The sequence below is a fragment of the Pinus tabuliformis genome, chromosome 5_1, assembly GCF_031772625.1.
Source record: "Pinus tabuliformis cultivar Carrire ecotype Pingquan chromosome 5_1, CPIR1, whole genome shotgun sequence".
Lineage (NCBI taxonomy): Eukaryota > Viridiplantae > Streptophyta > Pinopsida > Pinales > Pinaceae > Pinus > Pinus tabuliformis.
In genome coordinates, this window is record NC_142305.1 from 448,046,338 (window position 1) to 448,118,426 (window position 72,089).

The 72,089-nt window shown below is 39.6% G+C and overlaps 2 protein-coding genes across 2 annotated transcripts; both read right to left on the minus strand.

Annotated features, from left to right (window-relative positions):
• Window positions 1–34,462: 34,462 nt before the first annotated feature.
• LOC149165411 (uncharacterized) lies at window positions 34,463–35,344 on the minus strand. Its single transcript, XM_089429803.1, has one exon. It carries the CDS (start codon window positions 35,342–35,344, stop codon window positions 34,463–34,465), a length of 882 nt encoding a protein of 293 aa, XP_089285929.1.
• Window positions 35,345–35,381: 37 nt separating this feature from the next.
• Window positions 35,382–36,095, minus strand: LOC149165412 (methyltransferase FGSG_00040-like). The gene has a single exon (XM_089429804.1). It carries the CDS (start codon window positions 36,093–36,095, stop codon window positions 35,382–35,384), a length of 714 nt encoding a protein of 237 aa, XP_089285930.1.
• Between the last annotated feature and the right edge of the window lie 35,994 nt (window positions 36,096–72,089).

The following is a 72,089-nucleotide window of genomic DNA, read 5'->3' on the forward strand; positions in this document are numbered from 1 at the left end:
ATGAATCTGGCCCTTGGAGCTAAAATTGCTTGGAGATTCATTACTAGGGACTACTGCTGGTGGAAGCAGGTTTTGGAGTCCAAATATCTAAATCACTCTCGCTTCTCCCTCCTTTCAGAAAGAACTCCATTCAAGCCTTGTACTCAAGTGTGGAAGCTAATCAAAAAGGTCCTCCCTCTCCTCAAGGAAAACACCTCAAGACTGTCAGGGAATGGTCATGAGATCAATGTTTGGAATGACAGACTATTGGGAAAGCCACCATTAGCTGATCTTCCAAAAATTCAACAGTTAAGAAGATGGATGAGTACAAAAGGGCTCACCTCACTTGAGTCTATTTCACAATGGCATCAAGTTGACAATACATGGAAAAATTGGAATGCTCCCAACCTCCCCCACAATCTCAAAGATCAGTGGGAAGTATTAACCTCACATCTTAAAGGAGTTGCCCCTATCAACCAAGATTCCCAGGATTCTTTTATCTGGGATCCTTCTGGAGCTGACTATACAGTGAAGTCAAGATACATGAAACTCCAAAAGTAGCAAGGGAATCAGGATTGGACCCCTTGGAAGTCAGTGTGGAAAGTTGAAAGCTTGCCAAAAGTCAAAATATTTATATGGACCCTTCTCAAAGGAAAAATTCTCACTGCTGAAAATTTAAAAAAAAAGAAGGAATTTTCGGACCCTCTTGGTGTCCTATGTGCCACAAGGCCGAAGAGAGCATTCAACACCTTTTCCTTGACTTCTCATTTGCAAAAGAGTGTTGGACCTTGTTAGCAAGTCCTTTGGATCTAGATCTGAATTTTTCATGCTCATTCAATGAGTTCTATCTTGCTTGGGGGAAATATTACCCATACTCTCTCAAAAATAAACACACCATCAAAAGATACTAGACTAGTATCCCTCCTTCCTTTGTTGGAAAATCTGGCTTGCTAGGAATCATAATATCTTCAATAACCAAACTCTTGAAATAGGTAAAGTTCTCTCCAAATATTGGGGATTAACTTCTGAGTTTCTATCAGCCAAAGGCACGAAAGCAATTGATTTAATCCACTACAGTAGGAGGAACGAGTCTGGATCTCCTATGCAAACAACAGACCCAATCTTCCATCCACTCCAAAAAAGAAAGATACCTGCATGAAGTGGAAAATCAGACTAAAAGAGGAGGACTTCATCCTATGGATGAATTCCCTCAAAAGACCATGCCTATTCTTTGATGGAGCATCTAAGTCAAATCCTAGGAAATCAGGAGTAGGAGGCATTTTATATGAACAGGGTAGGCAAAATCCCATTGCCTTCAAATGGGGATTGGGCACAACTACAAATAATAAGGTTGAGGCTTACAACCTCCTCTTGGGTGAAAAAATCTTAAGAAAGAGAAACACTCTGAACCCAATCATCTTTGGAGACTCAGCCATTCTTATTCAATCCATGGTCAATAAGACCAATCCAAAAAATGTTGCATTGAATCAAATAACAAAAAGGATTAGGCACCACCTAATCAATCAAGGACAGGTCACCTTCATGCACATTCTAAGGGAGAACAACAAAGAAGCTGATATTCAAGCCAACAAGGTTGTGGCACGGCCTCCTAGAGAAGTTTGCATTATACATGACTCTTTTCACCTCCCAATACCATAATATTTCCACCTTCCATCCAATCCAATTAGTGTCTTTTCATAATCTGGGTTGGCCTGCCACTAAATCTGCACCTATCTTATCAATTCTGAACCATAATCCTCCTCAAATCCTATTTGATCTTATTCTCTGGTCATGTTCGCTCTCCAAGACTGACACCCTCCCCTTTGATTCCCATGACTCCCCTCCCTCCCCTCCCATCATGCTTTTTCCTCTCAGCCTCCTCGTCTATTTATCCTCTCTCTTCCTCACTTATTCCCTCACTCCTCTCTGCAGGTTCCACATTACTAGCCCCCTAGTCTCCCCTCGGCTCTCCTTGCCTGAGCTCCCTATGGAATTATTCCTTCCATCCCTCTTAGCCCATATTCCTCTACTTTGACTGTTATCAGCCTCTCTATTCTTTTTGTGTTCAAGCACTCCCTTTCACTGCCTTTCTGTTGCCCCTATCAGTCCCCTCTTTGCATCTTTGTTATTCTTCCCTGTCGATCTTTCTCAACATCCTTCTCCCTTTCTGTTTCTCCTCCTCCATTTTCAAGAATCTCTTCCCTCTATATCTCATCAAATTTCTTCAGCCAACCCACTGCATCAAAGGCATCCCACTGCATCAAAGGCCACCACCAGCATCAAAGGAAACCCACTACATCAAAGGTCATTTACAGCACCACAGTGATTATGGATCCACTAGAAGCAGCATCTAAGAATGACAAGTGTGTTTATTGTAGAGCGAACAAATTCATGATCGATCAGCTCTGAGAGACTATCAAAGACATTTGGTTCTAGGCAAGGAATGAAAACTCTCTACTCCTCAACAAACTTGCCAGTCAAAATTCTAAAATCGAATCTCTCAAAAATTGTTACACTCACTTGGAGGAGTCCATTGCCTATCTGAAAGGAATTCTCCTCAATCAGTCTGGAGAGAATTCTAGGCATCAAAGCAGCAGAATCAAGCCAAAGCAAGAACCTTCAGTAAATCAAAATTAGGGGCTTTCAACAGTTCTAATTATGTTCTGTCTAACTTCAGTAGTTTCCTATGAAATGCAAATGTAATTTTTTTTTGTTTCAGTTTGTAAGGCTTTATAAACAATCTGTAGTAGGAAAACTAGGATCATACGACCTCAGCCTCCATGTTGATTGGGTACGTGTTCTCCTTGACTTCCTTGTCGGGTTGGCTGGCACCAAAATCTTTATAATGAGAGTCCAATCCAACATTTTTTTTGAATGAAAATCAGTAACCGATTGTGTAAAAAAGAAATATCTTAAAGACCTAGCATCCTTAATCAAATTTCTAACTAATTTCTTTTTCTCATTTTTTAATGGATCCTCAATGAAATGGTACTATAGATTAGGGAGGTCTAACATTATGTTAAAATACATTGAATTGAAAAGTTGATATTATAAAGGATTTTGAGCCTATGGTGTCAATAAAAAAGGGGTTCAGGTGATGCTGAGACAAAGCTATATTATATATCAATTTTTTTATTAGGGTTAATTCCAAAAACCATTTACATTCATACATTAATATACACATGAAAAATTTTATCAGGATTAAGTAAAGAAGTGTATGGGATAAAGTAATGATGAACTGAAAGTCATTAAAAAAATTTTGATCAGAAAGGAATGATGACATTACTGACTCATGGATGAAAGTGATGGATGGTCTTTGCCCTATGAAGAAGTACCAAGAGGTGAAGACTCTTTGACAAAGAAACATCAAAGGAAGGAGTTCTTCAAGTAGTTGGTTGTCTTTTCATCTCCACCTGAAAAGTTGTTGTAGGTCCCTAATTAAGAGGGAGCCTGGAAACAAGTTTCTTACTTGGAAGAAAATTGGAAATTACTAAGCCAAGAGGGGGCTTAGGTACATTCCTTCAGTAGGAATGAGTGCATTCCTTTATTGGAATAGATATGTCCTCCCTAATTAAGAGGGAGAGATAGACACTTCGCTCTAGTCTTCACTTGGGAAGGAATAATGGAGGATTGGGTAATCATCTGGCATTCGATGATCTTTGAGGATGAGATAAGGCATCCAAGATAAGAGTAGTCATAAAGGACTGATATTCTTTGAGGACTGGGAATCCAAGATAAGAATAGTCTTGATGGAACACACCCTGAGAACCCGGGTGGGGTATGTTCTGGGAGAGACAATGATGAGAGTGTCTATAAATCATTGGTCTCGCTAGAATTGAGCTCAAATCTCATGGAGAGATATAGTTGTTATTCAAGGCCTTGCTATGTGACAATGTTGATTGATATGATGTTAAAAAGATGGGCTACAAATATGATTCTTCTTATGAGAAATTCTTCAAATTGAGAATGACCAAGTACCATTATGAATACCTCCCTAGTTAAAATGGAGTGTTGAAAAGTGTAACTAGGTTTGGTCTTCATAATGACATGTAATTGTGATTTTTGTAAATGATGAAAAGAATAAAAATAAAATTATTATTGTAATGCTTGCTTCATGGGTTTCATGAGGAAGATAATTTATTTTTAGATGGATCCCATTGAGAGCCTTTAGGATTTGTCATAAAATTCAAAAGAGTCAATGTCATGTATGGAGAGCCCTTCTTGGGCATGTTACAAATGTATACAAGTCTATAGGATTGTCAAATAGCCCTCAAAGACAAGCACTTGTGACTCCTCTTCAAATCGACCTCAAGACAAAGAGAAGAATTCATGTCGGCTCACCTAAATGGAAGCACACCCATTCGAATTCATAGGTCCACTTATTTATGTCAAGCCAAGAGGTAACTCCTCAAAATTGAGATTGTATTATTCATTTAGGTTGTCCATTATTATATACAAGAGGGATTGACTGTTCATTTTCATCTCCCGATGACTTTCCATTTCCTCTATTATTTATTTCAACTAATTACAGTTGTTCACCCAATCCCTACGATTAGGTGTCAACATTCCCCCCCTTAATCTGAAGGGATGTTGGTGATTCCAAGCATCATTCTGAATCTTTCAATCTTTTCTCTTCCAAGCACTTTGGTGAAGATGTCTACAATTTGCTCATTAGTGGAACAATCGCGAAGATGGATTGTTTTGGCCTCAACATGATGTCGAATCAGATGATATTTTGTATTGATGTGCTTCGTTCGATCATGGAACTTTGGGTTTGGTGGGGTCCAGTATTACAGCAATACTGCTGCAACTCCTAGGACTCCCTTCTTTACTTTTATCAACCCGGTAGTTCGTAACAAACTTGGAAGCGTCGGTGCTGTATGCACAAGTACTAGATTTTGCCATAGCTGTCACTTAGTCAGCTGGCACAAGTTCGCTAGGAGATTAAGCCAACTTCTATGAGCTCTGAGAAGAATATTTTTAACTGATGGACGAAAGCTAACTCAAAGAAGGTTGATCTACTTGCAGAAGTAAACTAGAAAGCTGAAAGGAAACGTAAACCCTAGCAAACCCTAATTTTACCATCTAGCCCTACTGATGCAAGAAAGAGGATGCAAGCTACTGAAAGAGATGCCATTGACTTCTAGGAAGGTAAATACATGTGTCTAAGCTACTTCTACAGTAACATCTGAAAAAAAAAAAAAAAAAAAAAAAAAAAAAACATCTTTTTGTATTTTTGAATAAGTTGCCAGAATTATCATGCATGCGATTTGACTTTTTTTGACTGTGCAGAGGTGGATTGGTGAGAGTAAATGCTTGGAGGAGGTCGAGAAGGTTCAAAGAGGGCCTAAGGGGTCCCTAACACCCTTCTAGAGAGTTTCACAGAGTTTAGCTATCAAGAAACCTCATTCGTGAGCCTCTACAGGAAGTATGCAGGGGTTCTACAGGATGTCTGTAATTTTCTACAGGTTGCTCAGAAATGGGATTTTGGAGGATGGATGGAGAGAGAAAGGTGCAGGAGTGAGTATGGAGGTAGGATAAGGGTTTGAGGTGGTCCAGGACTTGGTGGATGGAGTTGAGGAAAGATGTAAATGGCTGGATTAGTCCAAGGAGGAATGAAGCAATGTTGCACAAAAATTAGGGTTATGTGAGCAAATGGAAAACGTGAGGCAAGAATCCAAATTAGGGGATGGAGCAGATGGGATTGATGGAGTATGGGCAGATAGAGAAGTGGTACAGGTGCTCTGCAAGTTGTTTTTCCAACTGAACCAACGAAGACTTGTAAAATTTGAGACCTAGTTACGTTGACCTAATCTGATCTAACTAACAGTAAAGAGGATGAACATAAGTTTTACTCACAAGGAAACCATTTATATTAACTATGCAGCTAAGCAATCAAGAATCTGAACATGTAACCAACTTCTGCAAATGAAAATCAAACACTAATGATTGCATGGCAAAGCAAAGTCAGTGTTTTTGTGGGCAGCAAGGTCACCTTGATCCCAGCTCCTGATCCCACTGAGGGAGAGGTGAAATCAGAGGTGCTTGATGGCCCTTTTTTGAAGCTTTTCCCTATTAATAACCTATCAACTCAATCTGAACATCAAAGGTCTTTCCAATCATCAACAGTGACCTAGTTAATCAGCAAGATTTAATCTACTTAACAGAAATGATTTTGCAAATACATAAAGAACAAATAAAAATACATAAAGGAGGCCTTGGCACTTGGGTTGGGCCCAACCCCAAGAGCTGCAGGCTCCTATAAATAAATCAGATCTAATGCCAAGTAAAGCTGCCTTTCATTACTCAAAAATAATCATCACAAGAAAGTTATACAGTAGTAGATACAAGAAAACGAGCTGATAAAATGACAGCACTATAGTGCAAATACCAACAGTTCCAAAAGTAAACTACGAAGGCTGAGGCCTTCCTATTTATACACTACGAGGGGCCTAGCAGCCCTCCTAAATTCAAGGGACTCGGCTGTTCCAACTGCTAGTAAACAGTCACTCTTCCCAAAGTTGCTTGGCTGCCTTTAGGATTCATTTTGGTGGCTTGTTGAGCTCGGAGTTAAGGGTGGAGATTTCGAGGAAGGGCCATTTAATGCCAAAGGCAACCCCCCTATGAATCCTCACCTCAAGCTTGGCTGTCACCTGGCCCATAATTGCTTGGTTTTGCTCCAAAATTTGTCCAAAAAACCTGAAATAACCACGTATTAGCCTCCTTGGTAGAGTGACCACCCTTATTCGTTCAAATAACATAAACATACTAAAAAAACATGCATAATCTATGAAAAATGGAGGATTGAACAAGGACAATTAGGCAAAATGAGCCCAATAAGTTACCCAATTCAGGGCTCATCATCACCCCCTGCTAAATGGGTTGCTCATCCTCTGAGCAACTAGTCCAACTCATCATCCTTTATGGCTTTGATCACCTCCCTCACGTCCCAGGCCTCTGCGGTGATATCCTCTTCCCGGTCATGGAATCCTGCTTTCCTTTCCACTTCCTCCCATTGTCTACCTTCCTCCTCTTCCTTAACTCCTTCTAACCTCCCAAAAGAAAAGGAGGACTGAATTTCAGGCCAATCCAATTGGCCTGCAAATTCTACATCAACTGTTTTTAGAGAGGTACCCTTGCGAAGGCTTCCCTCATCCTGGTGGGAGAGTGGTATTCCTTTAACTTCAAGTTGTGAGGCAGTGTGTTCCACCGCCTTGTGTAGGCATGCAGGCAGTTTTCTCCCAACAGTCTCTCCATGTCCTCAAAGTGGGCGATAGCTTGAGCCTGTTGCTCAATGTATTCTGGTAGATCCTAAGGGCTGTCGGCCAAGTGCTGGTGGGCGCTTATCACTGTTGAGGGGTCATTCAGCTCTGCTCTGATCATGAGTGGCTCACTGAGTTCTCTACCTATGATAATGTGGACCTCTGCTGCTCTCTTCTCCTCATGACTCATCCAAGAGGCCATGGCCATAAGTTGGACATCTCCTATCATCATATTTGGATCCCATGCATTCATGTTCGAAAGGGCGAAGTTGTGCAAGTAGAACTCTGATAATTTGGCCCTATCCTCTGATGAACTACTGCCACATAGAGCTGCAAACTGATGATAATTTTGGAATAGGGTGATGCCCCTTTGGGCCAAGGTATTGATCTGAAACTGTAACCACTGATCCTTGATGTATAGGGCATAGGATTTGGCTAGCTGCCTACACTGCAGAGCTTCCATTGCCCAGCTGGCCATGCAGGCCAGTTGGGCCTCCTTTTCTTGTACCTGCTATTTCAGAGACTGTATCTCCAAGCCTGCCTGCAATTTTTTTTCCTGTAGTTGTCGATTCAGTGTCTCAATTTCAGCTTGCATCCCTTCCCTCCTCTATTGTTCATCAGTGGTATCTTTGGATTTTTTGGGCTCCTCCTGTTGCTTTTGTTCTCCCAAGATGTGAGGCATGTCTTCCTTCCTCTGTCCCTGTAACTGTAGCTGTTGTCTAAGCAGCTCATTTTCTTCTTGTAGCTTGACCCGCTGGCTGCTCTCCACATGTCGTACCATAGCCAATTCCCTTCTTGCCTCTTTGAGTTGTTCCTCCAGAGGACCTATATCTGCCACACCCTTGGACTTAGCGATATTCATCCAGGTGTGGGTCCTCACTCTCTCTTCTTCTAGTGCAAGGAAAAGTGGCACTGTGAATTTTTTAGGAATGATCTTTCCGGCCTCTAAGAAGTTATAGTAGGAGCCCAAGCTGGGCTGGGGGCTAGGTTCCATAATGTTCTCCACCTTTTTTTCCTCCTGTGGTGATTTAGCTACCTCACCTTCCATTTCCTTGGTCTCCTTTAGCCTAGCCAGTGTTTCCTGTAGAATAGTCTCAGCATCCTGTAGAGAGGCCTTTGTGTCCAACATCTTCATTCTTTCTCTCCATGTGGACATCTTCGGGCTCCCTCGTTCATAAGTGATGGATGCCTTTGAGGGATACCTCTCCTTTTGTGTAGCTGGGGTGTCTACAATCGTGATTGGTTCTTTTGACGGTGGCTAGGGTCTGCCAGTCTTTATCCTCGCACTCCTTCTTGCCCTAAAATACATGGAAGGCTCCCACTTTCGCTTCCCCTTCTGCTTTGGAGATGTGCTTAGGGTGGCCAGCATAGTTGTTGCCTCCTTGGCTAAAATCTCAAGCGATTTTTCCTTCTGTTTCCCTTTTTCCAGACTTCCTGTAGAAAGTCCTGTGCTGACTGTTTTTTGTCTTCCTGTAGAAACGGTTTTCTGGCTTCCTGTAGAAACAGTCTTCTGGCTTCCTGTAGAACCGGTTTTCACTGTTTTGGCCTGCTTGGCTGGGGGTGCCTTCTCTTTTAATTTTGCTGTGGTTGCCTTGGGTGTGCCCTCACTTGCTTGGACTTTTTCAGTCCTCTCTGCCCTGATTTGCAACCGTTTCTCCCTTGGCGTTTGTGCCTTTATTCCACCCACAGTTTTGGGCTCAGCAGCTTGGCCTTTCTCTTGTTTCTCTTCTTGCTCTTTCTGTGGTGGTCTGTCCTGGGTTTCCTTACCCTTGGCTTTCTCTTCTGCCTCAATATGCTCCCTTTCCTCACTGTTGGATGAAGTGAGTTCCTCGGCCAGAATTCGGATATCATCATCCTTGGACATATTGCGGAAAATCTCCCAGGAGAGAGGGACAGTATAGGTATGGAGGGAATCTTCTACTAGAAGCTTGATAAGCCCATGATGGGCCAACTGGTCCGGTGTTCCTTCCTTCAGTTTTGTGCCACACTCAATTAATGATTGTAGGAGGAAATAGGGGATGCTTAACTTTTGTTCTGTGGGTAAATCCATCTTATGTCTGAGTTCAGTTAGCAACTGGAAGTGATAACCATATACAATACTAAATGGCCCCTCACAGGTAATGTATTTCATGATCTGAAGGTTGACCTCACTCCAAAATGGATGTAGGCTGGCTCTCCAGACCCCATTCTTATCTTCTGAAAACTGTTCCTCTGGTAGGAAGAATTCTTTCTTGGCTTTTTCGCCCAATGCCCTCTCCTCTTTGCTCCAGAGTATCCCCAAGGGCAGATCAGTGACTCGACTAATGAGTTGTGGGGTAAGCTTTAAGGTCAACCCTCTGAAATTTACGATGGCCAGTATCTTGGATTTAGGCTGCAGGGACATTAAGAACTCTTCTGTGACCTCATCATCATGACCTTGAATTCTATCACAGAAGGTCATCCAATTGGCATGGGTAAATAGGTCTACCACCTCGGGAGTTTCTCGCAATTTCCTGGAATCTGAGGGTTCCTTTCTGATAAACCCTCCTGGCATGGTGAAAATGCTCTGTTTTGGCTTGTGCTATGATCAGAAGGGGAATTCTGTGTATGGTTTCCTCCCCAGAACTTTGAAGATAGTATCCCTTAGGTGTTTAAATTCCACTTTGCACCAATTCCCTGGTTATAATGTTGTTGTTGCCCACAACTCGACCGTCAAAAGGGGATTAGGCTCCCATAGACATAGTGCGGAGCTTAATTTTCATCCCCAACCACATAAAAGTCACATTCTTCATGCACGGGTTAGCCCTTACAATGGTTTATCATTTCTATAGGAGGAATTTCTTAATAGGAACTATGGAGGAGAATTTGACGCAGAACCAACTAAAACAATTCCATGTATCACACAAGAAAACTACTATTCTTGACCCACAGGCATATTTTCTTCTAATTCTCCTACTCCAGATGGTTTAATTCACCACCTTTCGAAATATCATGCATGGGAATGGTGTTTTCAGGCCTACCTCTCTTCGAAACTCCAATTTCAACGCAGAAAGTCCAGGATTTTCTGCTCCGGGAGGCTATTCCACGTTTCCTGTAGAGCTCCTTCCTAGCTTTGCCGGCTTCTGGAAGGCGTCACAGCACTTCTGAACGAGCCTGGGACGCGGGAGGATTTTGAAACGGGCCGAGAAGCTCGGGCTAACGAACTGTAGAGGAGGAGGACACATACTTTGTTGATAAACGGTTGCAAGTGTAAATGACAGCGGTTCATCATGAGTTCTTCGGCCGAGCAATTTGAATTACGGCGCAATTCATGGCGAGGGGGTGAGGTGTCCAGGCCGATCCATTAGCCAACGTCACGACCATCATTCCTCGGCGTGTCTCTGACCACCATTTCCTTTCTCTGCCATTAACCGCCACCATTACTGCCAATCCGCCGATTCTCCCCGACTGGACACTTCCCACGTGTCGGCTGCATGTCTCTTTGGTGTAACCGAGCTCGTTTGGATCCCACGAGGCCATTCGACTGACTGTGGGTGGCCAGTTGACTGGCCACCGAATTCGTTCAATCCGCACCATTTCACAGACATGCAGTTTTCAGAGTATAGTCTATGCAATTTGACAAATAAGGTTAGACACTTACCTGTGTGGCCGTGGACGTGTTCTGTAGGTTTCGAGACGTGGAACGATGGCTTTTCTCACTGCTACTTCGTGCACAGGCATTGGAACTCCTTTCATTGGGTGATGTTGTATGCATGGCTTCGGGACCCGATCCTCTGGTTGTGAACGCTGCATGCACGACTCTGTCTTTTCTCCGCTGTCGAGGATGTGTTCACGTCTAAGTAGAGTTGTTCTTACATGTCCCCTGTGTCGATTTCAGCTACTACTGACTCCATAGTATGTGCTCCAGACGGATCAGCTGCTACAGGATTCCTGTAGCTGCTTCTCCTCCTGGGATGCATGCTGAAACGAGCAAGGTTGTATTCGCGGATGAAGGGTCCTGATGGAGCTTTGACAGGTAGAGTGTGCGAGCCTTTGTGTGCTTGATTTGTCACTTGGGAAAAAAAAATTCAATCTGAGGAAAACAGGACTCTTTGCATGACTGTGCAGGAATACAGGACCAGATTGTTGTAATGGCGGTGGAAAGAGATGAAACTGGTGATGGATGGAAGAGAGGGGTGGCTGCAGGCCTCATCAACAGACTTCAAGCTTTAAATCCCTTTCCAGAATCGATTTTGGCCTGCCCGAAGGCTCTATAGGATGTTTCCTGTAGAAATGCAGAACTTCCTGTAGAAAGCCCCAAAACTTCCTGTAGAAAGCTCAAAACTTCCTGTAGGAGGTTGAATCTCGACCTGAATGTGTTCAAATCCTAGAAAAAGTGAGTGGCCATAGAGGGGGTGTCTGTGAGGATGTCTGGTGGCTTGGTACAGACCCCTATCCTCATTTTGCGTGACCTTCTTTATCTGCACTGTATTCCCTGCAACCTGCAATAATTCCAGAGATTAGACCTGTTTTTTTCTTTTTTTTCTTTTTTTTTTTTTTTTTTTCTTTTTTATTTTTTCTTTTTGAGAGACAGCAGGGGCGCCTCCATGAGGTTTTCACCCCCACTATCTGCCCTGGGCGCCTCAGAGAGGTTTTCATCCAAGGATCTTTTTATTCCATTTCTTTATTTTCTAAGAGACAGCTGGGGCGCCTCCATGAGGTTTTCACCCTCACTATCTGCCTTGGGCGCCTCAGAGAGGTTTTCACCCAGGGATCTATTTATTCCTTCTTCTTTTTTTATGATCAAGGTGTGGCCAGAATAGAGGCAGAACCCTGCTCTACTACCAGCACTGATTTTTCCACAGTTTCGATGAACTCCTGCCTCGAAAGGGGTTTCTTGTAGATTTTCAATCGATGCCCATTGACAAATATGGGGATGGCTTCTTCATCAATGGACCTGATAAGGACTGAACCATTGTCATTGCATTTCTCCACTATATATGGTCCTAACCATCTTATCCTCAGCTTTCCTTTGAAATCCTTGTATCTTGAGTCATACAGCAGCGCCCAATCTCCCGGCTAGAATTGCTTTTCATTAAGGTGTCGGTCATGCCATATCTTCCTCTGGAGTTGAACTACTTCTGAGTGGAGGAGGGCCTGCATTCTGTGTTCATATAATCCATTCAGCTACAATAATCTTTCGTGTTGAGCATGGCTGAGATCTAGGTCCAGCTGAGCTGCCACCCTCAACGTGTTGTACTCGAACTCTATTGACAGCAAAGCTTTCTTCCTGTAGACCAGCTCATGAGGTGTGAAACCTGTTGTAGTCTTCCAAGTGGTGTTGTAGGCCCAGGTGGCCTCAACCAGGCGATCTGCCTAATCCTTTTTGCTGCTGCTCACAACCTTAGTCAAAATCCCTTCCAATGCTCTATTAGTGACTTCCACCTGCCCATTTGCTTGGGGTCTATGGAGTGGAAGTCATGTGCTTGATCTTGTGATGAGCGAGAAAATCTTCAATCAGGTTGGAGGTGAACTGGCTTCCTTGATCGGTGACTAACTCTCTTTGGTAGTCAAACTTGTAGAAGATATTTTCCCTTAAAAACTCGGCCACCTTTTCTTCTGTTGCTTCTTTGATTACCTTTGTTTCTGCCCACTTTGTCAGATAGTCGGTGCACACAATGATGTAAGACCTATGCTTTGAAGGAGGGTTGATAGGACCCACAAAGTCCATGCCCCACTTCTCAAATGGCTCAAAGGTCACTTGAGGTTTGAGAGGCATTTCATCCCTTGGAGTCGGTTTCCCCATCCTCTGACATCGGCCACACTAGCTAATGTATCTTCTGACATCTTGATGAAGAGTAGACCAATAGTAGCCTGCCTGTAGAATTTTGAAGGCAGTCCTTTTTGCTGCAAAGTGGCCTCCACAAGGTCCGTCATGACAGGTTAGGAGGATGTCAAAGACTTCCTCCTCCCTAACACAACGCCTCAAGATCTGATCTGGGCCAAGTTTAAACAGGTTGCCCCCGATCCAAGTGAACGGGGCACTCTTCCTTATAATTCTGTTCTTCTCCTTTGAGGATAGATGCGGAGGGAACTGTGTTGAGACCAAGTAATTTTCTATATTAGTAAACCATGGAGAGAGTACTGAGATAGCAAACAGATTTTCATCTGGCATCTGGTCATCCACTGTTCCTGCTTCACTTGCAGGCAAATCCAATCTAGATAAGAAGTCAGCAACAACATTTTCCTTACCTGGCTTGTCGACAATAGTCAAATCAAATTGCTGCAACAAAAGTAACCATCTAATGATACGAGCATTGACATCATGCTTATTCATTAAATACCTAATCGCAGCATGATTAGTGTGTACAAATGTTTGATAACCAGTGATGTAGTGTCTGAACTTGTTTAGGGAATGGACTACAGCTAGGAACTCTTTCTCGGTTACAATATAGTTCATTTCTACCTTGGACAGGTTTTTGCTGATGAAGTATATGGCATATGGCAGTTTCTCCTCAACTTGTCCTAAGGCTGCCCCTATGGCTTTGTTCGAGGCATCAGTGTGGATGTGGAAAGGTAGGGCCCAGTTTGGACCTCTCAAGATCGGGGCGGACACCAGCTTATCTTTCAACTCCTCCAGTGCCCCCTGACAATCGTCAGTCCATTTGAACTCAACATCCTTCCCTAAGAGGCCAAACAATGGCGAGGCTAGCTTACTAAAATCTTTAATGAATCTTCGATAATATCCTGCTAAGCCTAGGAAACTCCGAACATCTCTTACCTTTTGAGGATGTGGGACCTTTTGAATGATAGCAATCTTGTTAGGATCCACCTGTAACCCTTGCCGAGAAATGGTATGACCTAGCACAGTCCCTTCAGTCATCAGGAATTCACATTTTTTGGGACTGAGGGACAGGTTCATCTTAATGCATTTGGTTAGAACCTTTCCCAGATTAGTCAATGCTTCTTGGAAGTTGGACCCATAAGGAGTAAAGTCATCCATATAGATTTCTACCGAATCATGGACCAACTCAGAAAAGATGCTCAATACTGCTCTCTAGAAAGTGGCAGGAGTGTTGCATAGCCCAAAGGGAAGGACTCGGTAAGCAAAGGTACCCCATGGACAAGTGAAGGTGGTTTTATCTTGGTCCTCCAGGCTTATTTGGATCTGATTATACCCGTTGAACCCACCTAGGAAAGAGAAGAACTTCTTCCCTGCCAGTCCATCCAACACTTGATCTATGAAAGGCAAAGGGAAATGGTCTTTCTTGGTGGCTTTGTTAAGTTCTCGGTAATCTACACAGATTCTCCACTTCCCGTTCTTCTTGGGCACAAGCACTAGAGGTCAGACCCACTCACTATCAGAGATAGGGTAGATGAATCCTGCATCCAACAATTTTTACAATTCTTCTTTGACAATGTCTTTAAGGGCTGGATTCATTCTCCTCTGAGGCTGCCTGACTGGTTTACAATCTTCTTTAATGTAAATGTGATGGGTATAAATCGAAGGATGGACTCCTTTCATCTCCTTATAGCTCCAATCGAAAGCATCTAAATGATTGTTCAGTAAGCTACACAGTTCCTTCTCCTGGGAAGGAGATAGGGAGGAGCTAATCTTTAAAGTTCTTTCGGGACCAAACCCCACATTCTTAACTCTAGGAGAGGCCGGATCAGTCACACAGAGGTCCACTAAGGTGCTGGCTTGGGTATCTTCCACCAATTCCTCTAAGGACAGTGCACTGGGAGGTGGATTTTGAATCAAAGTCTCAATCAAATCATCCTCGGTTTGAGGGCCTCCCCTAGTGGTTTCTACTATGCACAATGGTGCACAGTAGACCTCATCCTCATCTCCTTCTTCCAACCAGAGTGGTAAGTCATGCTCTAGCAAAGGTTGGGCAGGAGGGTATAGGACTAGCTGCTTGGACATAGGCCCATTCTTGATGGTCATGCTTTCAGCTCGGCAACTGATGTAAGCATCTGCAGTGGCTAACCAAGGCCTTCCCAAAATGAGGGGGCATCCTGTGAGCTTTGCCTTTGGCTGAAGGACCAAGAATTCCACAGGGTACTCCCAAGAGTCAACAGAGACCAAGACATCTTCCACAATCCCTTCGGGAGTCACGGTGGAGCGATCTGCCAACTGCAGGACTGTCGAGGTCTTTCTTAAGGAACTCTGAAGGTTGAGTTTAAGCATGGTGTCCCTGGTCATCACATTAATGGAAGCCCCTAGATCAATCAAGGTATGGGGGATAATGGTGCCATTGATGTGGACATCGACTATAGGACTCCCAGGGTCCAAACACTTTAGACAGATTACTTGCCCCAACATTAGATCGGATAGTTGTCCTATGACATTGATAGTCGAGGCATCTCTCTTTCGCCTGCCTGGGTGCCTGAAACACTTCTCCTTAATCAATTTGTTGTATATCGGTACATCTTTTATGGCCTGGAGAAGTGGTATTTTCACACACAATTGTTTAAGTTCTCCCAGAAGTTCAGTCTCCTCTGGGTTTGGTTGTGTGGTTAGTGTTAGTCGCTCAGGAAAGGGTGGAATGGCTTTGGGTTCACTTTCCTGTTTCTCTTCCTCGTCCTCTAGGGGAGGAGGTTGGCGATCTGGAAGGGTCTTCCCGGATCACAGGTTGATCTCCTGGATCTCCACAGCATAGGTAGGGCATGTTGTCTCCCTAGTGTATACCTGTTGGGCCTATCGGTTGTTGGGGTTCGAGTTCGGTTGAGCAGGAATCTGGGGTTGTCTTGGAGGAGCAGGAGGCAATGGTTGTGGCTGAGCCGATGGTGGAGGCAGAATGGTGGTAGGAGAGTTGTATTGGAGCCTCCACCCCGGTTGAGGTTCATTCCACTGAGGTTTTGGCTGGACATGTGAGTGAAACGAATGAGCAATGGGTTGAGTATGGTATTGAGGTGGATAAGACCACAAAGGAGGTGCAGACCAGGAAGGATGAGCAGGGGGACCCCAATAAGGCATGTGAGCAGATTGGTTGGGGCTATAATAAGCTTGGGATGTCCCTTGCATCCCCTGGTGGTAAGGTCTGGGCCCATGCGGCCTCCTTTGGTTGAGGAAGTAGAGAGGTTCAGTGGTTGCCTCAGTCCCTTGGTACATGGCTTTAAATCCAAGCAAGGTTGGGCATTGGTTCGTGGGGTGTTTTTCCTCACAAATGAAACATACCTCTACTGAGTGCAATGGACACTTGTTCTTAGGGTGCTTCCTCGTACATCTAGGAAAAAAAATGGCCAAAGCCCTCTTAGCTTCCTCTTTCTTTTGTTGGATTCGGAAGGTATCGAGTTGCATGGAAATGGTCTGTCTCATCTCACTTTTGAGGTCTTCCATCTGATTAGCAAACTCATGCTTGGAGAAGGTAGTACTAGCTGAAAGTGGATTCCCCCTACCTCTTTTCCGGGCTGCCCTAGAGTGGTTTCTAAACACAGTCTTTATGTCCTCATAAGGTAGTTGGTAGATGTCTCCTCCAGCTAGCATGTGAAGGGTATCTAGAAGGTCTTCAGGGACTCCTCGGAGCAGAACCAGCTTTAGAGATTCAGGGTCAAGTGTGCACCTGGCCTGTTTATAGCTAAGTTGGAACCTTTCCTCATAGTCTTCTAAAGACTCATCATTTCCCATGGTCATCCGAAAGATTTCTCCCTTTGTTTCCTTTGACCTACAGTAGTCCCGATATTTGTTGTTAAAGGCTTGCTGCATCTGAGCCCAAGTGGTGATACTGTTTCCAGGTAACCCCGTGAACCAGTGTAATGCTGCATCCTTGAGGGTAGAGGGAAAGAGTTTCAACTTTTGCTCGTCTTCTGCATAGTAGCATGTGAAGGGTATCTAGAAGGTCTTCAGGGACTCCTCGGAGCAGAACCAGCTTTAGAGATTCAGGGTCAAGTGTGCACCTGGCCCGTTTATAGCTAAGTTGGAACCTTTCCTCGTAGTCTTCTAAAGACTCATCATTTCCCATGGTCATCCGAAAGATTTCTCCCTTTGTTTCCTTTGACCTACAATAGTCCCGGTATTTGTTGTTAAAGGCTTGCTGCATTTGAGCCCAAGTGGTGATACTGTTTCCAGGTAACCCCATGAACCAGCGTAATGCTGCATCCTTGAGGGTAGAGGGAAAGAGTTTCAACTTTTTCTCGTCTTCTGCATAGTCATAAGTTCGACAAAGGACAGAAAACTCAAACAGGAAGGTATCAGGGTCTTCAGTGGTCAATCCATGGAAATGAGGTAAGGCTGAGGGACTTATGTTCTTCATCTTCATGTCCCCATTGGTCTCTCGGATAGGGAAGGTACCTTCTATTCTCTCATCATCGTCTCTACCATTTCTGTTTTCAGCCATGGTCTCGAAAGGAATGTGTTCTTGCTCTTCTTCTGTTATAGGATTTTTGTATATCTCAGCAGGTTCACCTATGGGTTCTTCTGGGTCACTACCACCAAAGAAGAGAGAAGGGTGACTCAGTGAGGTGGTGGGGGTGTTGGGTAGGAATTTTCTGGTATTATCTCTGTTCCTATGAGGCATGAAAAGATTTTTTGTTGCTTTTCTTTTTTCTGCTTGTACCTGCAAAACTGAAACAGATGGAATTGCAACTAACTAAAATCTATCTTGCAGAAATGAAAATGCGGAATTGAAATGAAAGCAGGAAAGGACTAATCTATTTTGTTGAAATCAAATCGCGAGAATGAAATGCTAAACTACGCTTGCAGAATTGGAATTCTATTTTACACTTGTAGAATTGAAATTGCGGAATTGAAAGGCTAATCTATGAAAGCAAGAAATCTCTAATTTACTTTTGGAAAAATGAAATTTTAGAATGGGATTGAAATAAACTACTTAGCAGAAGGTTAGAGTAGGAGAATAGAAGAAAAGAAGCAATCACAAATACTCTGACGCTTCCCCGGCAACGGTGCCAAAAAGATGGTGGGGTCCAGTATTGCAGCAATACTGCTACAACTCCTAGGACTCCCTTCTTTACTTTTATCAACCCGGTAGTTCGTAACAAACTTGGAAGCGTCAGTGCTGTATGCACAAGTACTAGCTTTTTCCGCAACTGTCACTTGGTCAGCTGGCACAAGTCTGCTAGGAGCTTAAGCCAACTTCTATGAGCTCTGAGAAGAAGCTTTTTAACTGATGGATGAAATCTAACTCAAAGAAGGCTGATCTACTTGCAGAAGGAAACTAGAAAGCTGAAAGGAAACGTAAACCCTAGCAAACCCTAATTTTACCAGCTAGCCCTACTGATGCAAGAAAGAGGATGCAAGCTACTGAAAGAGATGCCATTGACTTCTAGGAAGGTAAATACATGTATCTAAGCTACTTCTACAGTAACATCTGGGAAAAAAAAAAAACATCTTTTTGTATTTTTGAATAAGTTGCCAGAATTATCATGCATGCGATTTGACTATTTTTGACTGTGCAGAGGTGGATTGGTGAGAGGAAATGCTTGGAGGAGGTCGGGAAGGTTCAGAGAGGGCCTAAGGGGTCCCTAACACCCTTCCAGAGAGTTTCACAGAGTTTGGATATCAAGAAACCTCATTCGTGAGCCTCTACATGAAGTCTGCAGGGGTTCTACAGGATGTCTGTAATTTTCTACATGATGTCTGTAATTTTCTACAGGTTGTTTAGAAATGGGATTTTGGAGGATGGATGGAGAGAGAAAGGTGCAGGAGTGAGTATGGAGGTAGGATAAGGGTTTGAGGTGGTCCAGGACTTGGTGGATGGAGTTGAGGAAAGATGTAGATGGCTGGATTAGTCCAAGGAGGAATGAAGCAATGTTGCACAAAAATTAGGGTTATGTGAGCAAATGGCAAACTTGAGGCAAGAATCCGAATTAGGGGATGGAGCAGATGAGATTGATGGAGTATGGGCAGATAGAGAAGTTGTATAGGTGCTCTGCAAGTTGTTTTTCCGACTGAACCAACGAAGACTTGTAAAATCTAAGACCTAGTTACGTTGACCTAATCTGATCTGGCTAACAGTAAAGAGGATGAACATAAGTTTTACTCACAAGGAAACCATGTATATTAACTATGTAGCTAAGCAATCAAGAATCTGAACATGTACCCAACTTTTGGAAATGAAAATCAAACACTAATGATTGCATGGCAAAGCAAAGTCAGTGTTTTTGTGGGTAGCAAGGTCACCTTGATCCCAGCTCCTGATCCCACTGAGGGAGAGGTGAAATCAGAGGTGCTTGATGGCCCTTTTCTGAAGCTTTTCCCTGTTAATAACCTATCAACTCAATCTGAACATCAAAATTCTTTCTAATCATCAACAGTGACCTAGTTAATCAGCAAGATTTAATCTACTTAACAGAAATGATTTTGCAAATACATAAAGGAGGCCTTGGCACTCGGGTTGGGCCCAACCCCAAGAGCTGCAGGCTCCTATAAAGAACTCAGATCTGATGCCAAGTAAAGTTGCCTTTCATTACTCAAAAATAATCATCACAAGAAAGTTATACAGCAGTAGATACAAGAAAACGAGCTGAGAAAATGACAACACTATAGTGCAAATACCAACAGTTCCAAAAGTAAACTACGAAGGCTGAGGCCTTCCTATTTATACACTACGAGGGACCTAGCAGCCCTCCTAAATTCAAGGGACTCGGTTGTTCCAACTGTTAGTAAACAGTCACTCTTCCCAAAGCTGCTTGGCTACCTTTAGGATTCGTTTTGGTGGCCTGTTGAGCTCGGAGTTGAGGGTGGAGATTTTGAGGAAGGGCCATTTAATGCTAGAGACAACCCCCCTACAAATCCTCACCTCAAGCTTGGCTGTCACCTGGCCCATAATTGCTTGGTTTTGCTCCAAAATTTGTCCAAAAAACCTGAAATAACCACGTATTAGCCTCCTTGGTAGAGTGACCACCCTTATTCGTTCAAATAACATAAACATACTAAAAAAGCATGCATAATATATGAAAAATGGAGGTTTGAACAAGGACAATTAGGCAAAATGAGCCCAATAAGTTACCCATTTCAAGGCTCATCAGGGTTCTTGGCCAACTTTATTTCTGAGGTATTGTCAATCATGAGTGGAGTCAATTGTACTTGTTTTACCTACAAATCTTCCAGAATTTTCCTGAGCCACACAATTTCTTTTGTTGCCTCAATTGCTGCCACATATCTTGCCTCTATTGTGGAATCTATTGGAACTAATTGTTTATGTGATCTCCAGGAGATAACTCCTGATCCAAGACTCTTAGCATAACCCAAAGTAGGTACCCCAGTTTCTTTGTCTCCATCGAAGTCTGAATCAGAGTATCCAATCAAGCTAAAGTCGCCCACCTGTGTATACTTGAGTCCAAAGTCTTGAGTTACCTTCAAGTACTTTAGAACTCTTTTTGTAGCAGACCAATGTCCCTCATAAGGCTTTTGCATAAACTTGGAGAGGATTCCATCAGCAAATGAAATGTCTGGTCTGGTAGTAGTCAGGTAGTTGAGACTTCCTACAAGCTGTCTATACTTTGTTGCATCCTCAAATTCTTTTCCTTCAATGGATGTGAGTTTTAAGTTTTGTTCCATTGGAGTAGTCAGAGGATTGCATTCGGTCATGCCAAACTTATTCAACAGATCTCCAACATACTTATTTTGAGAAAGGAATATGGACTTTGGATGTTGAGTTACTTCAATACCAAGATAGTAATGAACATAGCCCAAATCAATCATTTCAAAGCCTTTCCTCAATTCCTTCTTTATGGATGCAATGTAGCTCTCATTGTTCCCTATCATCAAAATATCATCTACATATACCACAAGATATACAATTGTTTTTCCAACTTTCTTGACAAACAAAGTTGCATCATCGAGATCATAATGTTTGAAATTGAGTTTTAGAAGATGCTTTGTTAGTTTTTCATACCAGGCTCGTGGTGCTTGTTTGAGGCCATACAAGGATTTCACAAGTTTGCATACTTTATGTGCATGTCCTTTCACAGCAAATCCTTTAGGCTGGGACATAAAAACATTCTCTTTTAGATCTCCATTCAAGAAAGCCGTTTTTACATCCATTTGATGGACTTTCCAACCGTTCTGAGCTGCTAGGGAAAAGAGTGTCTGGATGGTAGCCCATTTTGCTGTGGGGGAAAAATTCTCCTCATAATCAACCCCTTCCTTCTGTGCAAAACCTTTTTCCACAAACCTAGCATTGTGCTTGTCAAGTGAGCCATCAACTTTATACTTGTTCTTGTAGACCCACTTGTAGCCAATTGGTTTGGTTCCCAATGGAGGATCAACCAGCTTCCAAGTGCCATTCTTTATCAAGGCATCATACTCCTTTTGCATTGCTTCTTTCCATTCATCATGAGAAGCAACTTCTTTGAAGGAAGTTGGTTTAAAATATGTAGACAAATTCAATTCACAATCATAAGAAACATCCATATCAACAGGTGAATCAGAGTCATCTACATCACCTCCATTTTGTCAGGTTGAATTTCTAGTTCCTATCTTTCCAACCTCATCAGGATGAACACTTTCAAGTGTCTTTGTCAGCCACTTTGGGGGACCTTTCTAAGATGGTCCAGGCTGCTCCGTTGATTGAGTTGGGACTGAATCAAGATTGAGTCTCCCAATTTTGTCAATCACATCACTCAAAGTATCATCCATTATTGGAGTTTCATGCGGGGGAGAGAGTGCTTCAGAAGAAGATTCCACAGGTTTATCTAGTATAGGAATCCCTCCTTCAAGATGTGGAATCTGATTATCAAATTCTTGAAATGATTTTGCGTTTTCGAATTTGTCCAAGCGATCAAGTTGTCGCTCAACAAAATTTTCAGTTTTGGATGATTCAAGAAATATTACATATCTATATACAACAAATTTTTTATTGACTTCATCATAGAGATTGTATGCTTTGGAGGTGTTTGAATACCCCAGGAAGATACACTTACGACTTCTTGCACCAAGTTTGTTTCTATGTACCTTTGGTATCAAGGCATAACATGTGGAACCAAAGACCCTGAGATGCTTTACCAAAGGAATGTGCCCATACCACATTTCATAAGGAGTCTTGTTTCTAATAGCATTAGATGGACATCTATTCTTTACATATACAGCACGTATAACTGCATCATCCCAAAACATCAATTTTACATTTTTTAAAAACATCATGGAGCACACCATATTTAAGATTGTCCTAGGAATTGTAGGCAAACTAGTAACACCATTTTTCTTGAAAAAGTGAAGGTTGTCATAGTTCAAGTGTCCAAATCTAGCATGCCATAATAAACTTGATGGAAATGTACCTTATTCATAATGAGAATTGTATGAGAAATTTTGTGCACGAGCAGAGGTACCCTGCAACTTGAGAAGCCTTTCTTCTTCTATCCCCATCATGACAAGTGAGTGGTCTGATGTTTTTCTCACCTCAATCTTGCCATCAAACATATGAATAGAGTGTCCTTGCTGGCGGATGTGGACCAAGGACAATGAGTTTCTCCTCAGTTACAGGAGATATAAAACATGATGTAGAAGAAAGTCTGGAAGACCAAGCAATTTAAGCCTAATTGTACCAAGCCCTGATGGCTTGAGTTTTGATTTGTCTGCAAAGTATACTGCTCCATCAGCATTGTCAGTAAATTATTCAAAAAAATATCTTCTAAAAGTCATGTGGCAAGTTGCTCCTGAATCAATCAACCAATCATTTTTCCAAGAAGCAAGTGAAGCATTAAATAAGTCTTCATTTACTCCAATAATACAGTGTGCCACAACATAGTGAATGGATTCAGGTGCTTTACCTTTCTCTTTGTCATTAATTTTACCTTTGGGTTGGTTTCTTTCCTGCTTAATTCTGTCCCAAGGCAACTTGCATGTACTGGATGCATCATGTGATTCATCTCTTTTGTAGTGTATGCAATGCAAATCAGACTTTTCTCCTTGAGAGTGTATGCCCCCCTACCTCTAAAATTTCTTCCTCTTCCTCTTCCTCTTCAACCACCTCTTCCTCTGGAAGAATCTTGAGCAAGATTCTTCTATCTATGTGCAAGACACACAACCTCTTTAGAAGACTAAGGAGCTGTCTTCTTCCCAAAAGCTTTCTCTCTTTCAGCAAAATTTTTCACAAGGGATTCAAAGGTAATATCTTTGAGGTTTCCATTTGCTTGCAATGACTCAAGATAATTTAAGTAAGTGGGATAAAGTGCCTTGAGAAGGGCTATCAGAGGAATGTCCAGTTCAACATTAGTGACTTTGATATCATGCATAATAGATTTTACTTCTGATGCAAGAGCAAGAGGATCATCATTTTGTAATTCAAGGGTGAACAATTTAATCATGAGTTGAACAACTTCAAGTGCAGAGTGTGAGTCATAGAGTTCCTTCAGTTTTTGTAAGGCTTCGAAAGCATTTGAAAATGGAAAAATATGGTGACTCACCTCTTCATTTATTGATGCTGCAATCAATGCATAAGCCTTGCTATTCTTATTTTCCCAAATGACGAATTCCTTGTTTGAGGTAGGTTGTTCTAGCTCTTTGTCTCCGTCTCCAACACACAATCCTTTCCACAACTCATTAAAAATGAGAGTTTGTTTGATTTTCCGAGACCACTCAAGATAATTTTCCTTGTCGGTGAGAACCACTCCCACAATAGATATCAATGAATGCATTTTAAAAATCTGTGTACTGTAAAAAAAAATGTACTTCTGCTGCCAATACACTGTAAGAAATTGCACTTCTGGTTGTAAAAAAAACAATTCTAATGTATATAACAGAGGTATATATGAGGGAGGCGCAATGAGATATATAAAAAAATGTGATATCACAACAAATCATTAAAAATCTTAAAGATTCCCACCTTAGATAATTCGATTTGTTTTTCAGAAAAATCATAACAGAAGTATGTGGAGATATTATCACACAACGTGAGGGAGGGAACGCTTATTGGAGGTCTACGAGGGAGGGAGCAGCGTATGTAAAGGAGCCAACATATAGGAGCTACCAACGTTTACATACATGCAGCGTGGAGAGGTATGGTCAGCGTTTACAGGCAATGTGGAGTGGAATGGGTCAGATATATGTGTAGCGGAGGGGGCGAGCGAAGCAACTTCCAACATGGGAGGAGCAGCGTAGCGTGGGAGGTATGGAGCGGCTTTTATAGGCAGCAATGTTGACAACAACGTTTACAGGCAGCAATGTTGCCTTGCTATTAGAACTTGTCCATGAGACGCTGCAAGCCTGGCTACGTGTGAGAGACGCTAATATACAGTGAGAAATGCAAGTTGAGGCTGCGTTCCCACCAGTTGCTATGCCTCCCCGCGCTCTCAACCATACACAGTGTTAAGAAATCCTCTCGACAGATAATAGAGAGGTACTACTCTCGTATGACACTCGACGTCCATACCAACAAGATAATTGTTGAGGAAGTTGCCATTATTCCCTCCAAACGTCTCAAAAACAAAATTGTTGCATTTGATGAAATGTATTCAAAAAAGGGGCTCGTGAGAGGAATCTAGCTGAAGCTTGAAGCGTTAACGAAGAGAGGTTCGGTTCATTGATGAGAGGTTGAGGAATTTGTGCTCGCAGAAGGCAGATGTGTCAAGCTGCAGAAATGCAGAACATGGGCAGAATAGACAGAAGGGAGTTACAAGGGCAGGAATGCTAAAAATAGAGCTGGCTCTAATACCATGTCAGGCTAGGAGGTAACTCCTCAAAAATGAGATTGTATTATTCATTTAGGTTGTTCATTATTATATACAAGAGGGAGTGACTTTTCAGTTTCATCTCCCGATGACTCTCCATTTCCTCTATTATTTATTTACACTAATTACAGTTGTTCACCCAATCCCTATGATTAGGTGTCAACACTTTATATGGGACAACCACTATATATAGGTGTGTAGGGTATTCACATTTCCATGGTCAGTCAAGCTCGGATCTCTCTGAAATTCGGATCATAGAAAAGAGACAAGTTCGGATGGAGCTCGAAGAATAGATGAAGGGATAGTGAGGATTTGTTTAGGGCTAATCACAAAAATAACAGTTTGGATTTCTAAGAGAAGGTATCGGTGCTTCAGCAGAGAAACATTGCTTTGAACAAGGGTATATATATATGACAGTTTAGTGCTATGAAGAAGCCACAGTACGGTGCAATAATAAGACTATAGTTTGGTGCCATAAAGGAGCTACAGTTCAGTGATATACCACAGTGTTTCAGACCCCTTGACTTAAATAATAAGGGTGATTGATTCAGAGCTTACTTAGAGACCCTGGGTTTGGATTGAGAAATTGGACCTTTATAAGAAAATATCAGGGGCAAATTCCCCTTTCTATATAATAATTGTGGATCAGTAGCAAATGCAGATAGAAATATTTTTCCAAAGCAGATCAATAACATCTCCCTCCCCCCATGCTCTACGTTCTCTCCCCACCCACAACCAACTTCATAGATATATATCTATCTATATATATATATATATATATATATATATATATATATAGATATTATAGCCCACCAAATAATTATTTTTCCCCTCTCAGGGTATGCACTTTCACTTCTATTCTAAGCATGATTAGAAGATTCTATGGATATAATACTCTCTTATAATGTTAGTATGTTGAGAAACAACAACCAATCCTCAATTTGTCAAATGAGCAAGCCTTTCACCCTTCTCTTTCCTTCTTCTCTTCCTCTCCCCTAGGGTTTAGAACTTTTATTTTATTTTTTTACAATTTTTTGTCGAAATTGGAGAGACCTTCATTTAATTTTGGAGAGAAATTGTTTTGTGGGTATGAAATTTGAGTGTTAAAAGAAACCATTTAATTTTTTATTATTAATTTAAAATAGCGAATAGGAATACAAAATTGTTGATTAGAATTAGTTTTGGTGGTTAGTGGAATAGTTATCCTTTCTATCTAGATTTAAATTTTATAAAGTGACATGTTAAGTTTTTGAAAAGATTAATTTATGTGGTGTTTTTAAATGAGTATATAATGTTGCATTGACATTGTACCAACAACCTCACTCTTGTCTCTAGGTTGATAGGTAGGGTGATTTCTTTCTTTCGACGTTCCCCAATGCTAAGCCATGGAAAAAGAAAATAAAATGAAGACAGACATAAATTATAAGTTTTTATTATTAATTTGTAATAGAGAATACTTCCCAAGGTGGGTGTACACTCTGAAACTCCCACATGAGGACGATCATCCCCACGTAGCCACCACCACCATCATTTAAACAAGACTATTCATAGATTTATTTTAAGAATAATATGGCTTTAGAGTAATCTAGATTTATATTAATTGACCAAGTTTAAATCAAAATACTTTGAATTCAAATTAATAAAATCATTGTCTCTATGAATCTAGTGCAATAGTCAACCATGGCATGTAACAACACCACAAAAACCCCACAAACAATAGTGTGTCGTCTCTCTAAGATGTGAGGAACAAAAACCCTTAAAACCCTTCTATATTAGTTTCAAACTCTCTTTCTTGTTTCTCCTCTCAAAGGAAGTATAAAACTATTGTATATTGTAAAATTATACTCTATATCGTATAAAATTGTTATAGTTTTAGAATTATAGATGGATTCATAGACCCTTTTAAGGGGGTCATTGAGTCCATCAATCTAAATTTTAGCATTGCAGACACATTTAGAGACCCCATAAATTTTAACACTGTAGATGGATTCAGAGACTCGATTGTTAAAATTTAGTGAAATGTAACACTTTGGTATCAAAATTGCAATTTTCCATTTCTAGAGTGACAATTAAAAATGACTAGCATAAATGACTAATTCATATACTTGTTGTACTTGTTGGTTGGTCATATTTTTATTCTTGGACTTTAGTAGTCATTTATGTTAATCATTTTTAATTTTGTCACTTATTATCTAGCCATATATTTTAGTCCTTGACTAGATTTTTAAGTTAGTCACTTTTAGTTGGGTCTCTTATTATCTAATCATATATTTTATCCCTAGACTAAATTAGTCGTTTTTAATTGGGTCACTTAAAATTGCTCAAATTTAGTTGTAATTCACTTGAAATAATTTTGGTGACTAATGTTTTAGCTGCGTAATCACTAATCTCTCATTTTCTACTAGTGGTTATTGAGTGCGTTTGAGCAGATCGACTTACACAGTTTGCAGTATTCAACAATGGCACAGTTGAAGCTAGGGAAGAGATTGTAGTGGGGTTTGCAACAATGGGAATTTCCAGAGAAATTCTCAGGAGGATTTCCAGTGGTTCAAGGTTAGGACAGGAGGTCAAATTATCCAACAGCGGAGGTTGTATTCTATAGTGCGAGTTAGCCAGATTCCCAGTGTTAGTTTCAAGAGGACACTTCGTTTTAGGTGCTAGAGGTCGAATCTATTTCTAGGAGGTAGAGGGAGGCAAGACGACTTACTAGGAAGGGTTCCCAGAGGTTGAATGAATTTATGGAACAAGCAGTGTGCATTTCCATCCAGACAATGTAAATTGCCAGGGAAGTGCGGGTTTGCCAAAGAGGGCCAGATTGAGTTGTTATGAGAGAAAAGGATTTTCCTAGTATATTAGATTAGCTAGCAGTTGTAATTCTTTATTTTTGTTGCATAATAATAAAACCCCCATCTCCTGCATTAGTTTTCCCTTCAAGGTTTTTCCAGGGACAATTGTCCAAAAATAATGATGCCAATTTTTTGTGTGTGTGCATCTATTTCTCAGTTCCGCATTTTATTTTTCGCGTCATTCTATTGTGAAGAATGCATCAGTGATTTAATCATTATTTGTCGAATAATAATTCAGAAGACAAACAAACTACTAATAGTTGGAAAATTAAACTCCAGTTGTTACGTTCAAGGAATTTTCACATAGGATACATAATGCTTGTAGTCGAGGGAAATGACAATTCATAGATCCGGTGATGGAAACAAATTTGGAGACTTAAATGTCCAACATATCCAAAAATTTTATGTGGCTCCTTTTGAATAACAAAGTGCTTGCCTAGGATATGTTATAGAAAATAAAGTTTGTATGTCCAAGATGATGTTGTCTTTGTAGCCATAACAATGCAAAAAATAAGATTTGTAGGTCTAGGGTGGTGTTGTCTCTATAGTCATAATAATGAATCTAACCAACATCTCATTATGTCTTACACTTTTACAAAGCAAGTTTGGTTGGAAATAAAAGGATTTGCAAGACTAAAAATGCTTGGAGTAGGAATACCGTAGAGGAAATGCTCAAAAGGTGGTGTTTGAACAAGGAAACTATGAAGTGCAAATCTCCTCCTCTTTTTATTGCTTGGATAGTGTGGTTGGCTAGGGGTTCAAAAGTCTTTGAGGAAAACGATACTTTACCTTTGAAATGGGCTATCCAAATCTCAAATATTCTAGTCGTCTTTCCCAAATGTAAGGAAATTTAGTGTACAAAGACGGCACGAGCTTTCTTTAATGATGCCTCTCAAGGAACCCTCTCCCTTAGAAGTGGGGCTAAGGGAATTATCCAACCTTCCTCCAAGCACTATTTTTCTTTTATAGATGGAATAAGGCAAGAAACAAGCAGTTTATGTGAATCAATGGCTCTCGAACTAATGCTAACATTGGCACAAGAAAATGGTGTTACTAAAATTTAAATATATAGAGAATTACTCTTTGTTATTTAGTGGATGAAAGGAAAAAACACTTTGAGGAATTTCACCATGCAACCTTTGTTTCTCGCATTCTAACATTTAATTAGTCTTCAATCACGTTTGTTTGCATATGTTTACAGGGACAAGAACAAGTAAATAGATGGTTTATCTAAATGTATTGAGCTATAAAGAGGAATTTGGAAGGTCTTTGAAAGCTCACAATGGCACTCTTCTACTTGTATACATGATCACTATTTTTGAAATTTTCACTTTGTTTTGAGATTTTGGGTCTTTGTCTTTTTAATGGATGAATCATATTGTGTATGGAACAAGAATATTTTTTGAACTTTAAAGATTACCATATGGACTAATTTTTTTAAATTGGGATCATTGTTTTAGAAATGCAAAAACGCTATATTTTTTATATTCTAATGTATATAGCTAAAAAGGATTGTATTCTTATTAATTAATTATTAATTTATTTGAGATGCAAAAATAAATTATGTTAAATAAATAATTTTAATTATTTTACAATTTTTAAATTACATTTTAAAAATATAAAATTATTCAAATAAATTAAAATAAAATAAGCTACATAAAATATAAAATAACATTTATTTAAAAAATAACAATTAACATTGAATTGTACTAATTTTTTTATTTAAATAAATAAATATAAATATTTTAAATAATATTCATCTATTTTAATAAAAAATATTAACATTAAATTAAAATTATCAATATTAAAATTAAATTAAAATTATCAAATTCAAACAGAGTTTAAACCATATTTTTAAATAATCTTTTTCAATTTTAACAATAACGAGTGCCTATGATATCTTTGTACTTCACATCTGTTGTATCGTAATTCAAAATAACGGAACAATAAAACGCATCTAGCAAACCGTCTTTTGGTTGTGTAAAGATCTTAATAGTTTTGTATAAAGAATTTTTTTGTCGGCGTGAAAAAAACGCTGAAATTTATATATTGAAAAACTAGTACATATTGACCACATATAGTAAATATCTTCCAGACATGAAGACCAACCAAGTGGCATTAGTCCACATCCAATAAAAGAGCTGCATATAAAAGAACTATTAACAACAGAATAATATGAGTATCTGTCCACCATAATAAAAACAACATGTATGTTGCTCCAAAACATGGTAAGGAAACCAGAGAACAAAAATAAATAAATAAACAAATTATTGTAAACATAATAATTTTGTGTAAAGCTCATCACTATCAATAATTCTAGATTTCATGTTATTTGTATTTTTTGGTTTAGTATTTTGTTGTATTTTCGTAATTGTGGTTATTATTTTTAATTTGTTATTATGAGATTTGAATTTAAGATGGGATAGGGATTATATTTTATACTATTGTGATAATAAATGAAATATTATATAAATCAATTAATCTATATTGAGTTAAAAACAGAATTTTGTCAACGTCGTATTATTATTATTATTATTTAATTAACTAAAAACTTATTTTTGAATAAAGAGTTTATACTAGTGGAGGAGTGTATTGAAAGAGTGTGGAATGACATGTTAAAGAGTTTTTAACTTATTATTTTCACCTAATTAACTGAAAATCTATAACAATATTAATATTTGCATTAACATACAATATTAATGTTTGCATAATGTTTTTAACAAAGTGATTTTTGCTAAAAATATATTAATATTTGACTATTGTAAAATTATTGCAAATAGATTCCAAACACCAAAATTTTAGAGGCCGAAATTGATGATTGAGTAATGTTGCTAAAATATTATTGTAATTTTTCTTAAACTATATATACATACTCAGGTTTAGTAGAATATAAACCTAATATGTTCATTGGGTAATATTGCTGAAGAGATTATGTCACTTTTAAAAAAACTTGAGTTTCTCCTTTAGAAGCTGCCATAAACGTTGCTGAAGGGATTATGTTACTTCTTTAGAAAACTTGAGTTTCTCGTTTAGAAGCTGCCATAAACATTGCACAACTAATCAATCTAACTCTCAAGGACGAATTTCAGGCAAAAAATAAAAGGACGAATTTCTCCACTGATTCAGTTTTTATTGATGTTTTCGCTTTCAAGGCTTCCGCGTCCATTAGGGCAAAATATTTTCTCAATTTCGTTCAACAATGGCTATGGCTTTGATAAAACATTATCTGGATTTCGTGTAACAATTGGTTTTGACAAAATACTCTTCGAATTAGGGATATCGGGCATGATACTCTTGCCTGTCCTCTTCTACTTTTGTTTTTCTGATATTTTAATAAAGATCTGTAGAAACTGGAACTCATTTTAAATATTCATTTGTTCTTCCTAAATTCAATGCAACTAATCATTTATGGTTGAAAATTATAGCTCTCTGCAAGATTTTTCTCAATCTTCGTGATCATCATCCTGTTCCCAAATTCTGAAGCAAGCAGCAGTGCCCTGAGCAATAATGGTTGCTCATGAAATCAGAGAAAACAGAGCTTCTGTATTTGGCAAAGGTCTGACGCTTCCAGAGCTGATCGTTGGTGGCTTCAAAAAGAGACTCTCAAACAATTCTCCTCCACCTCCAGCTTTTTCTGGTCTGCAACTATCTCACAACTAGTATCCACAGCATTAAAGAGATGTGTTTCTGTCACAGCAGGAATCCTCAGGCAAACTCAACTATTGCTAGGCCTAAGTTCGACACCCCCCCCCGCCCTCCATATTTTAAGTTTAAGTCACACCAAAGTCTGCATCAAACACTAGATCATCTGAAATCTCACAAGAGAACATTTCTCCATCTACTATTAATGATGAAATTTTGGGAAAGCTAATGTGAAATTCTAAGCCCAGTCATTGGACAGAGAATAAAACCTTGAACTTATTTAACATACAAAAATGAATTATGTATTCTTATTAAATGCAATATGGATTTCAGATACCCTGTTTCTGCATCATTTAAAGATAATAATCCCTCCATTTAAATGGTGTGATAAAGAAAACCTTTAACTCTTAATCCCCATCATATGTACAACTAAAGTAAGCATCTTCTTGTTAGGCCTAAAGCTCTAATTAAGATCGGCTTTAGTTTTTCTCTGAAGCCCTCCCATTTCTTATTTTTCAAGATTTTCAGGTCACACCAATATTACACCAAAGTCTGCATCAAACACTAGATCATCTGAAATCTCACAAGAGAACATTTTCTCCATCTACTGTTAATGATGAAATTTTGGGAAAGCTGATCTTAACTTCTAAGCCCAGTCATTGGACAGAGAATAAAACCTTGAACTTATTTAACATGCAAAAATAAATTATGTATTCTTATTAAATGCAATATAGATTTCAGATACCCTGTTTCTGCATCATTTAAAGATAATAATCCCTCCATTTAAATGGTGTGATAAAGAAAACCTTTTAACTCTTAACCCCCATCATATGTACAACTAAAGTAAGCATCTTCTTGTTAGGCCTAAAGCTCTAATTAAGATCGGCTTTAGTTTTCTCTGAAGCCCTCCCATTTCTCATTTTTCAAGATTTTCAGGTCACACCAATATTTGACAATAAAATAAAATCTTCAACATATTTAATCGGTAAAAAAATCATGTATTTTTATAAAATGGAGAATAAGATCTGACAAATTCTATTTCTGTATCAGTTGAAGATAAACCAGTCTAGATCTATCTTAACTTCAGATTTATCAAGGGATTAAATTTCTCAAGTCACAAACCTTACGTCTAGTTTTGCACTCAAAAAGAGGTTTACACCTTGAGATATTTGATCTCTCAGATGGATATAAGTTAGTTTACTATATATATTGAAATATTTTATTTAATATAAGCATGGAAATATTATATTTGAAATATTTGTTTGCTATTACTATATATTTTTCAAATATGATGCATTCATTTATATATCTCTCTCATACTAAGACGTATAAAACATTTATAGTGTAATGAGATTTTTTTTACTTTCTACACACATACATACATATAGTTGAAATTGAAATATCATTTTTCTTAGATAACACCTCTCATATTATATGTAAAATGTACATAGCCGTAATGATGGTCTTACTCTCAATTATTCCTTTTATATATATAGTTTATTTAAAATGCTCATCAAAATATTTTATTAATGGCCAACATTGAAATAATTTCTTGTTAATTCTATGTTGAGAATAAAAGAGATTACACATCTTCATCATATTCATATTGAACCGTAGAAAATGCCTTTAGGCACAATAATTCCTCCATTTATAGAGAGAATTTCTTGACTCTTGATCCTCGTCATATCTACAACCAAAGTCAGCGTCTTTTTGTTTGCATAAGCTCTACTTAAGATCAGCTGCAATTCTATCAAACGCTCCTGTTTTCTTTAAGTTTTTCAAGTCACACAGATATTCTGTGTCAGACGCTAGACCATATGAAATCCCATTCATGATAAAATTTTAGGAAAACTGATCTGAAATTCTAAACCCAGTCATTTGACAGACAACAGATTACTGATTGTATTTGACATGAAAAAATAAATCATTCTTATTAAATGCATTATGCAGTTTAAATCTCAGACACACTGATTCCGTTAAGTTGAAGATATCCTTCATTTAAATGTTATGACAGAAAAAGTTTTGATTCTTGATTCTTTATCATCTCCAATCAGTGTAAGCATCTTCTTGTTAGGGCTAAGCTCTACGATCAGCTGCAGTTTTCTCTCTAGCCCTCCCATGTTTCAAGTCTTCCCAAGTCCAACCAATATTCTGCATCCTATGATAGATCATCTGAAATCTCACTCAAGAGTCTAAACATTTCTCTATCAGATTATCATTAATGATAAAATTTTAGAAAAACTGATCTGAAATCCTAAAACCAGTTATCCGACAGAGAAGAGAATCTTAAACATATTTTAACATGCAAATATAAACCACGTATTATTATTAAATGCAGTATAGATCTCACATACCATGTTTTTGCATCAGTTGAAGACAAATAATTCCCCCATTAAATGGAATGAATCTACAAGGAGCACCTTTATTTAAAATTAAAAGAATATTATATTGTGATATACAATCAAATGGATTTGATACAATGTCTTTGACCCCATACTTTGCTTCAGAAGGGATAAAGAAAACATTGATATGCCCGTCAAAATAATGGACAAAGTATGCCTGCTGTCACAAACCCCCTGCTATGCAGATACTCTTTAATCTCAACATATGTTGAAACCTCCATACCATGCCTCCGAGTGAAACATCAACCTATGAAATGCCTTCAACCTACGGTATAAAACTCCAAGCTATAGTGAATGTAGGTGCCCAACAAGGACGGAGTTGAGTTTCAGCCCCACGCTTCAGAAGCTCAAGATCAAAATCAGAATCTGTGAAACTTTAAATTACCTTTATAGTTTGGGGAAATTCTCCTGTGTTCTTTTTCCCCTCACAGCTTTCAAAGAACAACTAAAATGTGATAAAGGGATTGGGCTTGAAAAGGGAGATGAGGTGCTTCGTATTTCAAGTTTTGTATTGGGAAGCAAAAGTGGTCAAATTAGTTGTCCTATCAGGGATTGTGATATACAAAAGAATAAGAAACGGTAAGAGATGTTCCTCTGTACAAATAAGAATTTTGAATTGGGTAATCGAAAGAGGTTAAAGCTCTGATTGGACTAGGAACAAAAGAATAGTAACAAATTTTGAATGAAGTTACTGGGCTAATCTAGATTTCAAAAGAAAATGTATACGAGCCAGCGAGAAAGGCTAAAATATGCAAGACTTGGGAGCAATAATATCTCTGTTATAGACATGGGCATCTATCAAATCCTTCATCACATTGTTCTTCATTTGTTTCCCGTACAGTCCTTTACATATCCGCAGAGCCCGATCCATGGCCTTTCTGTATGGGGTCAATCCCTTGCTCACCTTCAACTTATCCACTATAGTTGCAGCAGCACAGAGGGCAGTCTCATCCCCAGGCAATGCACAAGTAACAGCATCAATAACACCCTCAATGCAAGGCATCTGCCTGCCCCATTTTTTCAGAAGCACAGGAGACCTAAACATGGGCCAATAAGCCTTGGCGAACGAAGCACGAATCAGCTGCCTATCCTTGGCCTTAACTCTCCCCTGTAACTGTGTAAGCTTTTGCTCCAGCTTCAGAGCCAATTTAGTCATCTCCATCTCTCCGCCCTTCTTATAAATCCTCCCAAAGTCGTCCTCAATGCCCCTCAAATCCCCCTCTAGAGACCGCTCCAATTCACACCGGTGGCACCGACACACGAATGACCATGTCTTGCAGAGTTCCCTCCTCGTCCCCATTGGAAGCAGCACATCAAAATAAGCGAAGGTTACCTCTTCCCCTGCCTTGAGGTCCCTCGCAGCATGGATAAACACATTATCCCCAACATGTAACCGCCCCGCATTAGGACTACAAGAATGATTCACAAAAGCAGGCAATACCCACAGCCCAACGCAGTCAATCTCATTAGAATAGTACAATCCATGCCCCAGCTTCTTAACCCCACAGCCCTTCTCAGTAAGTGTGTTGATGTCTGCAATCCCCAAAATCCTTTCCAGATCCACAGGCTCACATGGGCACTCAAACTCAAACCCTGACACTGCATTGCCCTTAAACAGCTCCATATCCGGAACCCCGAGATCTTTTTTCCTATTCCCATCATCACTCTGCCAAAGTATAAATTTTCCTTAAAACCCTACTGGATCGCCTAGCAACCCTCTCAATCTCGGTCACAAGGTCCTTCCATATAACCATCTTCGCATTTTCCGCAAATTTCTCCGGCAAAATGCCCCTAGCTATGGCAACAGGCTTGCAAACTGCCAAGAGCGTACCAGCTTCAACATCTCTGGTAACAAACAACCCCCGTTCGCCAGGACCCACGTCGGAGGATCGAATTTCCACGGGACCCACATACTCCGCACATTCAGGGGGTCGGCCCGCGAACCCATTTGAAATCCATTCTGATAAATCGAATGTCCCGTTTCGCGACTGCGATTCGAACCTGCGACTCCTATCCAAGGACTCCATGAATTCTGCGGTGTTGGGCTGGTGTTCGAGGGCCAATTGGAAGCATTCGGAAGCCTGTGAATACTGATCGAGCTCCAGCAGAATTCTTCCCTTGCAATAGAGGCTCTTTGGGTGGGCTGGATCTGCCTCCAGTGACCTGTTCACGTCTCGAATTGCATTCTCGAAGTCTCGCAACCGGATTCGAGCCTCTGCCCTGTTGGACAGGGCAATACAGAGTGATTTCTTAAGCTCCTCGTGGGACTCGCAGTGGTCTATGTATTCGGAATAGAGTTGTATGGCTTCGGACCATTCTTCTCGTAGGAGTAACTCGTTTGCTCGAGTTCGAATCTCCTTGGCATAATCCTGCATGATGATTGTTACCCAAGGCTTGCAAAAATAATTTGACTCCTGGCAAATTCTCCCCAGGAAAAAAAAAATGTGAAAGGAACTGGCAAACACCCACGTCAATTCCAGTCAGAGGTCAATCCATCTTAATAGGGAAAGTGTGAAGGAGGCGAATTTACAGATGGGCTCTTCATTGCCTGTGAGAAGAATAGCCGTTTGAATAGAGTGGGCTGACAGTGGTAAATTTAATAAAACTGATAGTCCAGCATAACGAACCTTTGCTTTGTTCAATGATAGCTTCTTTCAATTCCAACGGTTCAACGGTCACAATATTTTTGGGTACAGCGCCCGGATGATTTTTTGGGTTATCCTTTGGCCGGTTATAATTTGTTTGGTTCTTATCCCCTGCTGCAGGTTGGTCCGTTATAATTTGTTTAGATTTTTTCTCCTTGAATCTAGGTCAGTATGGTGTTGCTTATAACTGAGAGGATATAAAATTTTGATGTTATTGGTATTTGTTATAAATTATAGTTGTTTATTATTTTAATTTAATAACTGGTTAAGAATTAAACATTTATTTATATATATTTTTAAATATCATAATTTGTTTATATGATAAGCGAAATTGGTAAATTTTAATTGGGAATTTTTTTGGTACCATTGTTATCTTTTATTATTTAAAACGTATTTTTAAAGTAAAAATGAATTATATGGGTTGGTTCTAACCGTTTTAAGATTTGTTTTATTATGTAATTTTCATTGAAAATATTTTTTTGATATTTATTTAAAACTTATTTTTATATTAAAAATGAACCATATTGGTTGGTTCTAACCGCTTCACGTAACTTTTTTAAGCAAATTTTCTTTTCATATAATACTTAAAGTGGTGAGGGTTTTGAAAAATCTATAAACACTTAATATTTGTTCTATTATATAATTTCCATTGAAAATTTTCTTTTCATATAATATTTAGAGTGTTGAGCGTTTTGAAAAATCTATAAACACTTGACTTAATTATTTTCAAATCTATTATTTTAATATTTTGGGTTTAATTTTGGTCAAATTCATTAAAAAAAAATAAAACGAGACAAAATCTATTACAGAAATAGTTAATTAAATAATAAATATTATATTTAAATAAAGTTTAAAAATTATTTAGAAGAATGTGTCACATGAACTTATAATTATTATATATGTAATTATAAAGTTTAAAAATTATTTAGGAGAATGTGTCACATGAACCTATAATTATTATATATGTAATTATAAAGTTTAAAAATTATTTGGGACAATGTCTCACATGAAATTATATGGGTAATTATAAAGTTTAAAAGTTATTTGGAACAATGTCTCACATGAATTTATGATACTTTCATTTATGACAATAACTTTTTGGAAGAAGTTTCTTCATACAAATACATTTGAATCGATATTCATCATAAGATTAATTGTAATTATAGTTGTTGGCCCTCCACATTGTCATTCCTATTTATCTTTTCTTTACACTATTCTCTTACTTGTCATACTCTTTTTGCCTCAACCTACAATATTGATCCTCAATACCCATAAATAGTGTGCATTAGGGGAATTTTGAGTTAAAAATGGGCTTCAAAACAAAAAAAATGTATGAGCAAAATTAACTTTATAAGTACCAATAGGATTCAAGATGATCATGTCATCCCCAGGGGTAAATATTTTGGAGAAAAAGAAGAAAACTACTTTTTAAATTGTATTTTTGGCTTCTCTCCTTATAGGTTTACTCAAATATAGTGTAGACACTTGTTGGATGCGGAATTAAATTTTCCATATGACAAATACCCACTCTGCATAATTCTGAGTAGTCCCACATCAAAAAATATTGAATTGAAATTTTTTCATGTATTTTCATTTTGTTTTTTTATGTGGGTCTACTCAAAAGTATGTAGAGTGGGTACTTATTGGATGATGAATTTATCTCTGCATCCAAGGGGTGCCTACACTTGACATTTGAGTAAACCTATAAGGAGATAAGCCAAAAATACATTTTATTTCTTATTCTTTAAAAATTCATAACTATTGTTATATTATTTTAACTATTATTTTATTATTTTCCTTAGGAGACCTATTTTAGACCTCAAAATTCTCCTAATGACTAGGTACTTTTTGCTTGATCTTTTAAAATCATATGTTTTTAACTAGGCTAAAGTGTATTTTGAGGTTGTTTTACTAATATAAAATCATAGTTCACTTTCAGTAACAAATAAAGGGTTTTGGTGCCAATTGAACCACAAGGCCAATGTTAGTGCATTTGTGGCCATCCATGTGATGAGTTTGCTCTCCAAGTTCATTGAGTACTCGACGGTGTGGCAACTTCCCTCTTGGCATGCATTCACATATTCTTTTAGCAGACTCAAGGTCAAACAAAACATAAATGGTTCGATTATACCTAGCCATAACAAAACCCTATTTTTTTTATCACAGATACAGTATACTTGGGATCCAGTTGGCCACATCATTCTTGTAATGGGTTTGGCGAAGTTCACAGAGATTGAAGAGATTTCTTGGTTAGTGTTTTGGATATTATAAGGAGCTTTTTCCTCGAATCCAGGAATTAAGTCTTATCTTTGTGTCATGGCCTTTCAAAGGCACGATTGGATGTAATATTCAATGTAGTATCTATAAATGTAAGCATCTTAATGTCATGGTAGTAAGTCTAGTCAATCTTATGATCTTGTTTTCTAGAGTGTATAAACTTTGTCTATAAGCTACACATCAATAGACTCTTTGTAACATGATTTTGGTTAATATGAGACCTAGTTTCTGATCTTTGATTTCATTGTATTTTCTTACCTTCTTTGATCGTAGTCTAGCTAGATGCCATTATGGTAGGGCCCCTCACAACGACGTTCTTGATTGTAAAGTATTCTTCCTTGTTCATGCTTATATCATTTTTAATTTACTATTATATACATATGTGTTGTTTCTTGTAACATTCTAAATGGTTAATGTATTGATGCCATTGTTATTCCCATCGTGTGTGTATTGCGTGCATAGTAGCATTATATAGAAGATATATAATCCAACTTTAATTTTTATTCATGGTTGTTTGTAGTATTGTGTCAATTTGTCTCGGATCTGAGATTTTGTTGTTGTTTTGAAGTTGGGATCACTCTATAAGAAAATTTCGATATTAGCAATCTTGTCTTCATTTGTATTTACCTCAGGACTGATACGAAGTTAGGATTTGAAACAGAGTGTTTTGTCATGCATTGTGACAAACATCCTTGGCTTGATATTGATCCATGTGGGTATTGGTGACCACCCACATATTCCACCTAGACCTCTAGCTAGTTTCATCTGTTTCCTTGTTTATTTCAGCATTTACTATTTTTAGTAGTTTTTTGGGTCCTGAACTTCCGGAGCAATTTTGACCTTTTAAATGGCATTTTTTGAGGTCCGCAGTAGGCCCATGTGTAATCCATAGGCAAGGGCCTAATGCAAATCATGTAGTACACATAGATACTTTTCCAACAAGGTATCATACACGCCAAACAGAGATAATATGACCAAGTTACGACCCCGGGAAGTTGGCTACCCAACTAACCCCAACGGGGCCCACAAACTCTTGGTGTTCCATCTCTTGGGTTAGGGTTTTGGTTTTTTAAGGTTTTCCCTTGTTGTTCAATAATAAATATGCCCTTGAGCCTCATTGTCACACAATTCAGAAGCATGTAGCCACCACATCTCTTCTTATAGATAAGCTATGATCGCCCGAGCTAGTTTTATTTCCATTCTGTTTGTAAGCATATTTCAGTATTTAATATTAATGAAATGAAGTGTTATTTCTGTTGCATCTCTGTATTTATGGTTCTTTATGTAATTCATTGCATTCATGTTTGAGTTTCGATTAATGGTATTAGAACGGTATGCACTTTCTTTGTTTTTCTTCGCATGTCCCCAATGAGGTCAGGGTATAAGGAGTTAGGGCTCCATATGGTTGAACCTTCGCAAGACCAACCTCGCAAATCCCGATGGCCTCCTATGTTGGAAGAAAAGAAAGATGAGGGTGCAGGAGATCCTATCAAAATATTGCTTGAGGAATCCCTCAAGCGATAGAGGAACGCGATGATGGATAACTTTGCCCAGATTCTTCGATGACTACCCACAGACAACACATCTTCATCCAGCAGCCACTCTAGAGGCACCACTCCTTTTAAGGTACAAGTTATATTTGACATTCCCATATTTGAGAGTTAGATAGATGCAGATGTCGTAGATAAATGGTTGAATCTGTTGGAAGGATATTTTTTAGTTCGTGACTTTTCCAATCGGGAAAAGATTACTTTTTCACTTCTCAAAGTCGCCTCACATGTCAAGTATTGGTGGGAAACCTACTGTGAACAAAAGAACGAGAGGGAATCCTCATTGTTTTCAGCCGCACCCACTTGGGATTCTTTCTGAGATGCCATCAAGGAACAATATTACCTTGCTGGGAGCTATGAAGATAAATACATAATGTGGACAACACTACGGTAGGGAAGGGACCAAGATGTGTCAGAGTTCACAAATGTTTTCCATACCCTCTGCACAAAATTGGGTATCAAGGATTCTAAGCAACATTTGGTACTCAAGTACCGCAGCTACCTGCACAAGTACATCCAGGATGAGATGGAGTTTCTAAACATCTCCTCGCTGAGTATAGCATACCGATACGCTGTCAAGATTGAGCAAAAGTTTAAACAGAAGAAGCGAGACTTTGGATCTGCGGATCCGAAGCAAGGAAAAGGTGCCCCTAAACCACAGAGAAAAGGCCAAAGCCAAGTTGGGGCGACCTAAGACAACCTGCCGAATTCGCAAGCAAAGAAAAATCCCCGAGGACACAGAAGGACATAAGAGAATGGTGTGAGTTCCATAAGAGCTCCACTCATTACACAAGTGAATGTCAGGCCAAGCAGTCACTAGTGATCAAGTTGAAGGCTTCCAAATCAGATGATGAAGGCTCTGTTCTGGAGAATAATGAGATCAAGAGGCAGATTTAGGAGTTGTTACAGAAAGGGCACATTAGGCCAAGCTCATCACCCTGTGGGAGCCTGATTGTATTGGTACAGAAGAAGGATGGGACCTGGAGACTCAGTATTGACTATCGAGTGCTAAACAAGATCATTGTCTGGAATAGGTACCCAATCCCACGGATTGGTGACCTTTTGGACCAGCTCAAGGGGGCCAAATATTTTAGCAAGTTTGACTTGAATTTTGGTTATCACCAAGTGCCTATTGAACCCTCCGATGTTTGGAAGACTACCTTCAAATCTAAGGAGGGCCTTTTGGAATGGTTGGTCATGCATTTCAGGTTGACGAATGCCCCTGCAACCTTCATGAGATTGATGGACGACATATTACAACCCTTCACTAATGCATTCGTGGTGGTGTGTTTAGATTCCATCTTGATCTTCAGCCAGAATTGGGAAGATCACCTCCACCATATTCGATAGGTCCTTGAATCCCTGTGACAACACAAGTTGTGTGCCAATTTGGAGAAATGCACTTTTGGCATGACCCAGGTTCAATATATGGTGTGCATCATTGGTGATCAGGGTGTGCATGTAGACCTAGCCAAGATACAAGTCATTCGAGATTGGCTAGCTCCAACCACTCTAACAGAGCTCCATAGCTTTCTGGGTCTTGCCAATTTCTACCTCAAGTTTGTGTTGGGGTTCTCTAATATCACTTGGCCTTTGAGTCAAGTCACCAAGGGTGGACCGAAAGCAATTTTTTTTTGGTTTGAAACCCAACAGAAGGTGTTTTCCGAGTTGAAGCATCACCTCTGCTCTGCACTAGTGCTGACATTACCAGACCTGCAACAACCATTTGATATTGAGACGACACCTTCGACTATTTTATTGGTGTAGTTCTTACTCACTAAGGGCATCCAGTGGCTTACCACAGTGAGACGCTTTCAGACAGTCTAAAAGTATCCCACTTATGACAAAGAAATGTATTCCATTGTGCAGGCCTATCGTCAATGGAAGCATTACATTATGGGGAAGTAAACAGCCATCCACACAGATCACTGACCCTTGTAGCTCATATAGACACAAGGGAAGTTGCACAATGATCGCCATTAGAAATGGTCCACATACTTGCAACAATTCCATTTGAACTTTAAGTACAAGGAGGGAAACACCAATAATGTTGCAGATTACCTTAGCCGACCACCAGTCATGGTGCTGATAACTATGCTCAACTTTTGTGGGCATGAGACTTCAGGGTGGCCGCATCTTTACAAGAGCGATCTAGAATTCGACAGCACATACCAGACACTCCCGGAAGGTAAGAAACTTCCCAATTTTCACCTCCAAGATGCACTATTATGCCACCTGGGACATATTTGTGTTCCTTCAAGCGAGCGTGCCAAGATGATTTGGGAGGCACACTACAGTCGAGTCGCTGGGCATTTCAGGGTAGAGAAAGCAGTGGTAGTATTGCAAAAGTATTTTTATTGGCCGAACCTTCATCAGGATGTTGGGAGGTACATTAAATCCTGCACTGCCTGCACCATTATTAAATCCTACACTGCCTGCACCATTGCCAAACCAACCATCAAGAAGCAAGGCCTATATACTTCTCTTCCTACTCCTAGTAGACCTTGGGAATCCATCTCCATCGATTACATGTCAGGCCTTCCTTCTTCTAAGCATGATAACGACTACATTTTCATGGTCATCGACACATTCTCTAAGATGGCCATTATGACGCCTTGCAAGAAGAGTATCACAACAGAGGCCACTCCTAAACTCTTCTTTAAGCGAGTGAGAGTACACTTCGGGATCCCACAGTCCATTGTCTCAGATCGGGACAACAAATTCTTGAGTGCATTTTGGTCAAGTCTCTAGACAATGCTGGATACCAAAATTATTAAGTCCATGACTTTCCATCCCCAAATTGATGGCCAAATAGAGGTAGTTAATAGGATGATCGTACACATTCTTTGCATGTACAACTCAAAACATCCACATACTTGGGATGAAAGCCTCCCCTATGTCCAACACAACTACAACAGAGCTCTCCACAGCTCAACAGGCCACATCCCCTTTCAGGTAGGGCTAGGATTTCAACCATTATGTCCCATTGATGTGGCCATACCATTTGTAGCTACTTAGGTAGATTCGGCTCACATCCGGTCCGAAGATGGCAGGGATAACAACGTCATTGAGCGCATTCAACATATCCACCAGCACGTCCATGATATATTGGACAGAGCCAATGTTAAGTACAAGCAATGTCATAATCAACATCGAGTTCCGCACAAGTTCCAGGTGGGAGACAAAGTTTGACTACATTTGTAGAAGGAGCGCCCCGCTGGACCCTGCCACAAGCTTCGCCCACTCTGATATGTGCCATATACCATCACTAAGGTTGTGGGAGAAAATGAATTCTTAGCATTCCACCATTCCTTGGTCTACACCAAGTGTTCAGTGTAGATTGCCTTCGGCCATACTTTCCACCATTGTTGGACACATCCAACATTGCAGAACAACTCACACCAACAGATTTGAACCGAGACTACATGGAATAGGCCACAACTGATCAGATCATGGATACACAGATCAAGGACACTCGTCATCAAAGGATCCAACTATATCGAGTTGTTAAAGCATGCCAACTGATGAGCCCCAAAAATGGACAATTATTTGGGCTCATTCAACCTCCTAATTTGACTTAATCCACCATTCGCATTATTTTATTGCATGTTTTTTATTATATTTATGTTAATAGAGTGAATTTGGTTAGTCATTATGCCAACAAGTCTAATGGGTGCTTTGTGTAGCCTTTTTGGTCAACTTGGAGACAAAATTGAAGGTCTTAATGAGCACTTGGCAACCAAATTCGTGGGAGAACAAGCTAGAGGATTTGTAGGAAGGTGTCCCCTTCATTTATGGGAACTTACCTCGAATTCTCCACCTTCAGCTCGGAGTTCAAGGGCCACCAAATCAATCAGCACAAGGGCAGCCAAGCAAGTCAAGTAGGAATGTTGTTAACTACAAGTCTTGGGCAGCCGAGTCCCTAAATTTTAGGAGGACTGTTGGGTCCTCAAATTGTATAAATAAGAGGGCTTAAGACCTCATTTCGATTAGTCAATTTGGTTAGCCAGTTAGTCATTTTGTTTTAGCCATTAGTTAGCTAGTTTGTAGTTCGATTTTTATGCAATAGATTAGCTTTGCTTTCAGCTCATGTTCAAGTTCTTCTTGTGGACAGTTTTGGTGTAACTCTTCATTTCTTGATCAATAAAGATGAATCCAGCTTTGCACTAGCTCTAAATCTCTCTTAGGAGGCTGTAGCTCTTGGGGTTGGGCCCATCTCAAGTGCCCAATACCTCCTTTGATTATCTTTATGTGTTTTTGCTGCATTCTTAGAATAAAATCTGCTATTTGGATCTAACTCTTGTTGTGTTATTTAGTTTGTTTTTTATGTGTAAAATAGATTTTCATGCTCAGATTTAGTTGACAGGTTGTTAATAGAAAAGGCTTCAAGAAAAGGGCCATCAAACATCTGTGGTTTCACCTCTCCCTTAGTGGGATCAGGAGCTGTGACTAGGATGACTTTGCTGCCCACAAAAACACTGATTTTGCTTTGCCATGCAATCACTAGTGTTTGATTTTCATGTGTAGAAGTTGGTTACAAGTTCAAACTTTCATTTTCTTATTTGCATGAGTTAAAATACATGGTTTCATTGCAGGTCACACTTCTGTTCATTCTCTTTACTAACAGCTAGCAAATTAGGTCAACGTAATTAGGTCTTTGAATTCATAAGTCTTTGTTGGTTCAGATTGGAAAAACGACTTGCAGAGCACCTGTACCACTCCTTCATCTGCTTATTCTCCATCAGCACCATCCACTCCACCCTCTACTTAGAACCCTTGCTTCACGTTTTCCATTCGCTCCCAAAACCCTAATTTTTGTGCAACATTGCTTCACTCTCCCTTGAACAAATTGAACCATCCTCGCCATTCCTTAGCTCCATCCATCAGTTCCTAGGCCACTTCAGACCCCTATCCTACCTCCATATCCACTCATGCATCTTCCCTCACTCACCCATGCTCCAAAATCCCATTTCTGAACATCCTGTAGAAATCTCTGAACATCCTGTAGGATCCCCTGCAGACATCCTGTAGAAGCCTGCAAACTCGGTTGCCAAGCACCTGAACGTTGTGGACTTCTGTGGAATGATGTTTTTGATCCCCTGGAACCTTTCCTAGCCCTCCTGACCTTTCCCAAGCTTTCTTTCCCTTCGCACCACCTCTGCACAACCAAACCCTAATAAGAAACAAAACCGTAATCACTCCAACCACTTAAGCAAAAATACAAAAACAATGTTCTTTTTCATGGAAGTAGTTTGAGTTCATGCATTTCACATCACTAGAAGTAATGGCATCATTTTTAGACATTTTCACTCTCACTATTGCATCATAGAGGTCAAACTAGTCAGATTAGGGTTTACTAGGGTTTCATGTTTTGGTTGGCTTTCAGTTCATTTTTGCAAAGTAGATTACTTTCCGTTGAGATAGCCTTCGTCCATCATTTAGAAAGCTTCTTCTGAGAACATATAGAAGTTGGCTTGAGCCCTAGCGGACTTGTGCCAGCTGACCAAGTGACAGCTGCGACAAGAGCTAGTACTTGTGCATACAGCACCGTCGCTTCCAAGTTTGTTACGAACTACCGGGTTGATAAAATTAAAGAAGGGAGTTCCAGGAGTTGTAGCATTATTGCTACAATACTGGAGCCCACCATCTTTTTGGCGCCGTTGCCGGGGAAGCGTCAGAGTATTGGTGATTGTCGCTTTTCTTCTATTTTCCACTACAAACTTCTTCTAAGTAGTTTATTTCATTTCCATTATGCAATTTCGTTTATGCAAAAGTAGATTAGCATTTCCCGCTTTCATAGATTAGCATTTCCTGCTTTCATAGAATAGCATTTCCTGCTTTCATAGAATAGCATTTCCCGCTTTCATAGATTAGCATTTCCTGCTTTCATAGATTAGCATTTCCTGCTTTCATAGATTAGCATTTCAATTCTGCCATTTCATTTCTGCAAGCGTAGACTAGCATTTCATTCCTGCAATTTCATTTGAGCAAAATAGATTAGTCCTTTCCTGCTTTCATTTCAATTTCGCATTTTCATTTTAGCAAGGTAGTTAGTTGTAGTTCAATCTATTTCAGTTTTGCAGGTAGAAGTAGAAAAAAGAAAAATCAACCAAAAAGATTTCATTTCATGCCTTGTAAGAGTAGAGATAAGTTAGAAAAATGATTGCACAACACCCCCACTGCTTCACACAGCCAAGATTCTCTCTTCTTCGATGGCTGTGATTGAAGAACCCCTGGGTGGACATCAAGGCATATTTAAAGAACCTCTAGGGGAGAAGAAGAAGAAACCATTCCTCTGGAGCAAATGGCTACAAGCAGAAATGTTGGGAGCAGTCCCTTGTCCAAAGACGAATTTGAAGATTAGATAAAAGATTTCAAGAGTGATATGAGGCAGTTTCTTGCCATGCAACTGGATACCTTGCGGATCCATCAGAAGCAAGAGGAAGCCAAGAGGGCTTTGGCCATTTTTTGTCCTAGGTGCACTTGAAAGCATCCTAGGAACGAATGTCCAATACACTCTCTAGAAGTGTGTTTTTTCTGTGAAGAATACCATCCTACAGATCAGTGCCCTTCCTTACCCAGATTCAAAGCTGCATATCAGAGAGCCAAAGGAGCCACTGAATCACTCTATTATATGAACCAAAGTTGGCCGCATGGACCTATATCTTACCAGCAGGAACTGCAAGGGACATCTGAGACCTATTATGACCCTTATCAAGCCACTTTCATGCCTTCTTGGGGTCCCCCTGCTCATCCTTCCTGGTTCACACCTCCTCCTTGTTCCTTCACAGATCCATATTATGCCCAACTAGTTGCTCATTCATTTCACTCTTATGCTCAGCCACAGCCTCAGTGGAATGCACCTTATCAGGAGTGGAGGCCCCAGTACAACACTCCTCCCGCTTCTTTCCCTCCACCACCTGCTCATCCACAACCATCGCCTCCTCCTCCACCAAGGCAACCTCAAATGCCTACCCAAACACAACCCCATCCGCATCCATCTCAAATATACACCCCCACTCAGCTACCCATACCACCATTTCCAAATCTACACATTGGAGTAGCTCAAGTCCCTTACAATGCTAAGGCACAACATGTGCAAATGACTCCTTTTGAGCTCAATGATGTTCACCAAAGCTCAAGAAGAGTGTTTCAAAAGAGAGAATCTATTGACAACATTGAAGGACCAAAGGAAAAAGAAGGTTCTAGGGAGGAGATCAAAGAACCATGGGCTGCACTTGATGAAGAGAAGAGATCTAAATCAGAGATAAAGAAAGATCCTTCATGGTTACCATCAAATCTTCCATGTATTCAAGAGAAAGATCAACAAAAAGAGGAAGATGAGAAAGTCATGATAGAAAGTGACGTGAAGAATGATCCAGATCAGCAAAAGGAGGAAGATGAGAAAGTCATGATAGAAGGTGACATGAAGAATGATCCAGATCAGCAAAGGGACCAAGGATATCAAAGCTATATTGAGACATGGTTCCAAACAGTCACTAAGTTGCAGCAGTACTCTCTTCCTCAGCTATGTTTGATCCATTCAAAGTCAGATCATTTTGTCTCTGAAATCTGGATCGTTGTCAAAGCATGTATTTCGAGCCTTCACATCATCTTGTCTCTAATCTTGATGTGCACATGGCTCCATTGGAAGTATTCTTATACTTGAAAATGATTTTGTTCTTCAAGTAGGGTAGGGTAGAAAAAAAAAAAAATGAAAAAAAGAGGAGAATAGAAATATAAGGTGAAAACCTCATCGGAGGCACCTTAGATTGGCTCATTGATTGAAAACCTCCATGAGGCGGTCAATGGGTTGGGAAAAAAGAGAAAAGAGAATAAGATCCTTGGGTGAAAAACCTCCCTTGGAGGCGCCCAAGGCAGGCAATTAGGGTGAAAACCTCCATGAGGCGCCCTAGTTGTTTTTTAAAAAAAAAAGAGAAAAAGAAAAAGAAAAAGAAAAATAAAGCTAATCTCCATTAAATAATTTCATGTTGCAGAAATGACATTGCAGGTTGCAAGAAGGATGTTTTATGACAGGAGGAGCACTCAAATCAAGGTCAAAGGAATTTTTTGGCCTTCTACAGGAAGCTCTGTATTTCTACAGGAAACATCCTGTAGAACCTTTGGACGAGCCAAATCCAATTTCAAAAGTGAATCTGATGGTGGGAATCTGTTGATTAGGCCTACAAGCACTTGTGTGTCCATCCCTTGCCTTTCTCCATCATTTTTTCCACCTCATTGTGCTTCTACAGGAACTTCCTGTAGAAATTGTGGGAAACTAGACATGGATTTCAAAAAGTGGTTTGGCGAACATTGTAGCTTCCTCAAGGGTTCAGAAGTCCTCATGCAATCTTCCAACTCCTCCTCCATCATCTCCATACCTGCATCACAACCCAAGCTCAGTTTTCCCTTCCATGCAAACACATGCAAAGTGCCTTGAAGCAAAAATCCATAGAACGAAATTTGTTTTTGCCATAACTTGAAAACCATGCATCCATTTGACAAACCATTTTATGGGGAATTGTACAAGGGTGATGACAACCTGCTTGAGCAGTTTCAGCCAATTCCGGTGCACGGTTTCCAAGAAATCAGCCTCCATCACCATCAGCCATTTTTGCATTTTCTCCATAACCGTGCATCCGTTTCAAAACCTGTTTCATGGGGATATGCATGTGAGTGATGGTAACCTACCCAAGCAGTTTCAGCCGATTCCGATGCACGGTTTCCGAGAAATCGAGCTCTGAAATCTTCAACCATTTTCCATTTTCTCGAAATCCGTGCATCCATTGATCACGATTTTGCTATGGGATATGCATAATGATGATAGGAACATGCTCACCGAGTTTCAGATCAATCCGCTTTACCGTTTGGGAGAAATGGCGAAAATAAGTTCTGGTTTTGTGACCATGCAGCAGCAGCAGCTTGAAGGTGCATATCTGAACGTGAAAACAATTGCATGCAGCTCAGATCCGGCCAGAGGACACCTGCACAAGGAAAAGCAATCAAAGATTAGCAGCCAAGCCACATGCAATCAGAAAAACCAATGCATGCAGCAATGACAGGCCACAACAGCTCACGACAGCCATTCAACTTCGAGGTATGTGACTGAAACTCATTCCTCTATTGCATAAATTTAATTTAAAAACTGCATGAATTAATGGAATGGTGGGATTAAGCCACGAATAGAACAAGTTTAACCCGACATCCAGTTCTCTAGCACTCATGAAAAAATCACGTAGCATGCGTGGATAGTCATTCACGTGGAAGTTGAAAAACACCGGCAATGGTAGATGTGTTGAACTCCAGTGAACAAGGCATCAGTTGATTAACAAATAGAAGAAGACATGCAGTTCATAACATCACTTCAGTTCGAAAAGCCAGCGCACATGTTCTTGCCAGCTCACCACAAATCACGCTGCAGTTAAACGACGCTCGGCTGAAACTCTCACCATTCAACTGCAGTCAACTGAAGCGCATGTCCACCATTTCCAGATCAGTTAACCGATGGTGCTCTACAAGATTTCTGCCTTTTTTTCTCGAGATCTCTACAGTTCCTTAAAAAATTCCCGCCTGTCGCACTCTACAGGCGCTTCTACAGGAAGTCGTCTACAGGAAACGCAGAAAACAGCCCTGCAGAAAGAAAACTCGGGAGTTTTGGAAAATTTCAAAGCTCAAAACGAGGGGAAGGACAGATATCCCTATCCCATTGGATATCAAGCTCTGTGCAATTATGCTGGACACATATATGAAATGGAGATTCAGGAAGGTGCCAAAGGGCCTGTGTTTGTGACAAAGGGATTTCGTGCCACGGGGAAACTCCTACCATTGCCTGAAAAAATCCAGAAGAAAGATAACATGCGAATTCAAAAGTTTCATAGAGATCAGTTCTCGATAATTGACGGTGTTGAGCTTTTTGGATTTACAAATCCATTGGTTCAACGCTTATTCCGTGAACTTGTTGCAAATGAAAATGGGACAGCAAATCAGAACATTGAAGACATTCATCTGAATGGAGACACTCTGCAGTCAGAAACTGCCGACTACAACAATAGAAGGATCAATAAGAAGGAAACGCTTCGGGCTTGATAAACAGAAGGTTGTTCGTGTAGCATGTCTAAACTCTCCTAAACTTAACATGGATTGTGGTATTCCTGCAATGGTAATTGAGAATGACAATAACAAAAATCAGCCTTCTGAAAGCTTTGATATTGTCGGGAAAACTGGATTGTTTGTGCCAGATTCCCTTGACAAGGATGCAAATACTTGTCCTGGTATTCTGACAAATAACAAAGGCACTGCTAGCAGGCTATTCATTTCAGATCAACCTTCTCATCTAAAGAGAATGGAAATTTCACATTTTGGGCATGGCAGGACTGTAGCTGAAATCATAAATGCAGGACCACGCATGGAAAACCATTCAGCAATAGCTAATGTTGGCAAGGGCATACTTTCAGGTTCTCAAGTAGAGTCATATTGCCCACAGCAATGCACACTACTGGATAAATTACAAGATGGTTCCATGCTTGAGTCCTCTATTGGAGATTGTGAAGAAGTATTCCAAGACAGAAAGGATGATGAGGGACAGCTGAAAGTTGAGAAATATAATCGGTTTATTCCTCAAGCTAGTGCTATTCCTTTGCAGTCTGTCCCTGAGATATTCCATGGGACAGGAATTTACAAAGTCGATGATAATGGTGTTGCTCCCACAGGTATTGCCCTTCCTCAAACAAGCTGCCAGAAAGAAAAGAAAGAATACACCAGAGGGGAATTTGCATGCTTCTTCCATTGCTGAATATGATCCTAATAATGAATCTTTTGGTCAACACCATGCAGTTAGAAAGAAAATTGGGAAGTCTTCAGGGACTTGATAGCAGAAAGTGACATAAAAGCCCTCACCTATGATATCAGTCCTTCTAACAGTGAGGAAGAAGAGCAGAAAGGGGGAGAAGATGAAGGCTGCCACAGCCAAGCTGAAAGGAAGATCGCCCACAGCCAAGCAGGATACAGTGGTGCTGTCTGTTTCTACAGGAAGACAGAGGACTGTTTCTACAGGAAGCTAGCAGACTGTTTCTACAGGAAGCCAGCGAACTGTTTCTACAGGAAGTTTGAAAAGAGGGAAGCCAAAGGAGAAATCGGCCGAGATGTTAGCCAAAGAAGCCACCAGGGCCATCAAAGATGAGGAGAGAGATTGGTTGCTCAGAGGATGAGCAACACTTTCAGTAGGGGGGTGATGATGAGCCCCAAAAATGGACAATTATTTGGGCTCATTCAACTTCCTAATTTGACTTAATCCACCATTCGCATTAGTTTATTGCATGTTTTTGATTATATTTATGTTAATAGAGTGAATTTGGTTAGTCATTATGCCAACAAGTCTAATGGGTGCTTTGTGTAGCCTTTTTGGTCAACTTGGAGACAAAATTGAAGGTCTTAATGAGCACTTGGCAGCCAAATTCGTGGGAGAACAAGCTAGAGGATTTGTAGGAAGGTGTTCCCTTCATTTATGGGCCCTTACCTCGAATTCTCCACCATCAGCTCGGAGTTCAAGGGCCACCAAATCAATCAGCACAAGGGCAGCCAAGCAAGTCAAGTAGGACTGCTGTTAACTACAAGTCTTGGGAAGCCGAGTCCCTAAATTTTAGGAGGACTGTTGGGTCCTCAAATTGTATAAATAAGAGGGCTTAAGACCTCATTTCGGTTAGTCAATTTGGTTAGCCAGTTATTCATTTTGTTTTAGCCATTAGTTAGCTAGTTTGTAGTTCGATTTTTATGCAATAGATTAGCTTTGCTTTCAGCTCATGTTCAAGTTCTTCTTGTGGACAGTTTTGGTGTAACTCTTCATTTCTTGATCAATAAAGATGAATCCAGCTTTGCACCAGCTCTAAATCTCTCTTAGGAGGCTGTAGCTCTTGGGGTTGGGCCCATCTCAAGTGCCCAATACCTCCTTTGATTATCTTTATGTGTTTTTGCTGCATTCTTAGAATAAAATCTGCTATTTGGATCTAACTCTTGTTGTGTTATTTAGTTTGTTTTTTATGTGTAAAATAGCTTTTCATGCTCAGATTTAGTTGACAGGTTGTTAACAGAAAAGGCTTCAAGAAAAGGGCCATCAAACATCTGTGGTTTCACCTCTCCCTTTGTTATGAAACCAGCTCACAGAAAGATAGAAAAGAGAGATCCACGACTTAGAATTCAGCCTCTTCGAGGGGGCAACCTCCTTTACATTACATAAATGAACAATTCTTGGATGATACAAATGAAAATACCTCCTTTCTATATATAGGAGTCTAAGTGGTCCCAATACAATCAAAGCCTACATAACAATAATATTGTAGGGCACAACAATAACAATAGTGGGCTTCTATGTGGCACAATAGTAACAATATGGGCACTACATGGGTACATCAATATAAATAAGGGGTATAACTACAATAGTAATGGGGTAATCACTAGTATTATAGGGACCCAACATGCCCCTCTCCTTCAAAAAAGTGTTGTCCTCAACGCTTGAGTAGTTCAGGATACTTCTGCATAAAATTCTCATCCTCCCATGTGGAATCTTCAGCGGATAAGTTCTTCCACTTGATAAGGTACTCTGAAATTGATCGATTTCGTAGCTGTCGAGTTCTTGTTTCTATAACTGCTTCCGGTTCCAATATAATTTTTCCTTCTTCGTCAAGTTCTGGCAATATTGTTTGAACTGGGAGCTTGTCGCCTATAACCTTCTTTAAGCATGAAACATGGAAAACTGGGTGCAATCGAGAAGCTGCAGGAAGCTCCAATTTGTATGCCATAGTACCAATCTTTTGCAACACCTTGTACGGACCATAATACTTTGGTGATAATTTATTATCCTTCTTAGCTTGCTTGAGGGACATTTGCTTATATGGTTGTAGCCGTAGGAATACCCAATCACCTACATCAAAACTTCTTTCACTGCGATGTTGATCTGCCTGTTGTTTCATTCTATTTTGTGCCAACACAAGGTTATCCTTTAAGAGTTGGAGGACTTGTTGTTGATGTTCGATGTGATGTTCCACTGCCTGAACCTTAGAATTTTCTCTTAAATATGATGTGATGGATGGTGGTTGATACCCATAAAGTGCCATAAATGGGGTCATTTTTGTTGCTGTATGAAAGGAAGTGTTATACCACCATTCAGCCAGAGGCAACCATTTGACCCATTGTGTCTGTTTATCAGATACAAAGCAACGAAGATATCCTTCCAAACATTTGTTTACTATCTCAGTTTGCCCATCAGATTGAGGATGATAAGATGAGCTATGAGCTAACTGAGTACCAAGACAAGAAAATAATTCTGTCCAAAAATTTCCAGTGAAAATGGGATCTCTGTCACTTACAATAATCTTTGGGTTTCCATGTAGCTTTTGAATTGTTTCCATAAATGCAGTAGAAACTGTACTGGCTTTAAATGGATGTGATAATGCACAAAAGTGTGCATACTTGGTAAGTCTGTCAACTACCACCATGATGACACTCTTTCCCTCAGACTTGGGTAAACCTGTGATAAAATCCATTGAAACCTCCTCCCAACGTTGGCTTGGAATGGATAAAGGTTGTAATAGACCCGGTGTCTTAATTGTTTCAACTTTATTTTGCTGGCAAACCAAACATTCTGCCACAAACTTTTGAATATCTGATTTAAGGCCATCCCAAAAAAATTCCTTCTTAACCCTGTGGTAAGTTTTTAAAAATCCTGAGTGCCCTCCTAAGGGAGAAGTGTGCAATTCCATAAGAATCTTTTGTTTTAGCTGGGAATTCTTACAGAGGTATAAGCGATCTTTGTACCATAACGAATCATTTTTCCAGCTAAATGTATCAGACGTACTGGAATCTTGTTGTAGCTTTCGAATAAGTGCCCACACTTCTTCGTCATTCTTCCATTCCTCCCTTGCTTCATTTATCCAATCTGGTTGGATAATAGAAATAGCGCACAACAATGCTTCCACATCCTCATCCTTTCTTGAGAGTGCATCTGCCACCACATTTTGCTTCCCTTTTTTGTAGATGATTTCAAAGTCATAACCCAACATCTTTGTGACCCACTTTTGTTGCTCTTCAGAGGATAATCTTTGTTCTAAAAAGTATTTAAGGCTATCATGATCCGTTTTTACCTTGAAGTGTCTTCCCATTAGGTAGGGTCGCCATTTCTTAAGTGCATGGAGTATTGCCAACATTTCCTTCTCATAAATAGCTTTGCTTAAAAACTTTCCCTTGATTGGACGACTTTCAAAAGCAATGGGTCTTTCATCTTGCATTAGAACAGCACCAATTCCATTTCCTGAAGCATCACATTCCACAATAAAGGTTTTTGTGAAGTCCGGTGTAGCTAAGACCGGTGCTTGGCACATTGCCTCTTTAAGATGTTCAAAGGCCTTTGTTGCTTCCGGAGTCCATGAAAATGCATCTTTCTTCAATAATGTTGTTAGAGGTGCTGCTATTCTCCCATAATTCTTAACAAACTTGCGATAATACCCTGTCAACCCAAGAAATCCTCGCAGATGCTTTATGGATGTGGGGATTTTCCATTCCTTAATGGCTTTAATTTTGCTAGGGTCTACCTTAACTCCTTCATGAGATACAATATGACCCAAATATTCCACCTCCTGGACTCCAAAGAAACATTTGGATCTTTTTGCATATAATTGTTTCTCCTCCAATAGTTGTAGCACCCTGTCAACATGTTCAACATGATCCTTCCAAGACTTGCTGTAGATTAGTATATCATCAAAAAATACTAACACAAATTTTCTAAGGAATGGTTTGAAAATTGAATTCATCAAACCTTGAAATGTTGAAGGTGCATTGGTAAGGCCAAAAGGCATGACCAAAAATTCATAATGACCCTCATGAGTTCTAAATGCCGTTTTCGGAATGTCTTCAATCTTCATTCTGATTTGATGATATCCTGAACGAAGATCCAACTTGGTGAAGTAAATTGATCCATGCAATTCATCCAGTAATTCATCAATGACAGGAATGGGGAACTTATCTTTAATAGTGAGCTTGTTGAGCTCCCTATAATCCGGACACATGCGCCATGATCCATCCTTCTTGTGCACCAATACTACTGGAGCAGAGAAAGAACTTTGACTCGGTTGAATTATACCAGCCTCTAGCATTTCTGCAACCATACGTTCAATTTCACTTTTTTGGACATAGGGATATCTGTACGGCCTGATGTTTGGAGGAACACTTCCTGGAATCAGATGAATAGCATGATCATGATCACGCATAGGTGGGAGACCTTTGGGAGTCTCAAATACCTTGGAATGATTGTCCAGGACTTTTTGGAGATCTGGAGAAATAGATGATTCCAATGTGGAAACATCTAGCGAACATAATTGTGCAATTACACCTCTTTGCTCCTTTTTTAGAAGCTTTGTCATACCATTAGAGCTGATTATCTTTCCTGGTTTCCCTGCAATACCCCTTAATTCAACTTCCTTTCCTTCCACAAAAAATTTCATGAAAAGTTCTTGAAAATTAAAAGCTATTGTACCCAAGGATTGTAGCCATTGGACTCCTAGTACAACATCAGCACCTCCCATTGGAATGGAAAGCATTGGGCTAGTCAATACATATTCTCCCATGGATAGCTTGATATTATGGCACTTTCCAGAGCAATTTATTGTTCCTCCATTTGCAATCATCACTTGACACTCTGGTGCTGGATATAGGAAGCAATTCAATTCTTTTGCTACCCTACAATGAATAAAATTGTGGGTGCTTCCTGAATCAATCAACACTATTACCTTTTTCTTCTTGATTTGTCCTTCTATCTTGATGGTTTGAGGAGTGGTAATTCCCGCCAATGCATTACAAGATATGGTCGGATTTATTTGTTCTTCATCTAGGCTTTGTTCCTGGAATATATCCTCTTCTTTTGACCTTTCTTGCTCCTTTTCTTCTTCCTCTTCACAATCTATGTAGAATAATTTCTTCTCAGCACACTTATGACCTTTTATGTATTTGCTATCACAATTGTAACAAAGCCCTTTTGCTCTTTTTTCTTCCAATTGTTGTGGTGTCAACCTTGTAGGTTGTGGAAGACTATGGGCAACAACACTTCCATCTTTATAGTTGTGAGTGGTATGCTTCCTAGTTGCCATAATTTTGCTTTCCATTTTTCTTGCTAACCTGAATGCCTTCTCTAATGAATCAGGTTCCCAAAGGCGCACATCATGTTGGATATTATCCTTTAAAGACCCTATGAACACATCAATCCTATGCTCCTCTGGAATATCTTTTACCCTTATGTTCAATTTTTGGAACTCCTCAATGTGCTCCATTATTGAACCCTTTTGTTTGAGACTTATCAATTGGCTAAAAAAAGTGTTGCTTTTTGTATCCTCATAATGTGCTATCAATTCTTCCGTAAAAATTGCCCAAGTGATAAATTGTTTACGAGAACAAAGCCATTGATACCATACAAACTGATTTGGTTCCAAATATAAAGTTGCCATACGTACCTTTTGTGTGTTTTGCACATTATTGAGATCGAAGAATTGCTCCATCTGTAATATCCATGTGGCGGGATCCTTGCCATCAAACTTCCTCATATCGATTTTTGGAACATGGTGAGTCTTCGATCCAACATTAGAGTCTATGGAATCATGATTAACATTTCTTTTATTCTCATCATGAGTTTCCTTTACTACCTTTTCACCATTAGTGACCCTTTCTTGTAGCAACTTCTTCAATTCATCCATCTTATCATCCATGCCATCAAATTTAGCGTCAATCTTAGCTTCCATGCCATCCATCTTAGCTTCCATGCCATCCATCTTAGCTTCCATGCCCTTTATCTTAGATTCCACACCATTTACCTTAGATTCCACGCCATTTATCTTAGATTCCACGCCACTTATCTTAACTTCTGTTAGCTTTTGTGAGCGTGACATTTGTTGCACTTGTTCTTGTAATTTTGATATATCATGTAGCATTTCTTCCTCTTCTTCATGAGTCATGCTAGAGCTTTCAGGTTCCTTACAAGGTGTTTGCATTTTCTTTCCTTGGGGCATCGGTTACCAATAATAATGCTTTACTATGCCCTTTGAATTCTGTCAAGTTTACACAAAAATTTAAAAAAAAACTACACACCTTTTTTCACTTTATAGAAGCCTGATATTGAATCTGATGTATCTCTGTGATTTCGGATCATCCAATTCTGAAATTGCTATCTGTAGTAGCCTTCTACGTCCTCTTTCCAATTCCACAAATCTGAGCCAAATTGGATTCTCCAAGGAAGAGTTATGTGAAATCTCCCACAGTGACTTGCTTTTAGACTGGTTCAGTAGAGCGAACTTGTACGACGTGCCACGAGTCACTGTTTCAACCTTTGAATCTGAAACTCACCCACAAAAAACTACAGTCCGTCCTCTTTATGTACCTTTTTACGAAATTTCAATCCGATCCTCAGAGAGAGAGTTATGACGATTTTCCCCAGGTCACCTGTTTTGAATGTAATTCAGGAGTCTGCAAAAAGACCAACTTCCTCAGATCATATCTCCGAAAATATCGCGAGAAAAGTTTTGAAATTCGGACCCAAGGTTTAGAGCCAATTCTTCTCAAATGGGTTTTTTTTGCGAGTTCTGAAACGTTACAGAAAAAAAGTTATAGCGAAAATGCCACGATGACCTGTTTGGAGCAGCGAAACCCTAGAATCCAAAGCTCTGATACCAAATGTTATGAAACCAGCTCACAAAAAGATAGAAAAGAGAGATCCACGACTTAGAATTCAGCCTCTTTGAGGGGGCAACCTCCTTTACATTACATAAATGAACAATTCTTTGATGATACAAATGAAAATACCTCCTTTCTATATATAGGAGTCTAAGTGGTCCCAATACAATCAAAGCCTACATAACAATAATATTGTAGGGCACAACAATAACAATAGTGGGCTTCTATGTGGCACAATAGTAACAATATGGGCACTACATGGGTACATCAATATAAATAAGGGGTATAACTACAATAGTAATGGGGTAATCACTAGTATTATAGGGACCCAACACCCTTAGTGGGATCAGGAGCTGTGACTAGGATGACTTTGCTGCCCACAAAAACACTGATTTTGCTTTGCCATGAAATCACCAGTGTTTGATTTTCATGTGTAGAAGTTGGTTACAAGTTCAAACTTTCATTTTCTTATTTGCATGAGTTAAAATACATGGTTTCATTGCAGGTCACACTTCTGTTCATTCTCTTTACTAACAGCTAGCAAATTAGGTCAACGCAATTAGGTCTTTGAATTCATAAGTCTTTGTTGGTTCAGATTGGAAAAACGACTTGCAGAGCACCTGTACCACTCCTTCATCTGCTTATTCTCCATCAGCACCATCCACTCCACCCTCTACTTAGAGCCCTTGCTTCACGTTTGCCATTCGCTCCCAAAACCCTAATTTTTGTGCAACATTGCTTCACTCTCCCTTGAACAAATTGAACCATCCTCGCCATTCCTTAGTTCCATCCATCAGTTCCTAGGCCACTTCAGACCCCTATCCTACCTCCATATCCACTCATGCATCTTCCCTCACTCACCCATGCTCCAAAATCCCATTTCCGAACATCCTGTAGAAATCTCTGAACATCCTGTAGGATCCCCTGCAGACATCCTGTAGAAGCCTGCAAACTCGGTTGCCGAGCACCTGAACGTTGTGGACTTCTGTGGAATGATGTTTTGGATCCCCTGGAACCTTTCCTAGCCCTCCTGACCTTTCCCAAGCTTTCTTTCCCTTCACACCACCTCTGCACAACCAAACCCTAATAAGAAACAAAACCGTAATCACTCCAACCACTTAAGCAAAAATACAAAAACATTATTCTTTTTCATGGAAGTAGTTTGAGTTCATGCATTTCACATCACTAGAAGTAATGGCATCATTTTTAGACATTTGCACTCTCACTATTGCATCATAGAGGTCAAACTAGTCAGATTAGGGTTTACTAGGGTTTCATGTTTTGGTTGGCTTTCAGTTCATTTTTGCAAAGTAGATTACTTTCCGTTGAGATAGCCTTCGTCCATCATTTAGAAAGCTTCTTCTGAGAACATATAGAAGTTGGCTTGAGCCCTAGCGGACTTGTGCCAGCTGACCAAGTGATAGCTGCGACAAGAGCTAGTACTTGTGCATACAGCACCGTCGCTTCCAAGTTTGTTACGAACTACCGGGTTGATAAAATTAAAGAAGGGAGTTCCAAGAGTTGTAGCATTATTGTTACAATACTGGAGCCCACCACCAACTCCTTCACCAGGGAAAGTGGTTCACTAGGGACCAAGTTCAACATAAATTTCCTCACCTCATGGAGGCTCTGCATGCAATGGGGACCATTGCTTCCTAAGGAGGGAGGACTAATATAGGTGGATATCAGTGGCCACCTACCTATTCCACCAGACCTCTAGTCAATTTCATATGTTTCCTTGTTCATTTCAGCATTTACTATTTTTAGTAGTTTTTCGGGTCCTGAACTTCAAGAGTAGTTTTGACTCCCTAAACGACATTTTTTGAGCTCCACAGTAGGCTCGTACTCAGAATGGGCCTGTCACAAATCCTGTAGTACTTAGAGAGACCTTTCCACAAGGTATCATACATGCCAAACAAAGATAATATGACCAAGTTACGACCTTGGGAAGTTGGTTGCCCAACTAACCCCAACGGGGCCCACAAACCCTTGGCGTATCATCTCCCAGGGTTAGGGTTTTGGTTGTTTTTGGTTTTCCCTTGTTGTTCAATAATAAATAGGTCCTTGAGCCTCATTGTAACACAGTTCAAAGGCATGTAGCCACCACATCTCTTCTCAGAGATAACTACCATTGCTCAAGCTAGTTTTATTTCCATTTTGTTTGTAAGCATATTTCAATATTTGATATTAATGAAATGAAGTGTTATTTCTGCTACATATTTGTATTTATGGTCATTTCTGTAATTCATTGTGTTCTTGTTTAAGTTTGGATCAAATATCATCTTCTGATATTACAAATGATAATTGTGCAAGTTAATTCAAGTCTAGGGACATATTTAACTTTGTCATCATATGACTTGGACGTGTAATCGATCTGTGTAAGAAATATTTGAATTGTAACAACATATGATTTGTGATTGAGAAATTTTGCATGATTAATATAGTTTATTTTTTGTTGTAATAGTTAGAGTTTGATTACTCCTCGAAAAGTTGCAATGCAATGTGTGTCAACTTGAGTTTAGTAAATGCATAAGTGATTGGTGTGGTTGTAGATTGAAAGATATATACATGTAATCCATTGATGTCGACTTACACTAGGACCATCACTCGAGAAAACTAGTAGACTTTATAAGGTAGTTTTAGTTCATATTTCATTCCAACATTGCATTTAATGTTTTCCCCTTTTGATTTCTAGTATTTGATTTCAAGGAACTAAAAAATATAACTAGAATATTTCATTCTTTAAATCCAACCTGCAATCAAATACATGAACGTTGTCTCCACAATGAAAGATTGTATTTTGGATCCAAGTCAAGATATTTAAGATAAATACTAGCCAGACATATTTTAGTCCCAATGTATTTTTTTTGTTTTTAAGATTAATCAGTAAATAAGATAGATTAGAGCTTTAATCTTGCATTTCCTATGATTTCACCTCTAAGATTACGAACCCCAATTCGATAATTAAATGTTGGAAACATAAAACATTTATTTTTCCCAACATTTTTGGTGTTATTTTGGAGGAGGTACTAAAAAGAAATTAGAGGATTTATAGTTTAGTTCTTATTTTTTGCCAACATTTGTGACTTAGGGGAGGAGAAATAGTAAGATGCAAAGACACCCTTGTTTCAAATATTTGAAAAGGGTCCTATCTTGCCACATCCACTTTAGTGGGTTTCTCCAAAGCCTCATCATGTTGGTTTGGTGTGTTTTCTTTTTAGTTTAATTCATGGAAAGGAAGAAGCTAACTCGTTGGCTTAGGAGGAACTAAAAAGGATAAAAATGTGATGTCCTCAAATATCAACAAAATTGGCACCAGATTGTAGGGCTCAACAAGATGTTTCCAATGTTGCAAACAACACCTCAAACGAACTCAGTATGACAAATTTATGGCCATCTAATTTTTTTGACAAACAACAAAAAGAAAGCATAGGTGGGACTAGGTGCCTCATGGAACTTCCACAGGCTGCCACATGGCATCCCAATTAGCAGGTAGGTGGGACCCATGTTAGGTTATGTGGCAAGAAATTTTGGATGCAACACCTCCACATTGCATCCAAGTTAGTAGGTGGTATCCAAGTGGCCCAACTCGAGACTGCCACATGGCTGCACTCAGTTGGCCGGTGTATTGGAACTTGTGAAAAAAATGGTTGAAACTAATGTAGAGTCAAGGAAATGGCCCAACCCACGGGCCACACATTCCAAATATATGTAACTGGGTGGAACATTCAAAGGTTAAATTTGTTGAGATGCTAGTGTTGTCATTGATGGCCATATGGATTGAATATAGCATAAGCATTGAATATACATATACAAATATAATCCCAAGAAGCGTTGGACCCAAGGAGCAATCCCAAGAAGCAATAGGAGAAGTACCAAAGAGAAGAGAAAGAAGAAGTACAAAGAGAAGCCATCGAAAGCCAAGAGGAGAAGTACCAAAGAGAAGAGCGAGAAGCAGTTCAAAGAGAAGCCATCGAGAGCCAAAGAAAAGCCATCAGAAGCCAAGAGTAGGAGCCAATACAAGCCAAGGAGGAGAAAATCCAAGAGAAGACGCATATTCCCAAGAGAAAGAGCCAGAAGGAAAAAGTAGTGTTATTAGAGTAATATATTTTGGAATCCTTAAAAATCCATTATCAGAATATATCACAACACATATAATAAAACCAAACTAGAGAAATATCATATCGACGTTATTTTTATTGTGTGTCACCACTCAAAACTCCAATCTTCGATCTCCAACTCCGATCTCTGATCTCTGACTCTGATCTCCAATCTCCGCCTCCGATCTCTGATGTGCGATATGGACCTCCAATATTTGATGTGTGATATGAAGCTCTGATCTTCGATATGCGATATGGACCTTTGATCTCCTACTTCTGATATGCGAACCTGAATTGACTTAATAATGATTTAATTATCAAATCGCATCCGCCCTTTATCAAAATTTTTGAAAGGAACCTTCGATAAGATCCTCCAATTGTCGATATGGTTGCGAAGTCTATTGGTTTTATCATAACGTGTCTAATATAATATTGCGTCCGCCTCATTAGAACTTTTCTATATCTCAAGTCTTTTAGGCCATGTCATGTTAAAGCTTCTGATACAAACCTCCGATATCCATGTGGTGCCGATGTATGAGATTAAAGTGATGATGTGGCATGTGGGACCTCCCAGCATCCATTATAACATGGTTTCACATTATTCGTTTGATTAAAAGTTATGGCCCCTCCTATCTTGCTATTATAATATGGTTTCCATAACAATGAAACTATGTTATATTTGGTCGATTATTAACAAATAGCCCTTCCAATAGCTATTTATTATATTTTCAATGTGCCACCTCATGCACAAGTCATCCTCTCCTCTAATGAACATGGCTTTTCATTTATTGGAAAAAATCATATAAACACAAGTCAAATACTTCATTTCAAGTATCAATTTGGTGAAGATATATTATAAAGATACTTTACAGTTCACAACTTATGAACGAGGAACACCGAAAAGGAATTGAAGAATTAAATTGTTTGGGGATATCTGTTCCAGAGCTCGGAAATCAGATCTGTAGAAGCCCCGTGGCTCAAATCGGGGAACATTTCAGTTTTAGTGAAGCTTAGATCTGTGGGACATTTCAGTTTCAATGGAGTGCAGATTCGTGGATAGTACAACCCTAGTTGAGCCTAGATATTAATATAAAAGTGTGAAGGACTGTGATCTCTTAAGTCTACCAGAGGAGGCTTAGTAATAAAAAGGGTGAAGTGATATTTAGACTATCTATGGAGGGAAAATGGCTTAAAGGCTTGGAGTTATAGTCACCTCTATAGCTTGAATTTTGAGGCTAGGAATAAAGGCTCAGATTAGTGAGACAACCTCTTAGAGGAGCTTTGTTTTGTAGCTTGCAAAGGGTTGTTACTATCAGAGCATTCTGGATTACTAAGGAGACATTACAGCTCAGTGTGTGGACGTTCTTCTTGTGGTAGCTCAACTGACTAAAGAAGTCTTGGACATGTTTGGAGTACATAATTATTAGAGTGTTTTTGGGCATCATATTTGAGCATTCTTTGGAGGAGGCTAGATAGTTGGAGTATTAAAAAATATTGTGAAGCAACATATTAAATATTTGTAGAGATCATCAGAGACTTTGATTAAATCCCTCATGGAGTGATTTTGGAGATATCTGTTTGGGTACCATGAATATCAGTGGTGACACCTTCTAAGAAAACAAGGTTTTCATTAATGAAGTGATTTGGAGGAGGCATTGCTAAAGATAAACAGAGCTCGTTGTAGAAGATATTGGGAGCCATAAAGAATCATCAAACTTATCTTGATGAATTGCAGCTAAGGGTTGGAGCCCTAGAGGTAGGAGCCTCATAGAGACAAGGTTGGTGCCTTGGAAGATAGGGTTAGATCCCTATAGGATAGGAGTCCTCAAGAGACTAGGTTAGAGCCTATACCAAAGATAGGGTTGGATCCCTAGAGGACAGGAGTCCTCAAGAAACCATGTTGGAGCCTGTACCAGAGATAGGGTTGGAGCCCTAGAGGTTGGTGCTTCAAACTAACAAGGTTAGAGACTTGGCCAAGTCGGTTCTTGGAAAACTATAGGTTGGAGCTTGGGAGATTGAAGATTGGTGTGTTCATCTATGGTTGGATCCCTACACATTATTATATTGGATTTATTGTGAATAGGATTGGAGTCCTCGCCATTGATTAATAAAATTATTATTCTATCATTGTTCATTATGTGTTCTAATTATAAATGATCTTAACTAGTAAAAACAACAATTGAAAAGAAATATTGATTCACCCCACTCTTAGTATTTCCAAAAATTTTTGCAAATGGTCAAACAAATATGGTGGTGAGGCACCATATTTTGTGGCTCTACCAACCCACACAACTATATATATATATATATATATATATATATATGCCAAAATGGAGAGTCGTGTGAGCTTGACCCTGAGACCTCTCCCCAAATATATGCCTTATTTAAAACACATTAACCAAACCACCCAGTAGACGGGGCTTGGTAAAGACTGCCCACACAATAATACTTAAACCTTTCCATTCGACCAACAAGGGGTGGGGGGGGTGTGGAACAAGAACCATGCGGAGCACCAAATGGAGGAGCCAACATGTGGTCAAGGTGGAACAATCCACATACGAGCAAGGGGGAACCATGCCCAAATCGAGCACATTTTTTGAAGCTCTTAAAGGATTTCAAGGAATATTTTGTTGTTGTGGCATGATATTCGAGAAAATGATTCTCAAAGGGGATCTAGAGGTGAAGGTGACAAAACCATATGAAGTTTATAGTCATTTTTCACAATTTTTTTAGATGAGCCCATTGGTATAGTCAGAATTTGGATCCGAGTATTAGAATTTTGGGTCATCTCTAGAAATGAGGTATTGCCATGTATTTTGTAGTCATTTTTCTAAGATAATATAAAAGACATTTCCACTAGAAGCAGGGCCCGAAGACGTAGTCCCGTCTCTTGGACGAACTCTATTATCAAATCTTGGTGCAATTTCCCATTGCCATTGCTTCATGTGTGTTGTACTTATGGTTATTTCATGTTCTTAATGCAATTCATTTTAAAGTCATCGAAGTAAATATCCTAGCTATGTTGGTATTGAAGCATGCCATATCAAGTTTAGTATAAGGGCAATCATCTTTGACATGAATTGTGAGTTTAGATGCTTACCAGGGCCAATCTCAAACAGGGTGAAGGAAAACTTAAGACTATCAACCCCGATATTGGATGTGCAACTCGACTCAGAAAGAAAATGGAGAATGGCAACGTTTGCACAAAGAATGATAAGGATGTAACAACCCTGGTGAAAATTTCATGTAATAAAATTTAATAAAGGAAAAATAAGACCATGGTTAAGGGACACTTATTCCAAGCTGAATGTTGGGCAAAGATATCCTAGTGGGCATCACTGGATGTGTTTTTAGCTAAGGAAATTGGCAAATGCTAAGGAAAAAGCATTAAAAGGAATTTTTGGCACATTTATTTATGAAAATAAAGGAAATTAGGAGAAAAGTAAGGTGAAAGGTCACAGGTTGCATGTGAGGAGGAAATTGAAGAAAAAAAATAGAAAATGAAGAAAATAGAGCCCTCATTAATAAAAGGGCTTATGAGGATCAATTGGTAACCTTTTGTCAGTTCAAGTTTTGGAGGTCTCCCATTATTCTCTCTCTCTCTCTCACTCTTGGCCACTTAGAGTTTTCTTGGAGCATTTTAGTGTTGAACAAGGAAGGAAAAGCAAGCAAAGGGAAATGAAGGAAAGTAAGGATTAAGGAAGGAAGAGAAAGATTAGGCAGCTTCAATAGGAATAATTGTAGGTAACATATTGCATGTATGATTTCCTCACTAGATTTGACATGCATGACTTTGAATGTTGGTGTATGGTTCTCTTGTTGTTGATGGCATGGTTTTTTCCGGGTTATGACAGTGGTTTTCAGCCTAGCCTTGCCTTTTTCCAGATGCCATGGTATGTTGGGATGTTTATCTCAGTTTTGAGCTTTTGTTTGCTAGATGGATTTCAGAATCCAGGGCGGAGGTGGTCTCAAGGTTCATTCCCAAAGGCCTAGGAATCCCTTGACCAATTTTGGCAGGATACATGGTAAAGCCTGAGGGAGAAGTCTTGGTTTAGGGCCTAGTGATCTGGGTTTGGATTATAGTAAAGCCTGAGAGACTGGTCTCAGTTTAGGTCCTAGTGATCTGGGATTAGATTGTGGTAAAGCCTGAGAGACAAGGAGATGAAAAATTCCTCAAGGATAGTGATGGATTATGGATGGCATTCCAAGTTCGGTTTGGTTGTGATCAGAGCACCGGTTTTGGTGTGATCATGGTTTGGTGAGGGTGGAGGTGGTTTAACCTCTGGATTCCCTTGGTTGTTTTTGGATTGTTTTACCCATGAGATCCCACATTCATGCTTGGAATATTGCATGGGGGTGACTAGCTGAAAGAAAGATTTTGTTCAGCCATGTCTACGGCCGGGTGGTACATGGAAGTCCTGAACTTGGTCGGATTTGAATATGATTAATGGCAGCCAAGTTCTCTTGCTTTAACACTTGTTTATATGTGGATTTAATGGTTGTTATATCTTTGTTATTTACATGGTTCTATGTTGGTTATAATCTTAGTTAATTGACTAGTTCATGTCATGGTTATATCGTGTATTTACTTGTAATTTTTAAATTGATGGATGCAAGACATGATGTTATAACAATTTAATGGAGAAGGTAGTGATCCTTCTTGTCATGTTTCATAAAAAATTCAGTCATTCATACTTTGTCTTGTATTCTAGACATGTAGGTTGCACTGTGCTAAGTGTTTGATGAAATGTCAATCTCATTTGGGGATGGTCAAGCCTAGTCCTGAGGTTGATTTTTGGTTTAGTAGTATTTTCATCATGTCTTTGATGGATTCTGAAAGTTATAACAAGTTCTAGGCAGTGACTGGATTCAGGGCTAGAAAAGTGCCTTGAATTCTACAGATGCTAGAAAAAGTATGATGGGAAAATTCCTTGGAAGCTGGCTTGCAGGCATGTGAGAGAATCCAAAGGTTAAGAGGTATAAAAGATTAGCGGGACCCAGTGGCAGGATGTCTGAGTGGTTGCGATTTCTCATGGGGGTGTTGTTGCTGATGTGGAAGGTATGGTTTATGTGTTCTGTCGATTCCATTTCCTTAAGGTCACCAAGGAGGTTGAATCCCTACATAGTGGCCTCTCTCGTCACATGTTAACCCCAATTGGTCAGTTAGTTGGGTAGATGTGGAAGGAGGATGGTTACAGATTGGTATCAGAGCATGGTTGCACTCTCCTTGGGTGAATGTGTTTGTCATGCATTCATGTTGGTTGCACATGTGTCAGTCATCCTTGAATGCTTGTTGCATATGCATGGTGTTGGTCACGGTCGTAGTGATGTCACCATGGGGATAAGGATGTCGTTGTGTGAAGCATGTTTTCATGAGTGTATGATTGGTTACATGTTGTTATATGTCGCTTACATGTGTCATTTTGTATGTTTGGTTACATTCTTGCATGCTTGGTTACATGTATCATTCTTGTAGGTTTGGTTACAAGTATCGTTGTTCATGCTTGATTATATGTGTTCATACGTGTGTGTGGTCAATTACACATTTCTTATGCATGTTAATGTTTGCATGTGGTCAAGTATACATTGGTGTTATGGTTGTTATTTTCATGCATGTAGTCATGGTATGTGTGTAGTTGATATGGTCATGCATTGATGACTAGACTCTAGCTAGACTGATGGTTACATGGTTATGTGCTTATGTATCATATGTCTATATGTTGTTATGATTATGTTATACATGTATCATGTTGATTTGATGATCTTGCAGATGAGATATCATCCCTGAACTATGATAAGGTACGTTGGTTTATTGTGATTTGGTTTAGCTAACATAGTATGCCTTGTAGGAAAGAGATCAAATGGCTAGAAAGATGGTAGACTACAAAGACTCTCCCTATGAATCAAATGAGCAATGTGGTGTTGGGCTCTCTTATGATTTGGCAGATACATTGAGAAGCTTGAAGGAAGAAATAAGGAGTTGTAAGGTGGGCAATGACAAAATCATGCATGCACAAGAGAAACAAGAAGCGATTAATGCAATACTACTTCAGAGTTTGTCAGAATTGCAACTACAGGGACTATTTTAGATCAGCCATGAGTAGGAGTAAAAATATGGAAACAAGTCTTATGGTGGTCACAATTTAGACAAAGAAAACATGATCATAGATGGCAAGTTGTTGGACACTCCAGATAGGAGAGGTGATGGACACAAGTATTATTCCAGTTCTAGTTCGGACAGGAATCATGATCGTCATCGTTATCATCCTTACAGGAGGATTCATAGGGGATACTTTCCTGATGAGTTTAATAATGGAAGTCATCTAATTTTGATGGAGATATGAAGAAATCACAGGATGCAGAGGCATGGTTTCTTGGTATGAGGAAGTTCTTCAGATTGCATGACTATTCAAAAAACATGAAAGCAAAGATAGCCACTTTCAGTCTCAAAGGTAAAGCAAATATTTGGTGGGAATATGTGAAGACTATTAAAGATATACATGAGGATGATTTGACTTGGCATGAGTTTGAGAGGCTCTTCAATAAAAAGTATTTGTCAGAGAGATACTTTGATGACAGAGGTAAAATTTTTTATGAGTTGCGGATGGGTTCCATGACAAATGATGAGTTTACTATCATGTTCTTGAAGCTGTTGAGATATGTGCCTTAGCTCAAGGAGGAGAAGACCAAGGTTCAGAGATCCATCAGTGGACTTCCAATAGCATACAGAGACCAGATTGAGTTCGATGAGCCTAGATTGTTTGAGGAGGCCATCCGAAAGTGGAAACATTTTTATGAGTAGTCGAAGTGCAAAGTTGAGCCTAAGCATGACTTGAAAATAAATGATAAAGCTAAAGGAAAATGGCCACCAAAGCAAGGAAGACCTCAATATTCAAGAGTGAAAGGAAATGTAGTTCCTTACAAGAGGGTTCAATAAAAATAAGAAAGGACATGGAGAGTATTAGGTTAGAGGCGGTGGTAGGGAACCATTACAGTGTTAGATATGTGGTAAGGATCATCGTAAGAGGGATTTTCTATAGTAACAGAGTGGTGGTAGACCCCAGATCTTCAATGCCTAGGAGGCACATACAGTTGGTGATGTGGGACATAACATTCATCGTATCTATGCAGTTGTGGACAACAGGCAGGCAAATCATCAGGCATCTATTATTGAGATGGATGGTAAGCTTTGTGATCAAGTTGTTTCTATTTTGAATGATTCTGGGTATAACTATAGTTATATTAATCCTAACCTAGTGGATAAGTGTTGTTTGAGAAAAGAAGTGCATACAGAATCTTGGTTGGTGTAGTTGGCTACAAATACAAAGAAGAGAGTTCACCATTGGGTGAGAGCTTGTGCATTTGAGTTAAACGGTATGCCTACAACAACACATATGAATGTACTTCCATTGGGTTCATATAGTATGCTTTTGGGTATGGATTGGTTGTACCTTCACAGGACCAGGGTGGATTGCTTGGACAAGCCCTTTGCTTGTGTGGATGATAGTGGGGAAAATAGAACTTTACAGGGGAAGAAGAAGCCTACATTAGTGAGGATGGTTACCACTACGTAGGCTAAACGTAGTTGAAGAAAATGTTGTGTGATGTTTACAGTGCACATTTCTAGTGACAAAGGTAAGGAAGTTTGGGATGTTAATGTTTTGAGCAGTTGCCCAGTTTTACAACAGTTTTAGGATGTATTTCCTGAGGATATTACAGAGTTTCCACCACGCAGGGAGTCAGACTTTTCTATTGAGTTGGTTCCAAGGGAAGCTCCAATATCAAAGGCATCTTACCATATGAGCACACATGAGTTGGTAGAGTTGAAGTTGCAGCTAAAGGAGATGCTTGAAAAGGGATACATTAGGCCTAGTGTATCGCCTTGGGGTGCACCAGTGTTGTTGGTAAAGAAGAAATATGTTACTCTCAGATTGTGCATTGATTACAGGAAGCTAAACAAGGTAACGATCAAGAACAGGTACCCATGCTGAGGATCGATGATTTGTTTGATAAGTTGAAGGGAGAAGCAGTTTTCTCTAAAATCGACTTGAGATCAAGATGCCATCAAGTAAGCATTAAGGAAGAGGATATCTTCAAGATTGCGTTTAGGAACAGGTATGGGAATTATGAGTTTTTTGTAGTTACTTTTGGTTTGACTAATGCTTTGAGTACATTTATGTGTTTGATGAATAGTGTGTTGCGTACTTATCTTGACAAGTTTGTTATTGTATTCATTGATGACATATTGGTATATTCTAAAAATGAGGAAGAACATGCCGAGCATTTAGCAGCAGTTTTGAGATTGCTAAGAGAGCATCAGTTGTATGCTAAGTGTTCGGTTGTGTTATATTATTTCCACGACTAGCCTACGTAGTTAACCGGGGGGATAGAGGAGGGGCAGAGCCCCCCCTTCGTTGTGCCGATTGTGCAACGAGGGGGTCATAGGGGGGTTTGAGGGGGGCGGGTAGCCCCCCTCTATGGGGGGGTCATAGGGGGGTTTGAGGGGGGTGGGTAGCCCCCCTCTACGGGGTTCGGGACAATGCCTTGGGGAATTTTTTTTTTTGGACCCTATATTAGGTTGGGTGGACCTACCTATGGTTTTGTGCATGGTTTTCGCACATGGTTTTGGACGCGATGGTTTTCAGTCCATGGTTTTGGATGCAATGGTTTTCGGTCCATGGTACTGGATGCTTCGACATGTATAAATATGTATTTTAACATTGAAAGGAACATAATGAAAAATCAAGCTGGTAGTCCCGATTTTGGGATCTAGGGGAAAATCTTTGTGTATATGTGTTTATGTGTTATTCTCTTGCATTGTTTATTTTTTGTGTTTTAGAATTCGTATGCAGGTAATTTCTGTACGAGGTTAAAACCTACATTTGGTATCAGAGCTATTTTGGCTTCAAGGGGACGCCTTTGTCGCTGAGGGGTTTCGCTCAGGCCTGTGGTAGACCTTGTTCAGTGGGAGATCTATGGGATCGATTTTGGTGGTGAAAGAAGATGGCGAGCAGTGGAAAGATAAAGATCGAGAAATTTAATGGTCAAAGTTTTTAGTTATGGAAACTCAAGATGGAGGATTTGTTGGTGGATAAAGATCAGTGGATCTAGGTACTAAACCAATGGGAGTGTCCAATGAAGAATGGAAGAAGTTGGATCGGAAGGCAAAGAGCACAATATGATTGTGTGTCTCAGATTCAATATTGTTGAATGTATCAGGGGAAGCTACGACTAAGGATTTGTGGGACAAGTTAGGGACTTTGTACCAATCTAAGTCTTTGGTGAATAAACTGTTCCTACGGAAAAAGTTGTATAACCTGAGGATGAAAAATGGAGACTCAGTGACAGAGCATATTACCATATGAGCACACATGAGTTGGTAGAGTTGAAGTTGCAGCTAAAGAAGATGCTTGAAAAGGGATACATTAGGCCAAGTGTATCGCCTTGGGGTGCACCAGTGTTGTTCGTAAAGAAAAAATATGGTACTCTCAGATTGTGCATTGATTATAGGAAGCTGAACGAGGTAACGATCAAGAACAGGTACCCGTTGTTGAGGATCGGTGATTTGTTTGATCAATTGAAGGGAGAAGCAGTTTTCTCTAAGATTGACTTGAGATCAAGATACCATCAAGTATGCATCAAGGAAGAGGATATCTTCAAGAATGCGTTTAGGACCAGGTATGGGAATTATGAGTTTGTTGTAGTTATTTTTGGTTTGACTAATGCTTTGAGTACATTTATGTGTTTGATGAATAGTGTGTTGCATCCTTATCTGGACAAGTTTGTTATTATATTCATTGATGACATACTGGTATATTCTAAAAATGAGGAAGAACATGCCAAGCATTTAGCAACAATTTTGAGAATGCTAAGAGAGCATCAGTTGTATGCTAAGTGTTGGGTTGTGTTATATTCTTTCCACGACTAGCCTACATAGCACCCCCACCTTCGTTGCACTGATTGCGCAGCGGGGGGGTCACAAGGGAGTTTGAGGGGGGCAGGTAGCCCCCCTCTACGGGGTTAGTATGGGGAGCTATAAGGATAGACTGTGACAGCCAAAGTGCAATTTTCTTGGCAAATAACTCTTCTTA

What these genes read in the sequence shown, in the direction of transcription:
- LOC149165411 (XM_089429803.1), bottom strand. Translation starts at nt 35,344, where the DNA reads ATGGAGCTGTTTAAGGGCAATGCAGTGTCAGGGTTTGAGTTTGAGTGC.
- LOC149165412 (XM_089429804.1), bottom strand. Translation starts at nt 36,095, where the DNA reads ATGCAGGATTATGCCAAGGAGATTCGAACTCGAGCAAACGAGTTACTC.